This window comes from Drosophila innubila (genome assembly GCF_004354385.1).
Source record: "Drosophila innubila isolate TH190305 chromosome 3L unlocalized genomic scaffold, UK_Dinn_1.0 0_D_3L, whole genome shotgun sequence".
Taxonomy (NCBI): Eukaryota; Metazoa; Arthropoda; class Insecta; order Diptera; family Drosophilidae; genus Drosophila; species Drosophila innubila.
The window spans coordinates 10331337-10397525 of record NW_022995376.1 but is presented as its reverse complement, the minus strand read 5'-3'; the positions used below and the strand labels follow the sequence as shown (position 1 = coordinate 10397525).

Genomic DNA, 66189 nt, shown 5'->3' with positions numbered 1-66189 from the left:
ATTTAAGTTGAATAATTATTTATCTAGATAATGCTACTCACTCAGCCCCTCTCTCCGATTGCGGTTCCCTCTCCTCCATTCATTTGCTCATTCGTTTATTCGTTTATTCGCTTCAGCTTTGTGCTGTGATTCATATCAGCGCAATTGCAGGCGTGTCAACGACAACCAGCAACTGTTGCTGCTGCTGCAAGCAACTGCTGCTGCTATTGCCACTAAGCTGGCCTGCTGGCCATATGCATAAGGCTGAGCCCCAAACTGAAGCTCAGGCTTGACATAAAACAAATAGACTGTCAGTTTATGTAGCATTTGGAATGACTAAATGTTCCCGTGATTGCCTTTTTGCCTCCGACTTGTGCATTCGATAGGAAATTAAAAAAAGCGACAGCAACAGCAACAGTTGCCCGGAGTGAAAACTGACAGCCAGTTGGAATTACTTATTAGTGTTAATAATATCGTTTTATCGTTACAATCTATTTAATGGGCAATATATTGCCAGAGCTTCACATAACACATAGATATTATATTTTAAATTCTTAACTGAGTAATATTTACCCTCATTTTATTATCACTAAAATTTGAAATGGTTATTATTATTATTACAAATTTGAAATCTCGTAAGTTTAAGTGTTTATTTTATGTTTAAGTGGATTTTATGTAATTTTTTCTGGACAGCTTTACTAACTTTACTTTCGATCTTTTTCTCCATCTTTTCATTTCTGGAGCGTAGATCAATCTTTTATGATATCATTGTTGTCAAGACTTCAATACATCGATATCTTGCTATTTATTCTTTTGCAATTCTTTACTATATTTATTTCTTTGTTCATCATGGTGATAGTTGTATTCTTTTCGGTCTTTTGTGATACATCACTAATTTTTCGATTTAAAAATTATTCCTGCTGCCTGTAACATCCTTGGTGGTTTTTATACTATGCTCTACGATTTTTCCACTCTATTTTTTAACTGTTTATTACACCTCGAATTCTCCTATATTTTCATCCTCTGATCTGACATTCTTTTGTGACAGTCAACATACGATAATGAGCCTTAATAGATTGCTTCGGCTGATGTAATGCCAATGTTCAATGTCTTATATCTTGATTTGATTAACATAACTCTACGCTGACTTATCATATGAATGCCACCCTCCTTCTCCATCCCTCCCTCCTTCCTCATTGTGCTGCACCTGCTGTCAGCTGTCAGCTGCTGCCTGAACGACAAACGCCCACCTCGACAAATGGGGCGTGTCTCGCTCTGGCTGAGCATATTTAGCATATTTCATGCGATCAATTCAATTACAAGACCAGATACATTGTATCTCCAGATCGTAGAGCGATTCCAACTGGATACCAAATTAACTGCCGCCAGAGGGGGGAGTTAACAGCGGAAGGGGTGGCGAGGGGGGAAATTAAAAATGCGTGAAAGCGCGCTATGTTATCGCCGGCCCAGAGTCGGACGTGGAGAGCACATAAATAAATCAAAGCCTGGGGAGCTTGTGGACCAGTTTCACTTTAAGAGCGGCTCAATTGATAAAAATGCAAAGCGGAAAAAAACTCAGCAATGCCTGGCAACAACAACAGCAATAAATACAACAACGACAACTTTGTTAGGCAACGGCAAATTTTAGCCAAGATTTATGTGGCCATAAATGCGATTACAGAGCCCCAACGAAACGTCAAAAAATAGAGAGAAAAAATAATAAAAAAGGTGGCAAAAAAGAGAAACATAACAAAGCTGTGAGTCCAGTTTGCACTTTACATGGTTTTGTAATTTATTTCTGACGCTTCGATTGCATTCTAATGACAAGTGCAGCGACGCCAACGCCAACGCCAACGCCAATGCTGACGTCGACGTCGACGCAGACGTTGATGCTGTTGCCAATTCTTTGGCATAATTCACAGAAATTTGCCGTTGCCGTTGCTGCTGCTTTTGGTTGTTGTTGCTGGTTGTTGCTGCTTGCCACTGGCGGCGTTCACACTTCAAATTGCCAATTTGCATATTTTCGGCATACGTAATGCAAGCAGCAAGTGGCAAGAACAGTTATGGGGCCTAAAATATACTCTGTAAATTAAGTGATGCAATTCACTGCTAGCCGAACAAAGTTAAGAAAATTTATAATTTTTTATGATTGTTGAAACTCTTGAGTTTGTGATTTTTATTACAGTGTTAAAAAATTGTCTTTACAATTCGCAATAAGTTAAAACTAAAAAAATTCTTAAGAACCGACACAAATTTACTTAAATCTCGTAGAAGAAAAAACAGTTTAAAGAATTCCATAAAGGTAGCAATTTACTTATATTTCGTTGAAGAAAAAACAGTTTTAAAAATTCCATTTAAAATGAAATTCATTATTTTAATTTATTTATTCACCTATTTAAATTCTTTCTACATTTAGTTTAGATAAAATAGATATAAGTATACCCCACCTTCACAGTCTATGTTACAGGGTATGTGCCACAAAACGTATGTTGCATAAATCAACAGTCAAGTCAGCCGACGCGTTTTCGGCGCGTTTATTATCGCTCGCCTGCATCTTTGCCTGGCAATTCATCTCATTCTCATGCACACTCAGATTTCGGATGTGGATTTCGATTTAGCCATAAACAAATACATATATAAAAGACTGTTATGCGATATGTTTATATGTATATATTTGTTTGACTGAGCGGCTGCATTTGCCATAATTAATTCCATTTGCACATGCAAACGTTGCGCATACGCCGCGTGGACAGGCCACAAAAAATAGACAGAAAAAAACAGCAAAGCTGTTAAAATGTAAGTGTGCAGCTGACTTATCGTTTGGGGCGCATTAGACACGCCCACTTGCTAGTGGTATAGTGTGTAGAGTGTAGTGTGTTGTGGGCTTATATGGGTGTTGTTGTTGTTTTTATTGACTTTGGCTGTCTAGCCTGGGAAGCTGTTGATGGCTTCGGTTGCTGTCGATATTATTGCTGCTGTTGCTGCTGTTGTTGTTGTTGTTGTTGCTGCTGTCGATGCTGATGTTGATGTGTTTTGACTTGTGCGCTGATTTACGGCCCAGCGCCTGCCGCGTAGCAATTTGTTTGACTGCCACAATGCAGCATGGCAGCGTTGCAAACTGGGGATGTTGCCATGGCCAACAGCAGCAACAGCAGCAGCAACAGCAACAACAACAGGCGCAAATTAACGCGCCAGTCGCCACATAACTTGCCGTACGCATAAAACATGTTAAGTAATCAATTGCTAAAGTGAAGAGCCAAGTTACAGAACGTGGCTTATATGTAGTACAGGCCAAGTGTTCATTGCCAATGCCAAAGGCAATGTGGCGGCCACAGTTGCCACATTTTTAAGGGCTAGCAAACACGTGCAACAACTGCTGTTGCTGCCGCTGCTGCTGCTGCGGCGATTGTTGCTGCTGCTGCCCGTTTGTTGTCGCTGGCAACTTCAAAGTATCCTGCGGCATAATGCGCTTAATAAACCATGAATCACTGTCCAAGAGGCTGTCAGGCAGTCAGACAGTCGGCCTGTTGCAGTGTCTTGGCCGTGTCTGGGGCAGCAACATTGATTTTGTCACGACGCAAACACTTTAAAGGCACAATTGCTAAAGTGCGCGAGCTGCGTCCACGTCCACGTCCAGTAAATGATGTGCGCATGTGATAAAGGGCCCGCAAACGAGCTCCACTCCAGCTTTAACCCCAGTTGCCAGTTGCCAGTACCAAGTTGCCTTGGTCCAGGCCGGCTGTTGTTGTTGTTGTTGCTGCTGTTGTTGTTTTGGTCGCCTTGTCGTCGCTTGAGTGGCATAAAAAACGGCTTGCACTTGGACTTGAGAGCTTTGAGTTTTGAGCTTGATCGCGAGAGCAAGAGCAAGAGCGAAAGAGTCAGCAACTATGGACCTTCTGGCTCCATGGGGGCTATCAACATTCTCAGGTGCGCCTGCGCAAAGACCTTTGTTTAGCCAATGGCCAACTCTTTTGTCAGCCTTCTACTTCTTCTTCTACAGCTGGCCAAAAATTGTTGCCAGTTGCCGGTTGCTTTTTTTTTTATTTGAAATTTTCTTCAGACCCTGTACTTAAAAGGTACAAAAGAGTTTATTAGGTTTGTCAAAAAAATGTGCGTTACAGGCAGAAGGAGGTGTATCCGACACCTTAAAGTATATATTTTCCTCATCAGCATGGACAAAAAATTTCAATTTGGCACATGAAGCGTGAGTTTAAAACCTGCTTTAAAGCTTTCTTATTTTTATAGTTTATTTCCAAAACAACAAGTTTTATTTTTCATTTTTATACACTTGTTTTAATTTTCTTGTATTTTAGAATATGTACAGGGTCTTTTACAGTCGACCTCTCTCGAGTGTAGCCTTACCTACTAGTTTTTTTATATTTTCTGACTGGCACAACCCTAAGCCCACCATCCAAGCTAGTTAAGTTGTTAGCTGCCCTCGGGGAGCACAAGCCGCACAGCTTCAAACTTAACTGCCAATTGTAGTTGTACTCGTATGTAAGTTCCCTTTGGCCAGGCAAAACCATTCAGCCATCCTAGCAAGCAACCATCGCAAGCATCATTAATCAGCTCGGGTTCATCAGCGGCAACATGGTTCATTAGCTTTGGTTAGTTGTTGTTGTTGCTGCTGCTAAGGCTGCTGCTGCCAATTTTGCTGCCGTGCCCGTTTGGCGGCCTGCTGTCGACGATTCTAATCATAAGGCACCAGCAGCGGCAGCGGCAGCCGTAGCAACTGTTGCGGTTGCAGCATTGGTCTCGTCTGCTGCAAGTTAATTGGCTAGAAGTTTTACATAGATGCAACTGCAGACTTGCAACTCCCCAACTGCAACATTGGCGGCAAAAATCTGAAACCGCAAACAAAACTCTACGTATGTTGTTGCAGTTGTTGTTGCTGTTGTTGTCGCCGCTTTGGCTTATTTGGTAGCAAAGGCAGCGACAGCAACCTATTATCAACATGCTCATGCTGATGTTGCAGCCTCAAATCCCGCTGCTTATTGTTGTTGCTGCCGTTGTTGCCGCTGCCGTTGCCGACTGTGCCTTATGCATATTTACATGTTGCCCAAGCCCAGAATGTTGCAACTTTGGCAGTGATCTTGTCGTCGCGACTGCCACGTCTGATTAGGCTGACAGTTTCCCGCAGCTTTTGCCAGCTACTGTTAGTTACCACATCGTGGGAAACAGCAGCAACTTGGTAACCTGGCCAATAAGGCACAATCGATGCAGTTTCGACATGGTTAAGGGTGTGCTAAGATTAGACAACAATTTGAAATACAAGCCTCAATAATTTGAAAAAGAATAGATTGGAAGATTCCAACTATAGAGCAATATTTTCTTGATTTATTTTATACAGACAATTTTTGAATTTTCTATCGTGTTCTATATTTTTATTAATTTGTTTAATTTTGTAGGTTTCTGAAAATGTTTGATTTAAAAAATTCTCCACTATTAAAAGAATCAATTTTTTTATGTTGTTATAGAAGAGGAAATAGTAAAATAAAAATAATAAAACATAAGATCGTAAAATATAAATGTATGAATTGAATAATAGGTATTTTTTTTGACTGAAAATAATTAAATAAATAATTTTAAAGCTACCCAGTCAGGGCCAAGAACAGCATTTGTGGCATGCCACATGATCAGAAATCCTCTTGGCGAAACGTTGACAAATCATGTTGGCAAGCCGCTTGACGCTGCCAACAAGTCTATCAAAACCTGACAACATTTGCATCTTGTTGGTCGAGTTCATATTTATGTTAAACCAGACAGACTACCATGGACAAGCGACGGCAGTTGCTCCTGTTTTTGGGATACACGACGGAGGGGCAGCTACTGTGCGTCTTGCGGCAAAACAGGATGCATAAAATTTATGAAACAACGACGCCTTTTGCTCACATAATTAAATCAGACAAAGCGCAGCTCATGTAAATCCAGACAGAGACTCCAGACTGGAGCTGAGATTGGAGCTGGATGGGAACTGACCGGATGCGACACAAGAAATGCAGCTTGACTATTTTTAATTACCATTGCGAGCTAAAGGCAACAGCTGCTGACTGACTGGCACTGTAATTGTTATAGTTTGTCAAGACTCTCGATGCTGTGGAACTGCAACTTGGAGGCATGCGAATCAATTACATATCCCCGGTCCGGGCAATCGACGTCGCTGGCGATTAACTGCAGTGACTTTACCTGTTCTCTCAGAGACGCGACTCAACGCGAATCGAAGCGACGCTTTCATTAAAGTGCAAATTATGACTTGCCAGTTCCGCCAGGTGTTGGCCTGGCCTATTTGTCTTTAGCCGCGTCTCAGATGCGACCGCTACGGTGATTGCCGCCCTTTTATATATAAAGTTATCAACGACGATCGTCGTCATCCTCTGCGATTAATACCCCCAGCAGTTACAGCATTAATTAGCGCTCTTTGAAATTTATAAATAAATTTATGGCATACTCGCAACAAAAGCAACTGGCGCTAAGAGCTCTGATTCAACTTCTCTTTCTTTACATTTTTGTATTTATGTATTTAATAACAGACATATTCAGTTTAAAAGCTATTCACAAAGTGCAACTAAGGAACATTTGTACTATCGTTGGTATAAGTAATTGATTAACTCGTTAATTAACTTGTAAAGCTTGGCTTAGACACACTTGTAACAGTCGATGACCTCCGTAAAGTAAATATGACAATCATGCACCTCATGCACCTTCTCCTGGATATTGGATTCGATCTCATTGTAGGCCATATGCCAGCGACAGCAACTGGCGCGTTTGGCCTTTATAAGACGACACAGGTACTTCATCACCTCGTAGACTTCGTCCATTTTATTGTCCTCAACAAGAAAGCAAATGTGCGAATACATTAAGTCCACATCGGCCGGTCTGGGCACCTGCTCCGACTTGACCCAATTGGCCAGCATATCCTTGTAATTGGCATCCATGAAAACATTCGGCTCGGGGGACTTGGAAGGAAGCTTTGTCACCGGACCTTTCACCACATCTTTCACCACATCTTTCACCAAGGAAACATTTGAAATTGATTCGTTGCGCGTCAGATATTTCAGAATTGCGGGATGTATATGCTGTGGCAGCTCCTGAACATAATCGGCAACAATTTTATCCGAACGACAGGCTCGCTTCAGCTGTTTATCGAGAGCTGCCTTGGATGTGGACGGCTGCAGGTCACTCTCATTCAAAGGACTCACAGGAGACGACGCCCCTCGCATCAAAGGTGGAGGCGGAGGTGGCGTTAAGGAACGTGAACTTGAACGAGAGAGCGGAAGTGGCTTCATCTTCATTTTCTTATGGGGAATTTCTTCATAGTCCTTGGGTTTCTTCTGCTCATCTCTTCCGGTTAACTGCAAATACTCCTCTGGAAAGTTGAGTATCTCGCGTCGAATCTCTTCTGGCAGCTGCGCCAAGACATCCTTATCGAAGTGTGCAATAGCCGATGGAGTGCACTTCTTTGAAATTGTCGACTCTCCAAATGGAATGAAATCTGTTGATGTTGATTTTCTAGCGTTCGCTGCGTTCTTTAACATGCTAAACACAGTTGGCTTCGCTTTGACCTCCTCCGGCTCCTTAATAACTTCCACAACCAAGTCATCGTCCAAGATGATGATTGAGTCTCCCTTTGGAATGAGCTCAAATCCTGTTGGCTTTTTGTTAGCTGCGTTCTTTAACATGTTGAGTACATTGATACTCGTCGACTTCGCTTTAGTTTCCACTTCTGGATCCTTATTGGGTACAGCTGCATTTGCTGGTTTCTCTGTGTTGATCGGAATAGTCAATTTGTATACCAATGTCAAGTGAAATTTTGAATTTCGACTTACCTTTTTGCTTCTCTGACATTTTCTCAAACATATTCTTGATCACATTCTCTTTCTTCGACTCGACAATATCATCCAATTTGCTTAAATGTATGCCAATGCCACGTAGCTCGTGCGGCGGAAAACCAGACTCCTTCATTAACTTCAGCACATGGGATGTTATGATTTGAAGATCGTCGGTGCTCTGCTTCAACAATGCAGACTTTGTCTGATTGTCGCAGACGCCGTGGCCCATATACTTGGACGTTTCCACAGGCGCCTCCGCGGCGCGTACCATAAGCTTTAAGGTGATTGATTTGGTCTTGCGCTTGATCTCAATCAGACGACTGTGCACCTCACCACTTAGTTGTTGTAGAAACTTCTCCAGTTCCTCGTTTTTGGTAAAGCGTATGCCATAATTGACCTCTGCAGAGACGGATTTCCGTTGCTAAAAGAATAGTACGTAGATTACGATACGTAATAAAGAAAATTAAAAGACCGGCTCACCTGTTCATAGACCAAAGGTCTTGGATCATTGCCCCGACAATTTTGGTACAGTGTCTGTGCCATTTTCTTGCCTAGCAGCATCTCCAGGCGCACCAGTGAAGCCTGCTGGACATCACCGCACGTCATCATGCCTGCCTGATTGAGTTTATAGGTCATGCTGCTGCCCACACCCGGCAGAACGTCCAAAGCCAGGGAAGCCATATACTTTGCTGCATCATCAGTATCCAGCAAATGCTGTCCATTTGGTTTGGCCAACTTGGTAGCCATGCGGGCCAGCAATCTATCAAGGTAAGTACTTTTGTAAATAGCTCAAGTTATACTTGTAATAAACTAACTTGTTCTCAGCCACGCCGGCGGAGCAAGGACACGCAGTTATGGTACGCACCTCCTGGCGCAGATGTGTTACAAACGTCATGACATCGACTTGCAGCTCCTGCAGCAGATCTGTCAGATCTACAAACATTTCATCGCAACTAACAGCCTCTATATTGAGTGTGTACTGTGCCACAGTGTCGTAAAGAGCGAAAGCCACCTGCAATAAAAAACAGTCATTATTAGAGTTTGGTTTATTATTTAACAAATGCAAAGCTCACCTGGCGATAGCCCTCAAAGTCATATGGTATGGTCTTCAGGTCAGGGCACAGCTTCAGCGCATGGCCAACAAACATGCCATTCTTCACACCCTTGGCTCGGGCTTCGTAGCTGCAGGAGGCAATTTCCGAGAGCGACATCTTCTTGTCAAAGCCAGAGCGCACCTTATCGGCCAGAACGTTGTCATGCAGTTGCTTCTCAAAACGCTGAGCAAAGAGCTCCTGTTCTACTTGACGATTAGCCTGAGGATGAATTGGCACATCGGTGGCTGCACCTCCGCCCTTGGAGTGCGTCACGGCAACGGGCAGGAAGCGTAGCTCTGGATGCTTGCGCAGACCCACGGATACAAAAAAGCAATCCATATCTATGTGCATGACGTACCGCTTGGTAGTCATCGCTGTGATTGGTTTCACTTGGCTGGCCAAGAGTGAACGTAGTTCTACACGCTTGGCAAATGGTTTGTTACCATGTGCATGGCGCAACTCACAAACATATTGCTTGAAACCGGCACCAAGAGTTGCAATATGATGAAGACGTGAGTTTTTATAGAACTCGCTGAGGAATGCGGGATCGACGGCAGTCTTTGCACTGTTGCTGCTATTGGCCACAGACACATTGGCCGCAGACACATTGGTTACACTGGATGAGTTTTTATCAGGGGAAGTGGCCACAGCCTGCTGCAGCTCCTTGAGTATGCCACCCAACTTATTCTCCAGCGCATCACATTCTTCTGTCACTGTGGAATCATTGTTTTTGCCTTTTCCAAAATTTAAACGAGGTTGTGTCGTTTTTTGATTGGTGTACAACAGAAACGGCTTATAGTCCAGCACACGCATCTCTTTTACACAGTCTACAACCCATTGGGCGCTGATTATCTTGCTGGTATCCATTTTGCGAACCTTTACATCCGGCAAATTGGACGCAATGATGAAATTCGTGTGCGATCGTTCATAGTGGTGATAGGTGCCGCCATGGACCATCATAATACGCTTCAGTTCGTCGGCTGACGGATTGGTCCGACCATTGACGAATATTGAAATGCCATCAAAGAGATTTGACTTGCGAAATGGATCACTGGCGACCGCAAATTGTTCTTCGAGCTTTGATTTCTTTGCTTCAAAGTAACCGCCCTGTAAATGTCAATTTAGTTGCTACGCAATCACTTTAATCAACACCTTTACTTACCCATTCACTAAATCCATTATCTTCTTCGCGTGTCATCGCAGACCCCGCAACTTTTGTATCAATTTGTTGGAATGACAATAATTTAAATTCTTTAAAAACAGCTTGAACTTGTCCGATAAGTTCGCAAATGCGATTAACGATAGTCATTTTATCGAATCGAGAATTTAAATGTGACAGCTCTACACAATTTCAGCTATTTTTCCAAGCAGAATTAGCTATTTTTTTAAACAGTTAACAGCACTGCTTCTGCGTGTAGTGCTGAAAAACATCATTTAAAATTGTTTTCTTGGTTGCGGTTTTATCAATTCGGTATAAAAATGTGGAAATATGGTCAAAATCAAATGAACCAAGGTCCGCAAGGTGGACAAGGCGGACCGAACATGATGCCCATGGGTGGCTTTATGCAGGGTGGAGCTGGCATGCATATGTCACCGCAGCAGCAACAACATCACCAGATGAACATGATGGGTCCCGGTGGACCGGGAGGACCCGGCGGCATGCAAATGAATCCGAATGCAGGTGCTGGGGGTGGACCGCCTGGTCTAATGCAAGGCATGGGTATGTCTCCACAGCACCAGATGCAGCAGCAGCAAATGATGCAAGGAGGCGTCGGCGTACCAATGGGAAATATGCCGCAGCAACAAGCGAATGTAATGCAACAACAAATGATGGGTCCACAGCAAGGAGTGGGCATGGCTGGCAGTGGCGGACCACAACAGCAGCAGCCCAATTTACCTCAACAGCAACAGCAGCAACAACACAATCCAGCCGCAGGTGCTGCTGGCGGAGGCGGAGGCAACAATATGCTGGCAATTTCTCAACCGAATCCGCACAAGGAAATCAACATTGTGCAGCTCTCACGTTTGGGCCAGGAAACAGTGCAGGATATTGCGTCTCGTTTTCAAGAGGTCTTCTCAGCACTAAAGAATATACAGCCTACATCACATCGGGATAATAATACAGAAAAGAAGGTGCAGGAATATTTTCGGACCATAAGATTGCTTTTTAAACGTGTGCGAATCATCTATGAAAAGTGCAATGATGCTGGCATGGACTACATGAATGCCGAAAGCCTGATACCCTACAGGGATGAGCCTGATCCGCGCATAGAGCCCTCACAGTGTGATGAATATCGTAAGGTCCTACAGGAAAATCAGGAACTAATCGAAACAGTTAAGCTGAAAAACCGGCAGTTACGCGAGATTATCGATAGAACACGTATTATTATATGGGAAATTAATACGATGCTGGCAATGCGTCGCTCATAGAATTACTTATATGTATACTTAATTAATTCCAAACTTTTGTTTATTTATGTAAATGTAATAAAAGAAAACACTTCATTGCTTAGTCCGTGCGTTTTCCAACACTGCTCATTTGTGATGCAGTAGAGAGCAAGCAGTTTGTGTTTTGTAGGCGACGACGGCGACTCATTTTCTCATTTGTGCATAAAAAACATAATAATAAAAAGACATTTGCGTTTTCTGTGAATCGTAAATAAGTAAAACAGCAACATCATGGCGAAAATGGCATTTCAGCATCAGGCCGGCACGGCAATGGAATGTTTAAGCGTAAGTTGTAAATTTCTCACACACACTTACAGGTAGCAACAGCGTTCTTCCTGTTTGTAGGTGTATTCTTATATGTATTTGTGCGCGTGTGTGTGAATGAATCGTGTATGTGAAATTGGGTCGTCTGACATAGAAATTGGCCCAAACTTTCTCGCTCTCAATCAGTTACTACTACTTTGTGGTGTTTCTCACGTTTAATATGTACTCTTTAGATTCCCATAACGCTGCATAAGGAGAAAGATTACGATCAGGAGGGCAGAGAGATACTAAAGTGTGGCTTTAAAATAGGTGGCGGCATCGATCAGGATTACAAAAAGAGTCCACAAGGCTACACCGATTATGTGAGTAGTGTTTAGTATATTAGCAGTGATCATAACTGTTAAAATAAATAATAATAAAGATAATAATAAAGAATAACTTTTTATGTTTTTTTAATGACTTATTTTATCAAGAAAATTTGATAATTATTTGCATTTAAAAAAATAATTATAACTGATTTTTACTTTTTTATTTAAAAAATTGACATTTCACTTTGAAAAAAAAACTATTTTTAATAGTTCTCAATTGCATTGAGTTTAAAAATTAAAAAAAAAATACAAATTTGAGAATTTTATATCTTAGTCTACACAATTAATTAACTGAATATACTTTTATAGGGCATCTATGTAACGGAGGTGCACGAGGGCAGTCCAGCTGCCCGGGCAGGTCTACGCATCCACGACAAGATACTGCAATGCAATGGCTACGACTTCACAATGGTCACTCACAAAAAGGCCGTGAGCTACATTAGGAAAAACCCAATACTCAATATGCTAGTGGCTCGCAAGGGAGTCACATCCACATAACTTAAATGGCTGGACCTCTATTTAAATCCGGTGTATTCAAGCGTTATATGAACTACTATCTACTACAATGCCTCCGTGTAGCTAAGGATCTCTCTTACCAGCGCTTTGGAAACTTAACATATTTATCTATAAGCATTTAAACTTATCACTTACCTTAACATTATGCATATCGCGCACTCATTTAGCCATATACATAACGAACAAAAATAGATATGTGAATGTAGCACGTAGAGAAAGCTTCTTGTTAGATTGATTGATTTATTTTGAATTGGTTTACGTTCTAGATTGACATATGCATTGTATACTCCACTTGTTGTACGAATTGCCAAGAACAATATTGCCAAAACCAAAAAGGACTTACCACAAGCTGCAAATCACATAGACTTAAGCCAATTTCACCAAGGGATCGAACATTTGCTCGATTTCCAAAGCATTACAAAGTGTATAAATCAAATTTCTCATGTACATTCTCAATAGAATATCATCATACTCTCGAAATAGGTCGGATTACTACATATTTATAAACAATTTTGTACTTTTATACACTTTCCACTTAGATACAGCCTCTATACAATCAGCAGCATTCCAAAAAAAAATAAGAACGCAAAGTTGTTGAAAACTAAATAGTACATAATTGTGATAAATGCCGTTACTTGTGCAGATGTGTTTTTTTTATAAATATTTATAAATACACATTATTTAAGTATTTTTAAAATGAGTTTTTAAATGTTGAATTGCATTGAATAAATGTTTGCCTCTAGAAAAGAGTAGAATTGTTTTCTTATCATCGATTTCGACCTTGACCTTGTGACTGCATTCTGATTAAATAATTGTAAGCAGATGCAGCTTGTTGTTGCTTTTTAATTACAATGTACTTTGGATTGACATACACACATACATTAATTTTGTAACGCTTTGCACCTAAAATTTGACAAACAAAATATACATAACTAGTTGTACGCAAGCATTTAGCTAATTAGAGGAATTAAATACACGTAATATGGTATTGTAGAACGAGGGAGGAACTTGCAGAAAGATACAGTTGATAACAGAAAGAAAGTGGCACACGTAGAGGGGGCATAGGGGAAGGGCACATTGCCACGCAGTGAGGCAAGAATACACCAGACTGAGTCAAGCTGCCAGAAACTATTTGTTGGCATATCCATTGGGATTTTGGCTCTGCCAGCGCCACGTATCCTCGCACATCTTGTCAATGCCACGCGTTGCCTTCCAGCCCAGAGCCCGCTCCGCCAGCTGTGCGTCCGCAAAGCATGTGGCCACATCTCCCGAACGACGATCGACCAGATCGTAGGCGACCTTCTTGCCGGATGCACGTTCAAAAGCGTGCACCAGTTCCAGCACAGAGCAGCCAACGCCCGTGCCCAGATTGAAGGCGAAGAAACCCGTCTCGGCAATGTTGCGCAACTTGTCCAATGCCTTGAGGTGACCCTCAGCCAAATCAACGATATGTATATAGTCACGCACGCCAGTGCCGTCCTTAGTGGGAAAATCACTGCCGTAGACACTGAGACGTGGCCGACGACCCACTGCCACCTGGGCAATGTAGGGCATCAGATTGTTGGGCTCACCATTGGGATCCTCACCAATGCGTCCGCTTATGTGTGCGCCCACGGGATTAAAGTAACGCAGCGAGACAACCGCCCAACGCTGTCAATAAATATATAAGACTTTAGTTTCAGAATAACAGCATACATACAGACATACAGCTCACCTTATCCGACTTGCACAGATCCTTGAGAATCTCCTCTGTGAAATATTTGGTTTTGCCATAAGGCGATGTGCAGTTGCCCGTTGGATGCTCCTCGGTGACGGGCAGAAACTTCGGTTCACCGTAAACGGTAGCGCTGGAGCTGTACACAAATTTGAAGACATTATTGTCGGCCATGGCCTCCAGCAGGACATTGGTGCCAGTCATGTTGTTGTGATAGTACTGCAGTGGTATGCGACAGGATTCGCCAACAGCCTTGAGGGCGGCAAAGTGAGCGACCATGTCGATTTTGTGCTGCAATTACAATTCGTAAGAGTAGCTAAAGATTAGTAAGCAGACAATTAACAAGAAAAAAAGCTTATCTACGACACGACGAAGATTTCATACGCGTAAAGAGCCCTGTAATCAATTTTTGACTGATCGTTCCTATGAAAGCTATCTAATATAGTAGTCTGATTTTATTCATAAGAAATTCATAATCTGTGAGATTAATTGAGATATGTCAAAAAACAAAATAAATTTCGAGCTATTGTTTTATAGACAACTAGATTATATTACCAGCTCCTCAAACTGGTCATATAGGTAAATACTTTATGGAGTCTGCCCAGCCTTCTTTAATGTGTTGCACAAATCGTGACAAAATGCTAGTACCCTCTCCAAGGGAAGGGTATACTCACAGCAGCAATAAGAGATTATTGTTGTGCTGCATCGAGTGCAACGTCAATGTTGACGTCGTCGCTTGCCAGCACACCAAGTTATGTGACTGAGGTCACGCTCATGCGTTGTATTCGAATAGCGCGAGACGAGGCACGAATAATACGGTCGGAAGTGCGCGGCAGTTGAGTAAACAATCGAGTTGCTGATAGCGCAGCCAGTTCAGATAAGAAAGATGGAAGACGACATTTGCTACGGAATGTGCCACATGTATCCAATTCGACTAATATGCCACGACACATTTGCTGACGTGCCACTAGACGGACGGACTCACCTCCTGGAAAACGGAGCGAACTTGCTCGCGATCCGTGATGTCCACACGATAGAAGTTGACCTTTTTGCCGGTGATTTCCTGGACGCGACTGAGTGCCTCCGGCAACTTTGAGGCGCCACCGCTGTACGCATTGCATAGATTGTCCACACAGATGACATTATAGCCAGCATTAAGCATTTCCAGCACTGTGTGGGAGCCAATGTATCCCGCGCCGCCAGTGACCAAGACAGTGGGTGGTGCCATATTCAATATTCGAATTTAGAACCGTACGCTTCAAGCTTGCACTATGTACTGTTTATTGACGGGGTCTGGTCTTCTTTGGTTCTGCTTATGGATCTGGAAAGTGAAAATTGGGCCAACTCAAGCGAAATTCTAATTGACGTCACCAAAAATTCGCTCCACACACTTACATATGCATACAAATACACATAGATACATAAATGCGGGAAGAGTTCTTGTTAACGGTGCTCTGCCAACGTGTGTATACTCACCTCTCAGTACACACAAGTAATTAACTTGGCTGATTGCCTGTCTGTCTCTCTGTCTGTCTGTTAGCAGCTGAATCACACAATTTATTGCCGATAACACGTTTCCACTGCGTCTACCCTTGAAATTGAATGTTTTTTGTTTTGTTTAAACATAAGCATGGACTGCTAATATGGCTAATGGTTGATGCTGACGCTTTTAGGTGGAGCTTGGAGCTGGTTAAAGATCGCTGACCTCTCTCTGCACGTCGAAACTGAGCGCTTCTTCAGTATGTGCTTTTTGTTATGTGTTATTAACGTAACTCGTTTCTTGCACTTGTCGTCGTCGTTCATTCATTCATTTGCGGCCTCCTACTTTCGGGGTTAGCTCGCCGATTGCCGATTTTGTTGTACGTCTGTTTTGCTGGGCAGTTTGCTCGCAACTGATTTCTGTTGATGTGCTGAGCGCTTTAAACTTGAGTGTTCCGCTCCGTATGTATGACTACTTATCAATATGGCCTTTATCAATGTCAACGCTAGCTGCAACTGCTAGCTCCGAGTCTACCGACTTGTTTCTGTATGCTTTTCCTCATTCTTATCAATCGTGCTCTTTTTATGCAACTAACAAAGCCAAGTTCAGGTAACAAAGTCTCGCTCAGAAGAATAATGATTCTCTCTCCCGCTCTCTTTGCATTATCAGCAAAAAGTAAACAATTAAGACTGTGTCAGTGCTGCCACCCGGCCTAAATATCTGATCTGGCATTTTAAATAAATTGCAAAAAGTCAGTGGTGGCAACTTTTGAACAGATAGCTATCGATAGTATAGTTTAAATCGTAAAATATGTCTATCGAAATCTCTAATAGATAGCTACGCAGGCAGCGACAGAGAAAAATATGTATTAAAATTGTTTTTACTAAATTATTTTATATTTGTAAAAGGTTAATCAAGCCACAACAATTAGAATGGCATCCGCAACGGTAAGAAATGTATGTATGCCACACTAACAACTAACACAGTAGCTTGGACTGCAGTTGCCACCAATACCAAAACAACGTCGCAAGATAACAATAATAAATTTGCATGCCAACTAGTGCCTAATTTTGAATTATTAATTAAATAAATGTTTTGCACAGGTGCCACTGCTTGACGATGATACGATACCTTTTGGTGAGGAAGATGAAATGCGCGATCCCAGCATTGCGGGCCAGAAATACACGTAAGCAATAAATGGATATAATATGTGTACATGTATGTATGTGTTATGCTCACCTGAGTCTACTTCTAGGCATCCGTATGTCACCTTCTTCCACCTGTTCTTCCGTGGCGCCTCCATCGTTATTTACATGTTCTGCGGATGGTTTAGTGACTCCTTTATTACTAGTTTTGTTTTCGTTGTGCTTTTCCTATCTGCCGATTTCTGGACTGTGAAGAATATTTCCGGCCGACTTTTAGTTGGATTACGTTGGTGGAACTACGTCGATGACGATGGCAAGTCACATTGGGTGTTCGAGTCGAAAAACGTGAGTCATTATTTATATCAATTGTTAAACGATACGATAAATGTAACGTAGTCTCCATCCTATCAGGGTCGCGTCAACAAGCATGAGCAGCGTATTTTCTGGCTGGGACTTATTCTGTGTCCGCTATTCTGGGGCCTCTTCTTTTTAATGGCGCTCTTTGGACTGAAGTTCAAGTGGCTGCTGTTAGTCATGATTGCCATAGCCCTTAATGCGGCCAATTTGTATGGTTACGTCAAGTGTAACTATGGTGCCAGCAAAGATTTAAACAGCGCCGCCACAGACTTTGTTAAGACACAGCTCTTCAAGAACGCAGTCGACATGATGACTAAACCCAATGCAGCTCCACCGACTAACGTGCGTCCGACCGGCGTTGTGTGAACTTGAATGTCAGCCCCCTTGCCAACATTGTCTGCGGCGCATTCCAAAGAACCTTTAGTCTTTATGCTAAGATAACTGTGGTCGTTTTTTCTGTAACATATGTAATACTTAATTTAGCATTAACTTTTCTAACTTTTACGCTGCTTTGTATTGAGTAAAAACATACATACGTTCTGAAACATTTGCTTAAAATCTCATTTAAATTCGTTATAAATATATTCCAGTTTAAATTAAAAACGATATTATTAAGTCCGATTCTTAGCTAATTGAACAGATTTTGATATATTATTTCATTTCTGCAGAAATTTGTCGAATGTCAGATTTTTTTTTTTGTATTTTATTTTGTAACTTCTCCGCACGAGGGGTGACTACAAGCATTCATACAATCATTCAATAGCTTTTATTGCTTTTGTAAACAAATGTTTGTTGTTTCAATTTGTCAATTTAAATCGCGCGCTGATTTATTATCTTAGCGGTGTGGCAGCCTTGTTTTCAATTTTTATGAAATAGTGGCAGCAAATAGTGTGGTTATGTGGTCACACTGGTGTCAGCCTGCGTCGTAAATCGATGAATTCATCGAAGTACGTTGCACATCACTACGACGTGAGCATTGCCGAAAAATTTTCATTCGTAGACGGAAATTATTGAAAATTGCGTGAATACATTTTGAAAATAAGTGCAATCTCATTGTGAAAATATTTGTAACTTTATTAAGTAACGCGTAATAAATCCAATACATTAATTAAAAGGTAGGTGGAGTGAGAATATAGTGTGGTTTTATAGCAAATTGTGTTTGCATATCAATATCGATTTTTATGCCGCTTCGTCGCCGGCACCTTGCGCACTCTTCAGCAAAACAGGGTGCTCCAAGCGAATAGCTGAAAAAATATCTAGATAAGCTGCGTTTTCATTAACTTTGTGTTGTATCTGTGTGGTTTGTTTTGTTAGCAAAATGCGTGGACGCGGCGGCTACATTCCACGTGGAGGCGGCACTATGCGCGGCGGCGGCGGCTACTACAACAACCGCAACTCCAGCAATTACGTGAATACGCGTACCCAGGGCAATTATCGTCCCAATAATGGACGCTACGAGAACAACTATCATCATAATAATAATCGCTACAGCGGAGGAGGCGGCGGCGGCGGTTCCAATAATGATCACTATGACAATCGCAATCGGGACAAGTTCAACAACCATCATAACTCGAGCTCCGGCGGACGCTATGACTCCGGCGCCGGTCACAAGCGCAGCTATGTGAGTGTAATACAATTAATTAATTATTTAATTGTTATAATACTCATTTATTTCCTATTTTTAATACATGCAAATTTATGAAATCTTTCCCGTAGGATACGTCACGCGACCGCAACGATGACCGCAAACGGCCCCGTCAAGACGTAAGTTTATTTTTGCCCCAAAAGCAAATGCTAATGCGCCCAATAATAAGTTATCAGGTCTCTTAATGCATTATATACGATTTATACAGCCAATGGTTAATGTCTGTGTAATTTTAATGAGTTTCCAAATATTTATAGCACTTGTTGTGAAGGTTTAACGTTTAACGCCGGAAACTAGAGCGTAAATGGAAATGCACGAGTAAAATGATAGTGCACTCAAAGTTGTCAGAAAAGCACACTTTGAGAAAGCAAAAGACTCAATTTAAATATATTGCATATATATAAAATAATATTATATATAGCAGCAGCTACGCATATAGCAAAGATTTTGCCACAGCGACCGATATATATACGTATATATATATATAGAGAGAGAGAAATTGAAGTGCAGCCTGCAGGCTGCGAACAATCTTGAATCAGATTATGATTGAAAGAATATTGTGTGTCCATATCTTAAATAACTTAATGCCTGTAACAACAGACAGTTTCTTCTTTTCGACAACAGATATATATATATCTAGAAATATATATAGATGCATATATAGAGAGAATATGTATATTTGTATAATCAATCAATCAATCCATCTAAATAGCTAAAAGTCTAAGGTTTGTTCATCATGCTATTACTACTACTACTACTACTACTACACACACTTGCTCCAGGATAATGATTATTACATTTGAGATAACCCAGTTTATAACTATATATATCTATAAATATATATATATAGAAATTCTTTATCATCCACAAAAATATGAAAATTATAAATATATCTACCTATGTATATTCGAATATCAAATCAAAAACAAAACAAAAAACAATGCTCCTCTACACTCCTTCCTACTCATCAATCGTCATAGGATTACCGTCGCACGTCCTCGTCAAATGATCACAATGATCGCCCATCGTCGTCATCGCAGAATATGGGCTCATCATCGTCCAGTTATCATCAACGCAGCAGCACCGGCGGAGGCGGCGGAGGTGGTGTTGGTGGTGGTGGCGGCGGCAGCTCTAGCTCGTATAGGCCACGAGATGATTCGGGCAGTCAGCGACATCAGCGTGACTCGTCAATGGGCCCGCCAAAGCGACCACTAATGCGCAGCGTTGCCGGCAGCAATTATATATCACGCCCGCGGGGCTCAATGTCCATACGCGGCGGCATAATACGCAACAACATGCGCGGCATTGGCGCCTTGAGGATCGTGCGTCCACGGATCAACGAATCCAATGATCTGCGCACTATGCGCCGCCAGCTTCTCTATGCGGCACAAAAAGATCGCGCACGCTTGCTCAAGATACAACAGCTGAAAAGGTAAATAGACAAACAAACAAAATCAATATCAAAATCACAACAGAATACAATGAGAAATGTCGTAAGGAGAGAGAGTATAAGAAATCAAATAGATCATGTGATAGTCAATAGTGCCAATGAAGCACGATACGCTCCCAGTGAATGAATAGAGCAGTATATACTATACTATACTATACTATACTAGATGTGGATTATGTGTGTGTGTGTGATATGAACACCATATAGATATTGTATGCCACATCGAGAGAATCTAATCCCCGAGTGTTATCAACAATTATTGGCTAAATTCACAAATTGAAGGGGTTTTTCAAGAAACCATATATATATATATATAGACAGAAAGAGATTTTTCACAACTTCGTTATATACCTATAATCCTGTAGAAATGTCAATCAAGACATCGACACTCAACACTATGACAAAAGTAATTTGTTAGCCTACATCTTAATATATGTGTACTTATCACAATTTGCATTTACGCCTTCCCCCTTCACCACAAATCAAAACCAAAACAAAACAAAATACAAAAAATTGAACATCAATCAATTCGAATTCGAATTCCATCGTCTAGCTCGTTGAGACGTCAACGCCAGGGAGGAAACAGCAGCGCTAATTCTAGCGATGATAACGATGACTCTGATAACGCTGACAAGGATGACGATACTGTTAAAAAGAAGAAGAAAAGCAATGACGATGATGGCGACGATGACGAAGACGATGATGCCAACGACGATAAAGATGTCGCCGATGAGGAGGAGGAGAAGAAGAGCGAAACGACTAAAAAGTCGCCAAGCAAGAAGCGTAACAGCAAAACAGCTAACGATGATACCGAGGTCAAGGTCAATGATGATAAGGATAAGGACGAGGAAGATGAACAACAGCAGCACGAAGATGGTAATGACTCTAAGAATAAGAATGATGATGATGAGGCTAAAGGCAACACCGATGAATCGGGCGATGCCGATAAGCCCAAAGAGAAGAGCAAATCATCAAGTACAGCCGAAAAGTCGACAGGTAAGAAAAAGGACAAAGACGGCGGCGACAAATCAAAGAAATCGTCCAGCAAAAAGGAGCGCTCTTCGCGCAAGGACAAAGATGAGAGCGATGAAGAACGCAAGGAACGTCGCACCACTTCACGTCATCGCGACGAGGATCACAGCAATCTGCGCAAGCGCACCTTTATCAAGCTGACTTGTGTCCATTGTCGCATCAAGTGCGTCACTTTCAAGGTATTTCGGTTGCATAATCAGTTCGTTTCTAGTACTTAACAATTTGCATTCATTTTAACAGGAGTACCATTACCATCTGAATTCACGGACACACAAGAACTCGATGCGCACCGTGGCATTGCGCCAGAGAGCCGACTTGCAACGCATGCGCGCCCGTCAACGCACCACACAGCGTGAGATTGAGGAGAACAGCAAGGAGGAGTACGAATCGCGCTATTGCCGCCTTTGTCGTTTGGCATATCGCCAGCCAAAGAACCTCCATCAGGCCTCGGAACACCATAAGACGATCAAGAAGTTCCTGATGCCATACTGTGGCTCCTGTCACTTGGCCTTCAAGAATGCTATGCTGTACGAGAACCATCGCTGCTCGTTGGAGCACATTAGAGTAAGATGCCACAAATCTTTTGGATATTGTTTATTATACCCTGTGACGAGAATATATTAAGTGTGGGCAAGGAATGTAAAAGGCAGTTGAAGGCGTGGCGCATCCCATAAAGTATATATTCTGGATCAGCAATAACAGTCGAGCCGATATCTGTTCGCCTGTCTGTATCAACAAACAGAACTCAAAGCTAGAAGCTCAAAATTTGTATATATAGAGGTCTGGCTGTACCCTAAAAATGCCATCACGATCTGATAAGATATTCAAGATATGCGAAAGATATTCAAGAAAAAAGAAGAGCTTGTGGCGTGTTTGTTTATGTGTGTTATACAGTATTTTTATTTTTATGTACGTGAAAGCGATATTAGGGTATCTAAGAGCACAGGGTGTATCGTAGTCGGGCCCTCTCGACTATATCTTCCTTAGCTCTTTTCTATCTTATTAATCGTATATTGCTCCCACAGAATAAGGCGCGCAATGATGAATCTGGATCGGAGGACAGCGTTGATGAGCGTGAAATAGATTTGAATAAATTCCTTACCGTTGATTCGGTAGGCGAGATCGATGATGACATTATGGATGCCGATGTTGATGCCATGTTGCTTGAGGCTGAAACAGCTCAAAAGAGCACGGATGAGGAGACTCGTAAACGCGGTCTCATTGGTCCAGAATTTATCAAATCGGTGGACGCATTCTATTGCGAATTGTGCAATCATTATTCGCCCAAGCAGGGCGATGATACCTTGGAGGACTACACAAAGAAGCATTGCTTGCAACATTCACATGTAAAGAACTATTTACGCCACAAGGAGGAGACCGAGAAGAAGTCCAAGTCGGAAGCCGGTGACGATGATGATATGGAAGCTGAGGAGGAGGATGTCAAAAAGGATTCTAAAGATACTGATGAGGCTGAAGCCGATGAAGACATTGAATTGGAAGGCAAGGAAGATGAAGAAGATTACGAGGGTGAGGATCCCGATGATTCACATGAAGAAAAACTTTGGGAGGATGTGGACAAAGATCTGGGTGATCTCTTGGCCGAAGTGGAGCCATTGGGCCACGAAGAAGACGAAGATGAGTCCGTATTGAATATTGATATTGAAAGGTCAGTTGCAATAAATTAGTACAATTTACCAGGGATCACAAATAAGAGTAGTGAGTTTGAATTTATTAAAGATTCTAACTATAAAAATTAATTTAAACTCTTGATTTGAGATCTAAATACAATAGTTATGAAATAATAATTAAACATTTGTATTTTTAAATCAAACCATGCCTTTTATTTTTAAATTTGTGTACTGAAAAAGATTTTTTATTTGTTGTAATAAAAACTTAAAATCTGATTTATATTTCGATTTTTTAATACAAATTTTTCATGGGTGGTGGATTTAATTATTATTTTATAAATATTTTGATTTATTTAAAACATGAGGTATTTATAATTTACTATGATTTTCATTAAAAAAACTACAATCGTTGCGATACTAATTATAATTTGGAACTATTGCAGCGAGAAGAACAAGCCCAATAAGGACGAAGCCAATGGCAGTGCCGATGAGAGTCCGAAGGAGACAAAGGCTACGCCTACCAAGACAACGGAGAAAAAGGTTGGCACACCAATTAAGGCAGCAGCAGCTGAAAAGCAGGAGACGCCAGCGGCCAAGAAAGCAACGCCCAAAGCAGCAACCGCTACCAAGGCCAGCCGTCCCGGTCCGGCATCAACGAAACGACAAGTTTTGGTCAATTTGAAACGCACTTCAGCTGCGACAATTAAGGCGGCTACCAAGCCAGCAGCGGATTCAAAATGAGCACGGGCCGTCCATAGTCCCAAGCACCCATAGATAACTGCAACAACCAAAAGCCAGTGATTTGGTTGCAGCAATTTTTAAATTACAAATAATACAATTGAAATTCAACTTTTACATGGCATCATGTACATCTGGAACTACACAACAATGTGTGTAGTTGAGCGCGCGAGTCATGTTTAATAAACTTAGACTTAAATCAACTAAACAAACCACACACCTGTGCGGCATATGGAGCACTTTTAATATACCTTTCCAGCCGAGTTACCTTTCTAAACTTGAAACTGGCGCCGTCCAAAACAATGGAATTTACAGGGCAGCCAGGGCGATAGAAACATAGAGATGGAGAGCGGGAGAAAGACAGAAAGAAATGGCAGCTGTTTAATTTGATTAAGTGGATTTGTGGTGTGCCGCCTCTTATCGGATGTATTTATTAACCTTGGACACAAACTATGCTAGTGCTGCCGTTGCTACCGTTGCAGCATTGGAGTTTATTTCCGCTCCAAGAAGACAATGTGGTAGCTATGGCAACTGCTGCCAACTGAAAGGAAAACATTTCATTCCATTTCATAATTTTTCGCCAAATTAACTTTCACTGCATGTCACGTAGGATTGTGGATTTTAAATGAATGAGGCGCAGATGTGGCGAGATGGCGATTGGATGTGTTGTCTTTGCATGTGCCACAGCATTATACAATATGCCACTTAATATGCGTTAATATATAGAGGCGCCTTTCTCACCATCGCTGCTTCAGTTGCTTCCTTTCCGATGTATCTGACACAATCACAATGTCAAGTTTTGATTTGGTTATATCTGCAGTGGCTGTTACTGTCTGTCTGGTTTTTGATATGACGTCCACTTGGTTGCAAGCCGCAACTTGACTGCCTGCCGATGCTTGAACGTTAATTCCTGACAATCGCTCATTGGGTGCTTTGGTTAAATTGCATTCAAGCTGCCACAAGATTTATGCGCGCATTGTTCTGTGCCACAAATCCGGTTTTTGTCTGCTTGCCGGCTTCAGTTTCAGCTTCGATGTTGGCCCACGTTACTATTAACATTTAATCTCTTGCTCCAAGTTGTTTATTTTTTAGTGGCGCTTTTTGTTGTATTTTTGGCGCTTCTATTAAGAAATTTCAACGGGTGCTCTGCGGCTTTTATTTTAACCATCTTCCTGTTGTGCGGCTTTTTTGTTTTTTGCACTTTACCACATTTTAAATGCCAAGGTGGTCTGTTGTGTTTGCGGCTTTTGCTGGCCAAATCAAGTTTCCTAGACTTGCAGCAAGTAAAAAATAGTTTTGTTAATGCCAGGCAACGCACTATAAATTGAATTGGATACCTGCTAGGTTACGCATTTACTGCATTACCGCTGGGCATTGACATTTCTCATACACGTATCTAAATAGTTGTTAAATTAAATCATTTGCCGACTCCATTGAAATGCCAACTGGCTGAATGGATGTGGCCAATTTGCGGGTTCATGTATGCTCAAAAGACATTATTATTTTTCTTGTGCGGGTGCGTGGCTAATTGCTGGTATTTAAAGACTACAGCTTTGTTTTACACATTTTCACATCGTTAAGTATATGTTTATTTGTTAAGTTTAGTTGTGAATTTTTCTTGTAAATAGCCTTGACACTCAAAAGATGGAATTTGCATACGTTCGACGTCGTCTATACAAAATGATATCTGTTGTCCAAAATGTTGGTAATAATTTGATTGTACAATCAACGGTTTTGTAAGGCAAGGTCTTAACTTTTTTCTCTCTTATTGTTTCTTAACTAAATTCCAAAATTGGCCGTTGGCGATGTCTGTTAATTTTGTAAATGCGCGGCTAACAGACTGTTAAATGTGTAAATAAGAGAAATCGATAACGATTGCAGCTCTAATCCTAGCTCATTCACAATAACTTTGACTTTACTAATGAAGCTCAATTATCGATTTAAATGACAGAACTTAATTGAATAAAAAGCATAAAATAAGATTTTAGCATGCCCATTCTTTTTGCTATGCTCAATGCTTAATTGTAATGTGTGAATATTTCACACGACTCTTTGACAGCCTTGTGACTGCCTGATCACCAAGCGTTTAAGCCATGTTAATGGATGAGAACCTAATTGTTGTGCGACCAACAACACCATGGCCGGCTTTGCCGACTGGCATTTTGGGAAACTCCAAATGCTAATTGATACCGCGAAGATAGCTGCAATTGCCTAGCAAGCTGCACTACATATTTAGACATGTATGTGGATACAAAGTTCCGCATAAAAAACTGTTACATCAGACGGCAATTTTTGGCACGCAATTAAAAATGAAACATGGATGTGGATGTGGATATGGATGTGTTGATTTTTGCATAGATAACGTAAGGGCGGAGCTTGTACGCCAAATAAGCAGTGCTACCACACTACATGCAGATGTAGCACGGGCGTAGTCACCAAAAATTGTTTGTACACTTAATTTTAAATATTTTCAGAATTATACTAACGTTTTTATTTTGTAAAAAATGCTTTCCAGAAATTTAAAACATAATAAATACAAGAAAAAAATTAAAAAATTTAGCTTACTATTTTAATCACAGTATTTGTCAGAGTAACCGTCACTTTAAAACAGGGAAGCTTTATACGCAGAATAATAATGACATGTGATCTATATTTTTTTCGCTCACATATTAGACAACTTTTTATAGAATTTCTCACAAAAATTAATTAATTTAAATTGTGTGTGATATTTAATGATTTTTTTTAAACCAATATATAAAAAATGTATAAATAAATATATATTTGTTTAGAAAAATATGTACTTCTTCCCCCCAATTAATATCCTCCCTACGCCCATCATTCGTAGCAGGTAGTATGCAGATCTAATTAAAGCACACCAGGTGCAGCTGCATCTGGGAAAGATGTACATATAGAGCGTCTATTTTGCTTGTCATATATAATTTTTGCATGCTTCATTCATTCTTCTCACGCCCAACATGTAAATGAAGTCACTTTGGGGGCGACACGGTAACGTCAACCTCAGGAAAGAGGAGGGCGGGGAGCTTATTGCTAATGCTAAGCCAAAGACGAGTTTACATGCTTCGCTTGTTGTCTCTGTCGGCAACTATGAGTGTGAAAATCTTTTATGTTTATTTTCTATGATTATTTTTCGACATTCAGTCTGTACTGTAGTAGAGCAATGCGTAAAAGTCATAACTCTCTTCGTATGTAAATTTTGCGATCTATTCAACTGTGCTTTTCTTTACCCTCTGACATTTAACTGGCTTTTGCCAGGGGTAATAAATTTTCACAAGGTCGCTTGGCATCATGCTGAGATCTCTTGATCTCGATCTCGATCTCAATGTGGATGTCGAGTCGAGCATCTATATCAATTGTCTGGCCACGGCTCATTATCGGACGCATTAGATGTGGAATCTGGCGTGAATAAAAAGCATTAAGTCAAAACATTAATACTTATTGTCAGTCTGTCTGTGTGTGTATGTGTGTGTTTGTTTTCTTGGATTACGTTGGCTTTTGACCAAGTTATGGCAGGTGCAGGTGAAAATCAACCTGCCAACCGTGCAGCACTTAAACGGATCATTAATTCGGCTCGCCAGGCTGTGATTATGCGTTGAAAATGGCGAGAAATCGAAACACTTGGCTAACAACGAATTCAAAATAACCAGGAAAAGAGCAAATCATATAACAAGTCAAAAGTCAGTCCCAAAAATGATCATGCCCCCGACCCACACATTACATGATAATGCCAATCGAAATTGTGTACAGTTGACTGGACGCTACGCTCATTAGCAAATTATGCACATACAACAAGACTCAAATCTCATATGTACATTGTACATGAAGCCATGCTTCACTGGAACAACCATAAAAAACTATAAACCCGGATCCAGACACAGTTTTAGATACAGATACAGCTAGAGAGATTTGAATTGAGATACTCGTACAACTGCTAAGCAAATAAACAAATTGGGAATCGTCTCTTTGGTCGCTTTGTGGGGGGCCCCCAGGCTGCAATTGAATGAATCACGAATTTGTTTATGTTTATGGCGGTTTTACGCCCGACTGGTTCTCAAAGCGCCAAACAAAAACACAAACAAACAAATGACTTATGTTTAAGCCATATTAATTGTATTTAAACCCAATGAGGTAACAACTTAACCATAAATTAGAATGCGCCTTTATTTTTTTATTTTTTTGGTTTGTTTCTCTATATCGCTCGTTTTAATTAATGCAAAATGATTTTTTGACATTTTTGATTTATGAATATAGATAGGCAAATAGGGAAATGTTTATAGAGTATGTAAAGGAGACAAAATATGAAAAGGTATTGCAGGCATAAAATAAACTGAAATGCAGAACAATTCTATTGACAGTGCGCTGAAAAGTATGCAATAAAATTTACTGCTCTTACAATTAATTTGCAAATTGCAACATCTGAATTTTTTTTATTACATTTTAATAGTTTATTTACTGTTGCTGTACTTATTGAGTGTATTTTTAGCGGGTTTATAGATAAAATTGCCAAGGGAGTAGATATGTTATATGGCTCTTAACTTCCATAAGCTGCTCTCAAAGCAGCAGCCATAAATTAACTGAAATTGTATTTTAATAGTTGTTTGTCGCACTTAAATTATATACTTCGAATAAGCTGTAATTATAAGCAGAGCAATATCATTATCGTCTCATAAACCAACAACAATTTACGATAGACATTTGACATATGCACAGAGATTATGCAATCCCATTGTCCAGTACATTTCATTAACAAGAGCAACAACAACAACAACCGCAACAACTACGACGACATACAACTTGAAATAGTTTCGCTTAGAGTTGGCCAATTAAGATCTCAGCAAATGTGTATGTTTGTCTGTATTTTTTTTTTTGTGGATCGCATCGGATGATAGGTAGTATGTATATCAAAAAGCATAAACTAAATGCTAAGGTTGACTACTGTCCAATAGAGCCTGGCCTGTCTGTCTGTCTGTTTGTCGCATATGTGTATAAAAAATGACTACACATAAAATTTAGAGCATTAAACTGTCGACTGCAAAATGCATCAGGCAACAACATTCTACCAATAAAAATTGAATGCAAATGCCAAACAGCGAAGTGCAATTGTCGACTGCGACTGTCGACTGTCGGACTGGCAGCCATAGAGCATCAGCCAGCAGCAACATCAACATCATTATGATCATGATTATCACTGATTTAAGTGAAGTCAAACTGCAAACTATTGCAATTGCAAAAAAGTGCTCAAAAATTAAATGCAACTAAAACAACAGCAACAACAACTGCGAGAAGAAAAATGCAGAAAGAGGATAAAAAAAAAAAAACAAAACAATAATACAATAACAATAATAATAAATAACAGTAAAAGAAAAGAAGATGTTGCCACTGTTGTTGTTGTTGATCGCAGCTTTGTTTTAGCTAGTTGCAGCTGTTGTTGTTGCTGTTGTTGTTGCTGCTGCTGTCGTCTTCGTCTCGCATGCAATGCAACAATTTCACAAGCAGCACGCAGACAACTAAATGACAATGTGAGCAAACTAACAGCAATAACAACAACAACAACAAGGTGAATTTATAATAAGTTGTTGTGGTTGTTGTTGCTGTTGTTGTGGTTGCTTACAATTGATCGATGTTGCTGCGAGGAGACGTCGCGTCGTCTAAATGTTGCGCAAATGCTGCAGTTGCCACAAAAATCTTCAGCTTAATTATCAACTTATTTATTTGGACTGTCTTAATCAATTTGTTAAGGATGAGGAAACGCCGTTGAGTCTATAATTTGTCAGGCCATTTAAGCGGATTTCCTCAGCGCCAGATTTCACAGCTACCGTGTTAACTTTGACACCACCAACAACCGTCAACCGCCAACAGCCAAGACGAAGACAGGCAATTAACATTGGGTAAGAGACTTTGGAATTAAATCGAGCTACAATTGGCCAAATTGGAGCTACGATTTGTACAGATTTGGAGTCGACTCCGTTGTTGAAGCTGCCCCACGCATGCGCTGAAATGTTAATCTGAAATCGTTCAGCAATTGCTGCATTGCCCGGTGGCAGTTGCAAATGTCAAACGAAAGACTTAAGCAGCGAACTTGCCAAGGCGGAGGCGGAGTGTTATTAAATATGCATTGTAAATGCAAATTTGGGCGCTTGTTAAATATAATGCACACCATTTGAGACCAACTAAACAGCAACTAAACACAAATGTGCCCTTTAGCCTCGGCCAGGCCCAGAGTCAGAGCTGGAGTCAGAGCTGGAGTCAGAGCCAGGTTAAGGCTTAGGCTCAAACTGAGATTCGAACTGAGGCTGCAATTTAGTGTCACGTTAGCATTTTGTGGGCCAGACAGGCGGGCAAGCGCTTCCAGGCGGCTGCCAAATGCACGGGTGGCCATTAAACGAGCGCCTAACTAGCGGTTTCGGACGTCAACGTTGAATTAACCAAAGTAGCCCCCTGAAACGTTAACTTAAAATAAAACCCATAGAGAAGCCCATAGAGAAGCTGCTGCTGCTGCTGCTGATGTTGCTGCTGTTGCTGTTGATGCTGTTGTTGTTGCTGTTGTTGTTGCTTGCCGCCAACCTTTCTCTTTGTTGCCCGCCGCAAAGGTCGGCAACGGTTCGTGGCTTTACGTTTCGGTCTTGGTCTCGGCTGTGTCTGGGCCGCAGCTTTTTATAAATACAAGTGTTGGCCGCACAATGCCAAAGATTCGTTTGTCGAACGTGCAACGCGCGCGATCAAGAAAAACTAGCTGCTGCCGCTTGCTGCCAAAGCACAGGCAGGAAAAACAATAAACGGTAAAACGTCGTAGCCAACACCAACACAATCATCATCATCAACTCGTTCAACATTATCATCATCAACATCATCTAAGACAATTGCAATCCATTTGAATAAAGCAAAGCGTAACAAATCTCAACTCCGGCGCTTGTAATTTGAGACGCGTGCGCGTCCAAAAGGATTAAAAGCCGCAATTGCATAAAAAAAAAAACACAAAAAAAAAAATAAAGCAAAATGCAAATCACAAATCTCAATTTACAATTGGATTGCGGATTGTGTCGAATCTTCAAGCGTATTATATAACTGTTAATATATTTACGACGTACATTTGTGTGATCCTCCAATGTTTCTGTGTCTTCTTCCGCAGCCAGCAATGCGCCGTGTTGTAATCCGATCTGCGACCATTTTTTGACAAGGAAAAATACAAAGAGGAAACTTCCAAAGTGACTGTGAAAGTAATACTTGTACAACAACAACGACAACAGCAACAACGAGCTGAGAAAGAAAGATATTCAATTACTAGTCCGTTGTCTTTGCATCCATTCAACAAACAACACAATGAGAATTCAAATATTGGCCTTAACACTTTTGCTGGGTAAGTAACGAGTAACCAAAGACGGAATTTCCAAGATCGTGAATGCATATTTGTCTGTTGTTTATTTTATATATTTTAATTGACTGATTGAAAACTTCATTAGCCAAGTTAAAACAATGAGAAATATTGAGACATCTTGTTTTTATTTAGCCAACAATACGTTGACCTTACTCAACTCGTACTTCAATTCAAATAGACATGTTAATATTCTAAGCATTATATTAAATAATATATTTAATCTTAATGGTTCTTTTTTATGTTTTATGGTGTGAATTGATTAAAAATTATTATTACTCATAAATGTCAGCTTAATGTTAACTGGTTAGATTCAGCTAACTTAGTTCACTTAGTTTAATAAGCTTAGATTTCAAATGCATCTTGTTAAGTTTATAAGATATGAGTCCAGACAAATTATAATTTTAATGATAAATAATACTAAAGTCTTAAAGTAATTTTGAAAGAATAAGTTTAACATTTTTTACAAGCTATTCCTAAATTAATATTTCATAAACTTGGATTTATTTTTGAAAACGTTTTGATTTTCTTATTTGAGATATAAAATGAATATGCTTTTTTATGAGACAACTAAATACGAATTTAATAGCTTTGTTAACGTTCAATATAATACAAATTAAGTGTGAGTATTAAAATATTGTTGTGTTTTTTATTACAAGTCAAATACGAGATTTGCAGCAATAAAAATGTGCTAAATATTATTTGTAAAAAATATAAAGTAAACTAAAATCAAGTAATTTTAAGTTTGTACTTTCCAGCTTTTTATTTTAGTTAAAAATTAGACAAGCCAAGTTCAAGAAAACAGTAAATGTTTTAACTAACTTGTTATTTTCTTTACAACTTTTCATTTTCATTGTCAGCAATATCTCGCAAATTTGCCTAAACACTCCTTTCTCTTTAGCAACAAACCTATAATACTGTCACTTTATTCCACACAGGGCATTTTGGAGTCCAGGCACTCGATGGCAAAGCCAAGAGCGAGAGCGAGAGGGACAGCAGCGTCGCCGCCTCCGCATCCTCAGCCTTGGAAGCGGAAGGAACGAAAGACAAGCGACAGGTGAGCAGCAAGGAGACTTCACTGTATCCCAATCATCGCAGTGAGGCGGCTGTGGAGCGTGCAGATGATCCCGAGGATGGACAGGAGACGATCTATGGCACGAAACCGAATCAATTCATCATACGCCCCATTGCACCGCATCAACATCAACAGCATGAATCGCATCAGGAGCCGCAACTGCGCAACTTTGCCGCAGCCAATTCTCGTCCACATGCCGCACAATTGCTGGAGCAGAGCCAAGAGGTAAGTGAGGGGGAGAAATGTGTGTGGGAAGTGGGGGGAGGTAAGGGTCAATTTTATTTGCCTTTCGTCAAACTGTTGTCGGCCCGCGGTCACAGAAGCGTTGCATGTTGTTGTCGTGACTCAACTGAATTACACGATTATTTGCAAAATACAGGATGTCTAACTATGACAACAACTCGAACAACAGCTCGAATAACTCAAACTAATCCCAATTGCATTTGAAAATTTGTCAAATTGCGCCTTTCGCTGGCCCCCAGCGAAGAAACCTTGACCAATATTTGCTTGATTTCTGTTCATTTTGGGAACAAATTGCGACTAAAGCAATTGCAATTACCTAAAAGACAATGTTTATAAATATTACAAAATAATAACAACAAAAAAAGAAAAAGATTGCTTTATAAAAATTAAAAGCGCTGGCGAATATAATAAATGCCATTTGCAGCAGTCAAAATGTAAGTCACGAGCAGCAACAACAACAGCAACAACAACAGCGACAACAAATGCATAATTGCAAAATTATTGTCGTTGTTGTTGTTGGCGCTGGTCTAACGCTTCAACAACAACAACTACAAATACATGCCACATCCAAAATAATTCGCAGCAAGCGGCAACTTCTTCTGCCTGCAACAATAGGCGGGTGTTGTCGTTGTTGTTGTTGCTGGTGTCGTTGTTTGTCTTCGTGGGAAGAAAGTTGACATAATCGTTATAATCAACCGACTTCTGGCTGCGATGTCTGTCTTACCGTTGAGAGTTGTTGCTGATGGCGCCTTGACTTGACGGGGTCTCATTTCTTATAATAATGTGAATATTGCGAAGGCAACACTGTGCTACATGTTTATGTTCAGTTTTGACTTGAGCTGAGTTTGGACTTAATTGAATGGGAAACTTATTACTACTATCTTATCTAACAGAAGATATATTATATAAAAAGAAAAGACAAGTACTTAACACTTTAAAGTTACCGCCGGCAGATTTTGTAATATTTATATTTAATTTAGAATTGGAATATAAGAAATTATAAATTAGGATGAACTTTTAAGAAGAAATTATTAAATTTATATTGCATAATTGGATCCCGCTTGTAGAGCATATAAATCGTATTACCCAGAGAGTAAACCTTTCAATGTCTAACGATATACAGCAATTAGATTATGGAAATACACTTTCAGATTTTCACAGTTTAGAATATTTAAAAAAGTTTGATAAAATTTAAGATGATATCTTCTTTAGAATTCTGAATAGAAGACAACTTTGAACAAGTTTAAGCTGCACACAGCCTATAACTATATTATAACTATATATATAACTATATTCTGTAAAAGTATACAAGTCAGTTTTGTCCTACATTTTGCTGCACAGTGTAATGTTGATAATTTTATTTGCTGCCGACATGCGCATCGATTGCAACAGTCTACCAAGTCAAGACCCGCATTTGACTGAAGCCTAAGGCTGAGGGCGAGGGAGTAGGTAGAGTAGGGTACGGGAACGAGATTGCCTGTGGTTGCTGCCTGTGGTTGTTGCTGCCGTAGACATCAACGTCAGTTGCTGCCGCTGCCACACATACACACAAGTGTTATATAAACTTGTAGATGCCACGCGATTCTCACAGCCAGCTTTTCCCGTTCCCCGCGGCCACCTGACATGTATTTGTTGTAATTTTTTTAAGATGTGGTTGTTCTTTAAAGTGGGCTCCACATTTAACAGCTGCCATTTGTTGCTGGCATTGGCCGTTGATCTTTTTATTCGCACGCCCACATAAATGGTCCATAATTTATTAACCACGCCCCCATAACAAACACTTTGTCTCGCCCCACGCCCAGATTCAGCACTATGTTTATCTGCAAGATATACAACGACATCAGCCCAAGACGTTGGCGTCTGCAACTCAAGGTAAGGGTGCAGTTGCCAGGGAGCAACAGACAGTTGCGGCCAAGAAGGCAACACCTGTGGCCGAGGAGGAGCAGGAGCAGGAGGCGGAGCAACGTTATGCCGTGTCCATACAACCGCAGCCACATAATCTTCGAGGTGGTCCCTATGCGCCCTATCAGCTGCCCTTGCCACTGGCTGCACCACAGCACCAACATCAGCAGCATCAACAACATCAACAGCAGCAGCAGCAATTGCATGCTCAACAGCAGCAACAAGCGCCACAGCAACCTTATCAAATCATTCCCGAGGAGCAATTCTTGAAGTTGCTGGAGGAGGAGCTACAAGTGCGCGCCTACCACGAGCAGCTGCGTCAGCAGCAACAGCAGCAGCAACATCAACAGCAGCAGCAGCAGCAGCAACATCAACAACAACCACATCAATCCCAGCCTCGTTTGCAGCCTCAATCGTTGGGCAAACCTGTGTCCATTCACAGCACAGCTGCCACCCACAAGGTGTTGCAACAAGCGGAGCCTGCATTGGGTCTAGGTGGTTATCGGGATCGCTATGTGGCCGAGCAGCAACTGGTGCAGCCCAGTTATTCCCGCGGTGGACCCAAGTATCTGCCACAGCCTCAGCCTCAGCAGGAGGAGGATGATGCCCCGCCCGTGCAGCATCAGCGTCATCAGCAACCGCAGCAATTGATTGCTGGCTTGCCACCACAAATTGCCTACTATCAGCCACAGATTAGCTACAAGACGCTGCCCAATCATCCGCTGGCCAAATCCTCGCTGGAGAGTGAAATCGAGAAGCTGCTGGCCGCCAATAAGCCAGGTCCTGGCCAAACTCTAGCTTACGTGGACAGCAGCAATGAGCCGACGCTGGTGAATCATCAGCAACATGTGACACGCCTGCCGCCTCCACAGCATCCAGCACCGCCCACATCCCATCCAGCGTTGCGTCAACCCAAGGCCTACTTGGCCAGCACTCCCAATTCTCTGCTGGATGCCAACAATCAACCGTTTGTGCCGTCGCTCTTCAAGTTCAGCAACTTTCAGCAGCCGACGCCAATTTATCCCGGCCAACAGCATGAGGGGAAGCGATTAGGACCCGTTGTTTATCCAACGGGTGCACCTGCTCAGCCACAGCCCTCGCAGTACTACTACCAGGAGACGGCGCCCACAGCAGCACCCAAGCCGAAGCATTATCGCACCAAACACTATAAGTTACCCACGCCAAGTCCAACCAAATCCTATGAGAAGGCTCTGCTCTATGCCGACTATTCTGAACGTACCCAGGCTCCAGCTCCGGCTCCAACTGCTGCCCACTTCTATCCAAGTCCACCTGATCCCCTCAAGCATGCATCTCATCGTACTGTTGCGCCCACAGCGTTGCCCATTGACTATCCCGCTCAGCCTGCACCGTCTCAGTCCAGCATCTATGTCTCCCAAGGCACTGGCATTGCCACGCCCTCAAGGGTTACGCCCACTGCTGCAGCGGTGCACAAACTGCGCACCTTGGACGAGGTGAAGCAACTGAATCTGCCGCCTCCCAATGGCAAACCCCTCACCCAGGCCGAGTTCCAGGCGCTCGTCGAAGCAGGTTATCCCGTCAAGGCGGTGCCCGTTCCTGTACCCGTGCCGTATGAGCAATACGTCAAGGATCATCCCGAATATCGCAATCATCCGCCTGTAGACTACGCCCACATCATGCGTCTTGCCTCCCGCCAGTTGGCAGCTCATCAGCATCAACATCAACACTCCCATCCGCATCAACGTTCACTCGCCTCTCCCTCGGAGCCGTCTGTGAAGATCATCTCCTCCCCCACGGCTGCGGAGGCGCAACAAACGGCCACCGGCATCGGAGGTGGCAGCATCACCTACTTGCAACGTCGGCCGCGCGATGAACAGGACACCGCCGTTGCAGGCAGCGAGACGAAGGCAACGGATCCGGAGCCCACAAAGGCTCAATGAGTTGCAATCCTTTAGTTAATCTCACTCGCCCTTTGCCTAGTTATAAGTATTGTAAAAATGTTTCTGTATGTTCAGCACTTGTCTAACGTTAAATTATAAACTAATAAACTATAAAAACCATTAATTAACTTGGTCGTCCCAGCGGTAACTGGATAAAAAAGGTAATGACAAGAATTTTGACTTGTAAGGATGCTAGGTCAAAGGACTGGCCAACTTCAAACTTTCATAACTTTGTCAAAACCCAACCGATTTTCAAGCGGATTGTCATTCTGATCATGTTTTGACCTCTAAATTCATTCTGCTTATAAATTTTGTTCATTTAGAAAATTTTATTATTTTCGACCTAGGATCGATTTTGATGCTAAGGGTCCCCCCTTTGATATTTTGAAAATTCAAAATTTTAAATCTCAAGTTTGCACTTTTAATAAACTCCTTATATCATAATTAGTATAAAACAGCACTTTAAACTTGATTCTGAGACCTTTAATTTTTTAGTAAAAAATCATGTGAAATTTGACAAAAATTTTGACTTGTAAAGTTGCTAGGTCAGAGGTCTGGCCAACTTCAAACTTTCATAACTTTGCCAAAACTCAATCGATTTTTAAGCGGAATGTCATTCTGATCATGTTTTGACCTCTTAATTCATTCTGCTTATAAATTTTGTTCATTTAGAAAATTTTTTTATTTTCGACCTAGGATCGATTTTGATGCTAAGGGTCCCCCCTTTGATATTTTGAAAATTCAAAATTTTAAATCTCAAGTTTGCACTTTTAATGAACTCCTTATATCATAATTAGTATAAAACAACACTTCAAACTTGATTCTGAGACCTTTCATTTTTCTGTAAAAAATCATGTGAAATCGATCAAAAATTTTGACTTGTAAAGTGCTAGATCAAAGGTTCGAATAACTTCAAACTTTCATAACTTTGTCAAAACTCAACCGATTTTCAAGCGGAATGCCATTTTGATCATGTTTTAGCTTTTTAATCCATTTTGCATTAAAATTTTATTTATATCTGTAAAAAAAATATTTCGCTATAGATTTTAGTTTCGATTTTAATGCGGACTGCCCACAACCCCATATGTCATAATTAATAATCAAAACAACATACATAAGAACTATCTCCAGAATTCATTTTCACAGTAAAACACATTTGGGCTAAATTAGTTTATTCAATTTAAACATAAACCTTTTGTTTCTGTACTTAAACCTGGTAATTGTTAGATTGACCCTCGCTTAGTTTAGGCCAATTGCGGTATTGCTGTTGCTGTTGCTGCTGTCCGCCGAGCTTAGAGTTTCGGGTGTGGCCGCCTCCCTTGCCTGCAGACGTGAGATATGTGGATCTCTACGATCTTTATCCTTGCGATCTCGATCTTTATCTTTGTCCTTGTTGTGTTTGTGCTTGTGTTTATGCTTGTGCTTCTTCTTGTCCTTCTTTTTCTTCTTTTTTACACTGCCGTCGGCTTTGAATTTGGCCTCGTCGTAGCTGCTCTCGTATCGCGTTGATTCACCCACATCGAGCACCATCATCGAATTATCGTCTTCTCCATAGATCTCTGTTTTCATTCGCTTCGTGGCCAGCTGAGAATCACCAGCAGCTTCATCAGCATTCATTACATTTATTCTGGTCTCACTGTCGTAGGCCTGCACATCGATGGGCTCATCCATCACTGTGATCTCCTCGCTTCTTTCCAATTTGATTATTTCATCGCCAACTTCAAAGGCTTCGGTGGCTGTTCTTTTAATGGTAACCATTGCTGGCTTATGCCTCTCTAGAGGCTCGGTCTCTGTTCTTTCTGGTGCCTTGGACTCGCTCTTTTTGAAAGTATTGCTCGAATTGCTGTTTTCCTTGATGAAATCCTTGTAGAAGCTCTGATTCTCGTTCGCCTGCATGCAATTAGGCCTCTTGCTGCCGTACAAAGCATAGTACAGATCCACAATATCGCAACGGAGTTTCGTGTCGCAGGCCAACGTGTTAATGCTTAGCCACAATCGCTCAACAAGATTCGATCTGTCCAGTCGACTTCTCGATTCCCTTGTAAAGGGAGGATTGTCAATGAGCAGCTGAGCGAGAGCATGTCGTGCTGCGATCATCAGCTGCTCCATCCTTGCGTCCACACAAAATCCACAAGACATTCCATGGCGGCAATGCGCAAATCCAGAAAGATGCCATACTCTGCGTAGCTGCGATAAATGTGCGGCAACGAGGGCAGATGTCCAAACTTTTGCAGCTTGCGTATGACCTTAAGGCAGGAGACGGACACCATGTATTTATAGGAGGGCAAGTGCTTCTCCATGTTTAGCAGACGCGTCACTTCATCCAGCACAAGTCTGTAAGGAAAGAATACATCAGAATAAGTTTGTCAGTTAAATGATTCCAATCCTACTTAGCATCCGTGGAGAGGCTGTCGGTTGTGATCTGTGTGCCATGCATTGCCACAGACACCACGGGCGTAAGTGTCTCTCCGAGTGCCTCCACCAGAGCCGCTCTATAATAGGCATCCGTATAATGATTGCGCGAGTTCTCGTTGTATTTGAAGAGATCGAACAGAAAACGCATTACTTCCGGTGGGCAAATGCCATGAGATGTGCGTAAGCCTATCAATAAATCAGTGAATTAATGGATAAGACAGATACTCTGCGATCTATGGTCTACTCACCCGCCATAGCCACTGGAATGGCCTTTTGCAAGAAGTACAATTGAAAGTTGGAAAAGTTGTTCAGCTTAATGATGTGCGGGGCACTGAAGGAGCCAAAGAACTTTCGAAAGATGTTAAGCATGGCAGGTGGACCGCTCCATGAAGCCACCATTTGATTGGCCACCTTGGTAAGGCTATGTGCCGCCTGGCAACGCACCTTGTAGAAGCACGATTCACTCTCAATTGTGTCGGTTAATGCCAATCTCGTAGCATTTGTTGGATACTTCTGCAGCGCTTGTATAGCCTGAAATTGGGCAGTTACATCTCGCTCATGCCGGAGCTGATATTGCCACTGGAAGTCCGGTTGCTCAATGATCAGATCCCGCAGCAATATCATTTCCGGATCCAGTCGTATCCACAAAACAGGCGAGTCACTGCAGGAAAATAAAGAGAGTGAGCTTGCGAGCGTGTAAAATCCTAGCTTTAACTTACTCCATGGCAGATAGATCCATGTCAACCTCCTCGCCAGTGCAAAGTGGAATCTTTTTCTTCTTGTTTCGCCTGCTCTTCGAATGGCAAGTGATGTCCGCTTTGACCAGCGTGTTTTCAATCTGCAGCGTATGCTTAAAGGTACCATCCAGCTCCTGTAATTGCACCAGCAATGGTCCATTATACTTCCTCACTCCCCGCTGATTGACAAAGTCCTGGCGAATCTCCAGTTCGATGGTATTTCGCTTGCGATTGAACACAGAGGTAAGTGAGAACTTGGCATGTCCTCCAGTGCGCACCCATTGATCCATGAACACCGACATATCTTTGCCCGTGACCGTAAAGATTGCCTTGATGAAGATGTTCGTAGAGATGAGAAGCTGTGACCAGAGACCAGCGCCAATTTTAGTGGCTGCTGCATTTGTAGCCAAGGCCAGTTGCTTGTTAAACACCTGAATGAGCAACTCCTGGCCAATGCGATGCTCCAGCATGCGGATGACGAGATGAGCTTTGCGACGCATTGCCTCCACGTACTTCGGTGACACCGTGTGCAGACTCTTAATGGGAAAATAGTGGACAATCTCCTGTTGTTTGCTGGCAGCTGCCGCTGGATTAGTGCTGGACACAGGAAGTGGTGCCGGCGGTTGGCTGCAGTCGAGTATGATGCCACCATACTGTTCCTCGTACTTGACCACACGTGCCAGCTCCGACTGCACCCACTCGCGATATTCATTGTTGCCAAAACACTTGCGGGAGTACAGACCACACAAATACTCGGCTATTCCCTTTGCTAGCCAAGTGTCCGACCAATGATGCGATGTGATAAAGCAGCCAAAGAACTGTTCGGCCACAGCACGGGACATAAAGGTTCTCGAAACGTAGGTTTGGTCAATAATGGCAATGGAGTGCAGTAGATTAACAGAAGCTATCGTCATGGTTGCATAGGCACTAATGTCCGTGTCCAGTTCGTCTACAAACACCTGTTTGTAGCAGGAGAAGGGATACCGGGTGGAGAGTGTCTCCTCAAAGAACTCAAAGGCCTCATGCAAATATCGAACCGTATTCTTCAACAGAGGCAACATGCCAGGCAGGCAGAAGTGCGTCACCTCGTGCATATGCGGGTCCACGTAGATTTCAAAGGGTCCTACGGCCAGAGCAATGTTCGGTGCACAGACAGGCGTAGACACAGTGTAGTGAAAGGTTTTCTTTCTCAAATCCGGAGTCATAATGACCTCGACCAGTTCACCGCAGGAAACAGCCGTCAGATTTTTGTCCACTGTAAATTCTAGTCGCCATGTGCAGGGATCTGCGAAGCTGTCGACACAGGGAAACCAAAGACGTGTCGAGTTCTCATAGCAATTCGTGTACATGTGCGCACAGTTAAGCTGTGCCGTGTCATCTTCCGAGGATGTCGGTGGTATAACAAAATGCATGCCACCTTTGGGATTTTCTGCAGAGAATTCGATGCGTACTCGCAGACCTCGACCTTCCTGTATGAGGGAATAACCCTCCGGTGGCACCTGTATAATCAATTCTCCATTGTTCACATCAGGATCGACAGTTTGAGCTGCGGTCAAATGATTCTCCGAGAAGACTTCCAAAGAGCGACTGCGAGACAAAAGGGAGTCTTTAAAGTCTTATCAACAGTTGTGTGTCGGATGTGCAACTCACCTTTTGGGCTCCTTGTGACAAATATCCTGAAAGGGATCGAAGTAAACAAACTCCGCATGACAAACATCATTGAGGACGACACTGTAAATTCGAAGCTGCTTGGCATTGAGGCGGATAAGACGTAAGCTCTCATTGTTGGGCACTATGGTCAGCTCCACCATGCCCTGTGAATAATTGATCATATAAACATCATATTGTGCACATTATTTGCATAAATTCTTACAATTATGCTGCGACGCTCAAAACTGATGCCGGTGAGACTCACAACCTGATGCGCCGTGCTGTCATCAGAGAAAAGAAAACATTAATTGGCCGCTTTATTGCAATGCAACTGAAATACTTATAATTTAAAGGGGCGTAATGGTGCCTCGGGCACATCAGATTGTGTTTCCATTGCGATTTCTCGTTAATTAAACACACTTTTCAACGATTTTATATATTTTTATCTCTGCATCACCGCATTGTTTATTTTTTCACTGGTACTCTTCTTCTACAGTCAGTGCTGCCAACTTGTCGCAATAGTCAGACAAAAATTGGGCCGGCAGCATTAATTCCCGAAAAATACAAGCTGCACCTTGGCAACTCTGTAACGTGTAATGCAGCCCTAACGAGACCACCTTTAACCCTTGTTTATGCATTGAGCAGTTGTTTTTGATCACGGGATAAATAAAAATAATAAAGATAAAAAATAATTCATTTTCATATGCAGCCAAACTATTTAATAACTTATAAAATACAATTATAAAAATAATTAAATTGCAATATTAACATGTTTGCATGTGTTGTGTGCTCTAACTAAAATTTGTTGCATTAGATGAAATATCCAAACACACAAGTGTTAAAGATGTGAATCATCTCCCAAGAAAAGTTAAATTTGGATATTTCTCCCATTTAAAACGTATTTTTCCTCAGTCGAGTCAGCAGTTTTCAAGCAACTGCGTCTGGCTGTGTTTCTTGTTACAAATTGTTTATAATTTCAAGTGCTGCGTAAATCGATTAAAATAAAAATATATTAAATAGTTTATTAATTTAAGGAAACACTAGCAGAGTCATAGTGATAGAATGTACGGCATTGATAATTATCCAAAAAATTATCATGCCAGTGGCATTGGCCTTGTCAATTTGGCAGCCCTGGGCTACAGTAAGAATGAAGTCAGCGATAATGCGCAGAGCAAACCGAAATCGGGCTTGTATCCCTCGTTGCCGTACCCTTCATCGGAATCCGTGGGTGGCATGCCATATGTGGTAAAGCAAACGGTGCAGGCACAGAATGCTGCGTATCAGGGTGCCAGTATGGGCATGCCACCGTCATCGGCGACGCCGTATCCGAGTTCCGGCTTATACCCGAACTTGCCATCTGCTCCGTTGCCGTATCCATCGACGCCGTTGGCGCCCATACCGAGTGCTTCACCGTATCCGAGTGCCACGCCGTATCCCAGTGCTACGCCCTATCCCAGTGCAACACCGTATCCCAGTGCCACGCCCTATCCGAGTGCCACGCCTTATCCCAGTGCAGGATATCCATCGTTGCCATATCCCACTGGCGGGGGAATGGGTATGCCGGGCATGCCCATGCCATATGCGCCACTGCCCAGCAGTCCGGCACCACAGGGCTATCCATCGATGCCAATGCCATCGGCACCAGCGGCCAGTGCACCCACCCAAGAGGAAGAGCCCTCCGTGGGCATTACGGAGTTGCAGTTCACGAGCGTCAAAGTGCCGGAGAATCAGAACATGTTCTGGATGGGACGCAAGGCGACGAGCACGCGCCAGAAGAGCATCCAGGGTGAGGACTTTTCCACACTACGGGAATCCTGTGTGGGCAATGGCACCTTGTTTGAGGATCCCGATTTTCCGGCCAACGATGCCTCGTTGATGTTCTCCCGGCGTCCAGATCGCTACATCGAATGGTTGCGTCCCGGCGACATTGTCGACGATCCGCAATTCTTTGTCGAGGGCTATTCCCGGTTCGATGTGCAGCAGGGAGAACTGGGCGACTGTTGGTTGTTGGCCGCAGCGGCAAATCTAACGCAGGACTCGAAGCTATTCTTCCGTGTGATACCGCCGGATCAGGACTTCCAGGAGAACTATGCGGGCATATTCCATTTCAAGTTCTGGCAATACGGCAAATGGGTTGAGGTCGTCATCGATGATCGGCTGCCCACATACAACGGCGAGCTGATCTACATGCACTCCACGGAGAAGAATGAGTTCTGGAGTGCGCTGCTGGAGAAGGCATACGCCAAGTTACATGGCTCCTATGAGGCTCTGAAGGGTAAGGATTGAAAGGAGCTGCATGGTAACCACTTCTTACATTCTTTATTTCCACTTTTCCCAGGTGGCACCACTTGCGAGGCCATGGAGGACTTTACGGGCGGCGTCACCGAGTGGTACGACATCAAGGAGGCGCCTCCAAATCTCTTCAGCATTATGACCAAGGCAGCGGAGCGTGGCTCCATGATGGGTTGCTCCCTGGAGCCGGATCCGCATGTGCTGGAGGCAGAGACGCGCGAGGGATTGATTCGTGGACATGCCTACTCCATTACCAAGGTCTGTCTGCTGGACATTTCGACGCCCAATCGACAGGGCAAGCTGCCCATGATACGCATGAGGAATCCCTGGGGTAACGATGCCGAGTGGAGTGGTCCCTGGAGCGACAGTTCACCCGAGTGGCGCTTCATACCGGAGCACCAGAAGGAGGAGATTGGCTTGAATTTCGATCGCGATGGCGAATTCTGGATGTCGTTCCAAGACTTCCTCAATCATTTTGATCGTGTGGAGATTTGCAATCTGTCGCCGGATTCGTTGACCGAGGAACAGGAGCACAGTTCGCGTCGCAAGTGGGAGATGTCCATGTTCGAGGGTGAATGGACATCGGGCGTTACAGCGGGAGGATGTCGTAATTTCCTGGAAACCTTTTGGCACAATCCACAGTATATTATCACGCTGGAGGATCCGGATGAGGAGGACGACGACGGCAAGTGCACGGTGATTGTGGCTCTCATGCAGAAGAATCGTCGCAGCAAGCGCAACGTGGGCATCGATTGCCTGACCATTGGATTTGCCATTTATCATCTGACGGATCGCGACATGGAGTCGAAACCGCAGGGTATCAATTTCTTCAAGTATCGCGCCTCAGTTGCCCGCTCTCCGCATTTCATAAACACACGTGAGGTCTGTGCTCGCTTCAAGCTGCCTCCTGGACACTATTTGATTGTGCCCTCGACGTTTGATCCCAACGAGGAGGGCGAGTTCATCATACGCGTCTTCTCCGAGACAATGAACAACATGGAGGAGAACGACGATGAGGTGGGCTTCGGCGAGACAGATGATCGCATTGCGCCTGCTCTGCCACCACCCACGCCCAAAGAGGAGGACGATCCTCAACGCATTGCCCTCAAGCGTCTCTTTGACAGCGTTGCAGGCGATGATGAGGAGGTGGATTGGCAGGAGCTGAAACGCATACTGGATCACTCGATGCGCGATGTTATGGTGGGCACCGAGGGCTTCTCCAAGGATGCCGTGCGCTCCATGGTCGCCATGCTCGACAAGGATCGCTCCGGACGTCTTGGATTCGATGAGTTTGAAGCTCTGCTTACGGACATTGCCAAGTGGCGTGCCGTCTTCAAGTTGTACGACACTCGTCGCTCCGGCAGCATCGATGGCTTCCATCTGCGCGGTGCTCTCAACTCGGCAGGTTATCATCTGAACAATCGCCTGCTCAATGCCCTGGCCCATCGTTATGGTTCTCGGGAGGGCAAGGTGCCCTTCGATGACTTCCTCATGTGCGCCATCAAGGTGAAGACCTTCATTGAGATGTTCCGCGAACGAGACACTGATAATTCCGATACGGCATTCTTTAACCTGGATGATTGGCTGGAACGCACCATTTACTCGTAAAGAGAACAGAATAGGAAAAGGAGGAGAAGGACAAAGTTCATATATGATCAAATTTATACTAATCTAATCCTAAGTGCCACGTTTACTTATGATGCGCATGCATTGATGATGATGATTATCAACTAACAGCTCCAACTACAGTATACACACATCCAAAACGGAAATACAATTTCATGTGTGTACATAAATTGAATTAACCTTGAAGCACTCGACGATATGAGCGAATAAAAACCAGAAAATCAACAGAACTTTTGCCGGCAAGCGAGCTGTGTACACAACCGTATATAGTATATATAGTGTGTATATACTACTGTCTGTCCAAAATGACTAATGGCTAAATTGCTTTGGGCCCCATTCATACCACACACTTACATATACAGACATTCTATGCTTTTTTGACAATAGCCAAAAAGCCGACAGTACAAAATGAAATGTGCATTATTAAATAAATAAAGAAATAAACAATTAGTTAACCAGAACTATATATAGCAAAAATGTATAGTGTTTCCAGATGTACACTATAAACTACATATATCGGCAATCTCTATTTATATATACTCTTTCTAATAGCAAACAAATTGTGGCTTTTATTTAATTGATTACTGAATCAGTAATGGGGAAAACGCAAACTAATCACATTTAGAGCTAGTTTTATGGTTTGAAGTAGAGGCATTAATGTTTAAAAATTATTTATAGTTAATAATACTCATTAGTCATGACAGAACCGGCTCTAAATGTGTATACAGGTGATGTTTTTCCCTGCTCTGAGCTCGAACTAAGAAACTTTTGCACCTACGTTATAATTGTTATAAACATTTCAACTAAATTGTATTATTATTATTGATGCTAATTAAATGGAAAATTTTTGGGAGTAAAACACGTAGTATCTATTTGACGACGACTATATCGGTGCCTCCAGTGGGTGGACCAGCTGCGATTAAAGTTTCCTTGAATTCATCATAGTTAAGTTCGGTATCGCTGCAAAGTTGTTGCAACACCTCAAGAAAATCTTCATATTCCAGTCGCCACTTTCTGAATCACAAGATGCGTCATGTGAATCTATTAGAATCAAAATGATGCTGATTGTTTACTTACTTGTATCTCATATAGATAAGACCAGTTTGTACCCGCGTTATGGGAATTGGCATCAGTTTGGCCTGTTCCAGCCAAGCATCGAGTTGCGATAGCAAAATACTATTAAACACCTCATTATCCAGTTCCGTAGGGATTACCTGCATAACATATATACTATTGGTATTATTTAAATATAAACATGCATAAACAATGTTGACCTTGTGATTGCAATAAACGTGGAAGAGCGTGTCGAGTGTATGCCTCTTTGGTTTATCCTCATCATCAGCCATTGCCTAGAACTATATCTAAATACGCGTATAATAGCCAACTATATATACAATTTATCTGATAAATAATCAAAAGCAGTAGCACACTCTGTGTGTTTGTATTTCGAAAATGTTTTTGTTGACAAACAAAGCGTCGGGGCAACAGTTTCCAAGTGTATTTTGGTGTGTGGGAGTAAATGTGTGTGAGTGTGTGTGTGGGTGTATTTTATTAAGTACTCTTTGTTGCTTTTAGATCGTGTCTTCCTTGTCACCAGTTGCGGCATTCTCATTGAACTTTTCCAGCAGACGCTGCACGTATTTCAGCAACTTGGGACTGTTCTGGGTGCTTGTTATATCGCAAATGCGATAGGGCGGCTTTATAATCAGTTGTTGCAGCACCTGTATTTCGTCCTTCTGCCAGGAGAGTTCACTGTTGCCGAAATGCTTGGCGAGCAGCTTAAAGAGCTGCCTGCCACGGGGCGTGGCATGCTCATTGCAGCTGCGCAACAAGTTTTCACGCTGCGCCACCGAATGCTGCAGGCGCTGATCCAACTGGGGAAAAATAAAACGAATTATATAAAATAATAATTGAGAAAGTGTTGCAAACCTACAAGCGAGAGATTGAGGCGTGCTGGCGACTCATTGACTTTGTCCAGCGTTGTTGCTGTTGTTGTTTTCACCTCCTGTATAATGCTCAAGTCCTTGCAGTAGTTCAAATTCACAATGCACTGATTGTGGCAATCGTTTCCTTTACCATCTTTGCTGTGGCATCGCAATATTAGCATCTTGACACTGTGCTCGTAGGTCACAACCTCACCAGTAAGTTGATCACCAAAGCACGTCTCCACATGCAATTGGGTGCCAATGGGGAAAGGATTAAAAGACATTCTTCAACTTGTGCTTCAAATGATGACGTGAAAGAAAAGAATCCCATTTGACAATCAATGCTGTCAATTTATTTAGCACTTATTGTCATCCCGCTCTAACGTAAGCAATGCGGCCAGTTTGACAAATGTCCCCTTTGCTTAAGAAATTCCCCTTATATTTAAAAGGCAATTCTAATGGGTGAAGCAATTCAAAGAATATCCCTTTCACCAGCTTTATTTCCCTCTACCCAAGTCAAAAGAAAGTGGTTTAAGTTTTTATTATTTCATTTTATTTACAGTGTATGTGTATGTATGCTAAATATATAACTAAATATAAATGTTTGTTGTATATATATATATATTTCAAAAGTAAACCTTTCCTTTTTTTTGTTGTTTAATATAATTTATACGATGTTTTCGACCGCTTTCATTCTCTTGTTTTTTTTTGTTGCTGTCTAAATTGTTGTTGCATGAGCTTTACTTTTGTTGTTCAATATTTAGTTAATCGTATGTATGTATATGTGTATATATATGCAATTCATTAGCACTATTAGAATTCGCTTTCGATTATAACTAATGCCCCAATTAAAAAACTTTCCACTACTTCCTGTTGTTCGTTAATTGAGAAACGTGCATTATTAAATTCTTAGTACAAATATGTTGAAAAAGGCAAAGTTAAAACAATCAAATCTATGCGCATTCTTTATAGAGAATAAATACCGAAAACAATGAGAGACAAACACAAACAGAAAACAGATTTTTACATATCAAGAACACAAACGATTGTATATAAAAAAAAAACAGAAGTATATGAAAAATAGAGCTTATTTATTTATAAAAAATTTGTTTTATAGATATTATATATATGCTATAAATGTGGTCTGCCTGTCCGTCTGTCTGTCGGTCACTTGGTCTAACAACTGACTACAGTTTTTAGTTTCCATTTTAGCACTTTTAATGTTTGCCTTTATAAGCATCTGCTATTATTTATACTAATTTTCTGTTATTTTGCATTTGCTCCTTAAAGAACTATGAATTAATTTGCGTTTAATTAGTTTTTTATGCGCTTGGCTTAAAGTCTTAAATATGCATTGAAATGGGGTACGATTTAGCTAAGTTTTGTTTGAATACAAGACGAATAACTCGTTTTTGGATGCGCGACAAAACTACATTTTAAACTGTTTGCTTTAATATACTTGAGAAAAGGAGCTGAGGGCTCTGCAGATGAAAATGAGGTGAGAATTGCCTGAAAAAAGGTTTGCAATTTTGTGTTCTGTTTGCTGTTTAGTTTGTTATACGATTTACGGGTTTCGTTTAATATCAAAAGGAATGATATATATATATATATATATGTATATATATATTTATAAAAATAAAACAATGCCTTTGCATATTAACCGACACACCGCGAATCTTACATGGGCCCGTCGATGGCGCTCACTTTAAGCCGGAAATAATAAACGGATCGCGCTAACATGGCAGTCGCAATGCCAAATAGTGCAATATATAGAATATACATGCCGCCGTGATCCTGTGAATGATACAAATATGTTAGTCAATACATAATTGTTGTTCAATTTCGAGGTTTACGTACGTATGCGTATGAGATGGTGCCCACGGTCAGGCCAATGCTGCCAAGAAGGAAGAGCAATGCGACAATGCCAAACAGAATGGCGCGACTGTTAGCGAATCGTGCTCCCACCGAGGACACTCTCCTGCAGTGTGGACAGCGAGCCAGGGCGTTGTGGTAGGTGTTAAACTTAACAATAGACAAGATAAATACATTTATAATTATATTTCAATTAATATTCTATTGACATTTACCAAAAATGTGTCCGAGCAGTGGCCACAAGTGACGCGGCACATGCCCGGCATGGTGGGCACAGGCGGTGTCACTGGGCTGGGAGCCAGATTGATGATGCGCTTGCAATTGGGTCGTGGACAAGCGATGCGCTGCGAGGAGCTCTTGCAGATTAAGAGACAATTGCAAGGACAGCGCACGTACTTCTTACCGGGTGGTGCATTCCGTATGGGCTACAATAATGAAATCATATCATTATTCTCTATAAGTATAGTCAATGTTTTTAAGGGTACTACTCACAGTTGCCTCGTTACAGTGGGTGCATTTGACCACATGTTGCTCACGTTTGGTGGTTATGTCAATCATGTTCTGACAGACGCGACATGTCACCATTGGCACGCCGCCGGTGCCGCTGCTCTGATACGGCGGAGGCAGCTCATCGGGTCCAATAAATGGCACCGATTGTGCGGTGCCACCTGTAAATATTCAAGAAACCAAAAAGGAATATTAATCAGTTGTGTTCGAAAACTCACTAGAGATTTTGCAAAAAGCTAATCAAAACTCTCCTAAAATATTTTGACAACCAACTATTGCTTTTAAATGTAAATAATTCTATGGTCTTTGTACCTTTGGTGTAAAATAAATACATCTTGCTGCAGTTGCAACTGTTGTTGCACTACAGAAGAAGCTGCGATAGAACCCGAACCTCATGAAAGTCGTCGTTGGAGTGAAATGATACTATGTGGGCGGAACAACATACAGATAAAACCAAGTGGGTCAAAAACTAAATAAACTCAAACTTAAACTAAAACCGGCATTTGTGCCACATTTAGATGTCTCATTGCGGTTGCAAACAAGTTAGAGCTTTGTATAAACCAAATCTAGAGAGAGAACAAGACTTAAACGACAGCTATAAATATCTCACAACCTTGGACAATCTTATGGTATGAAAGGGTGTGCAGTGATCAGGTTCTTGACAACAACAAAAGCCCTTTCATGGTGAAGAGAGGAGAAACGGAGTAAGGGGAAGCCACACTGTTGTCAGCCTGACGATAATGGAAAGCATTCTGATGAGTCATATAATGCTGGCAACCATCGCATCGCTGTTGCTGATTAAACAGCTGAACAACGACAACGACAACGCCAACGACTACGCTACCGCAGCTGACTGTGCAACTCTGTGGTGATATGAAAGAATAAACAAAACAATAAGGGTATCAAAGAATTCATACAGCTGTTGAAGGCTGCACACTCTTTAAAAACAACTTTTAGTTATCTTTATCTTTAGAGATTTGTTTTTAAGCTCGGAGATTTTTGTTTTCAGATTTAACAAAATTTTTAATTATTGATTTATGTTTTTCTATAATTTAATTTTGTTTAATTCAATAAATTTTTTATTGATCAAATATCTTAAGAAATATTTTGACAATTAAATTTAAATTGATCTTATGTTTTATTGGAGTTCCTGAAAAAACACCCATTTTTAATACCCTATAATAGGTACATAGGTAGATACTAATTAAAAAATTCCAAGTTTATTTTTAATTAAGAATTCTACATTTCTAATTGCATTTCCCCGGAGGTTTGTTTGAAACCGAATTGACATATTTCTGAGCAATAAACTTGACACTGATAAAGATAACGAAAAATAATACGTAAATAAACAATTGCATTGAAAATGTTATGTGCATAATAATAATAAATTTATATCAGTAGATGACAAGCTCTACAACATAGTTGAAACTGCCTATTTAATAGTAAAGAGATTGGCATTACGAATTTGACTATGATTCGGCATCAAATTACGAACTTTCTGCGAATGTCGCGCATACGGAGAGTTGTGACGCTCACTCCACCCACTCCCACTACCGCTCTCACTCCCACTCTCACAATACTATGACTCAGTTAGGGAAGTGTGAAAATCTAAGCATGAAATGCAAGACTTGTCTATTGGCGACTTTAAATCACAGTGGCTGCAAACTAGAGCGCACACTTGTTGGGTTTCCAATGTGCGAGACGACAACAATAAAACAATAACCGAAGACAATTGGACCCGCATAGATCCCAAAGTCCGGTGACACGCATATGCAAGAGGGTGTGGGGGAGTCGGATTGTTAGTTCGTTGAGTTGAACGGACTTGAGTAAAGACACGAGGTTAGGCTTATCATACGTACCATCTTCGTTGTTGGCCACAGTGCTGCTGCCAGGATTTTCGGCGCCATCATCTGGAAAGGATGCATAGGAGGTCGGTGCGTCCGCGTTGATCAAACTTTGCCTCTCGGGATCGGCCATGTTGTTGTTGTTGTTGATTTTTCTCTTATGCACTAAGCAACTCCCGTTAGTAATGCACCCAAATTGCAATTAGCCTTGTTGTTGTTGTTGTTGCTGCTAGTTATTTTTCTGCACCGCAACGCAAATGCTTCAACTGCAATTAAGCGAAAAACAAAAAGCACACGATTTACTGGTATGCTTATTCTGCATGTTTATAGGAGCACAAAATTTTGTTAGCGATTTCTTCTTTGTTTGATGCAATGGCTTGTTTTTTCCCTACATTGTTTTTTTCTCTTTTTTACACTCGTCTTGCTGTTGAATCCTCCCTTTTCGGCATGCGCCGCAATAATCAATTTTATGGCCGTTTCGGCTACAACGCCTTTATTAGGTCAGTACACAAATTCCATTTTTATCATTAGTAAAGTTTTTGTACACAACTCTGCTAATTGTTTTATGTTTGTATGTCTTTATTGTGCTATATTTTACCTTATTTTGTTGAAATTGCACTGCTGCTGCCGTCGACGCACATTTGAGTCAATTGGTCACACTGTCGATTTCGCTCTGGTCACACTGATTACACTGCATATTTCTACCCTGCAACTGACTGTGTGACCCTGGCACAGAGTTGTCGCTGTTAGACAGCTGATTTTCGTGTTTACATTTTTGCGGTCAAGAATTAAAATGTCTCGGAATACTGCAAAAGAACCTGCTATAAACTATTGTGCCAACACTTCGAAGGACAATGACTACGAAAATAGTAGCTCCAGTGATACTGAAACACAACTTATAAATCTCAGCCTAAGAGGAAAATCCCGCTTACGGAAGCTTACAAAAAGCTTCTCTTATAATGCATTGCCAGTGCGGATTGTTGGAGAGGAGGATGCGGAACCCATTACGGCAAATCCAAGTTCAATACGTGATATGACTTTAAGCGCATCGCAAATCATTGACGACAGCTCAGATATAGACGTGGACACAGACTTTTATATATCAAATGATAGCAGTAGTGATGGCGAATCAAAAAAACATGTCAAATTCCCTGGACGGCCGTTGGTAAAATCGGATTTCACCATTAATAAAACAATACGTAGACGTAAAACTCGAAGAAAGTTAATACATTACAAAACAATGTAGACTTATCGTAAAATGTATTTATAGTTTAAGAAGAAAGAAAAATATTGTATTTAAATTCAACTGCAACGAAAATACCGACTGCACTCACGCAGGGCTGGTTGTTTCACGTACTTTACAACACTGCGCCAGGGCTACAGGTTGGTTTGTGTATTTTGGAGTAGTGGTAAATTTTTACGGGCATAACTATTTTTATGCGGTTTTTATGTAAATAAGCCAAAGTAAATGTAGTCAAATATTTTCTAAAGTGTAAGTAAATGCATGCCAGCGATAATCACAATAGTTGCAATATCAATTACCTATTGGATAATGACAAAAGAGGCGTGTGAAAATGTGCGATGATTTCATTTTTGTGCTGCTGCTGCTGCGCGTTGTTGTATTGGAAACTTCGTCGTATCTTAGCATGACGTCGTTGTTGTTGTTGTTGGTTGCCGTTGTTGTTGGCTTAGGTACGGGAAACGCAGAGTCAATGTGGCGGCGACGTCAGTGACGCGCAGAAATGTTTATTTAGTTGGCACAGCGTGCGGTGATGTAGGGCGGCAAGCAACAACAACAACAATATAAGACAACACCAACAATAGTGGCGAGAACACCTGTTCCTAATTGATTTTTCACATTTTCATCATCGCTTTCAGATCACTGACTTAACTGCAACAACTGTGTTTTGGCATTTGTAATAGGAAAATCGGGAGTGAAGTGCCACTAAAAAAAAACACAAGCAACAGGCCAATGAAACGAATTTGAATTTTAAGTATAGAAAGATAAGAAGATTGTTCAAAAATTAAATTGAATAAGCAACGAACGAACGAACATTTTAAACCCAGTTTGACCACCGACAAATAAACAACAAATTAAGCATAATTATGGAGGCCCCACCAATGTTCAACAGTGTCGAGGATGAGTGCAGATATTGGAAAGAGCGCTCAAAACAATACCACAAAGAGTAAGTCAGACAAGAAATACAGAGAAAAGTGAATCCCTTATAATCTTGATAACCTTGCAGATGGACAGATGTGAAACAGGATTACGATGAATTTGTTGAACAGTCTAGGGAAATGGAAGCCGAAATGGATGCAACTCTGGAGCAAAAACAGAGTATTATCAAAGATCTCAGAGCCAAGCTTAATATGCTAGAAAAAGAAAATGATTCACTTAAGGTGGGTACAATTTAAAATTGTATACTGATTGTTATCCGTATTAATTAATGTGTTCTCTCAATAGCTCAAGTTGGATGCACAAGGCATCGAAATGTCAAATCTGGATAAACAGCTGGAGACGGTAAAAAAAGAGCGCGACTCCATGAAGGATTATCTGCGACAGTTGGAGCAGAAAAATGATGATCTGGAGCGTGCTCACCGCATTCTCAATGAGAGCATAGTAGACTTTGAGAAGATGTTAGACAAAGCCTATGAAAAGAATGCGCTCCTTGAGATGGAGGTGGACGAAAAAGAAATGCTGCAGGAGAAGCTGCAACGGCTAATGGACGAGACCCGCGGTACGTGTAACATTTTTATATATTTATTGTTAATATCATTCAATTTGTTATCTATTGCTCCATTTGCAGATCTTAAACAAGAGCTCAATGTCAAGTCACGCTATACGCCAGCGAATGGTACAACAGGAGCAGCTGGCAATACCTCGATGAATTCCTCAGCATCGCTGCCCAATGGCATTGTGGCCAACGGTGATATATTGCTGCAACATGACAACGCCGCCACGAAAGCCACAAGCATTAGCGTCAGTGCGCTAAATGGCAGTTTAGCTAATAGAAACGAATATAATCAACATCATTCGCTTAAAAGTAAGCTACTACGCGTACTTAAACTATCGAAATCATGTCGCCACTTTAAGAAACAGATTCCCACAAATGCTCTTTAGAGTTTCTTGTTCTTTAATTAGAAAAGAACACAACACACTCCGTTCTCACACAAAATTGCAAATTATTTTGAGTTTTATACATGTATTTTAAGTTCATTTATTAATTGTTTCACATTAATTGTATTTTTGTAATCACCAAAATTATTAAATGTAAGCGAAATTCTCACATTTGCAACATTTCTCGTAGGCAATAATTGTGTGTGCGTGTGTTTGTTTAATGTTGCTTCGTAACTAACAATCATTTGTCGTCATGTTCACTAACTGCTTAATTTAGACCTAGCCTACTCATCAACTAACTAACCTGACTGTGTTGTGTGCTTCCTTTGCAGATCCCGAGAACCTTATCAATGGCAATGCCATGAATGCCAGCTCCCGCACCACGGCGCTTAACATTGTGGCCGATATGTTAAGAAAACTGAACGTAAGTCCCCAAAGCCATAAACTGTCCAAGTCCAAGCAAGGCCCAAACTATCTGTTACTCTTTCGACACTTTATATGTTTCTTAATGTTTTTTTGTTGTGTCAGTTTAAGTATAAAATGTTTTTGTTCATATGTTTTTAGTGGGACAAGGCCTTGTTATGTCCTGAATGTCAAAAGTTTCGTTGCATTTGTGAGCGTCCAGCGCTGTCGCCGGGCAGCGAATCTAGTCTCTTTCGTCGCGCCTTTGGCGGCAGCAGCACTAGCACCGCTAGCTGCACCGCTAGCACCACTCAAACAACGCCTATCAGCGATGGCAGCTGGACAACAGAATGCAATCCTGAAATGCAGCAGCGTCGCGGCAGTTTGAGTAGCCTGCAATTTGGCACAAACATTTTTAAGCGCTTTGCGGAACGCTTGCGCAGCATACAGGACTCTGAGTCTCAACCAGAGCCGTCGACGCTGTGACACCTACACACACATACACACCCACATACACACTCACATGTACACACAAATATGTTTAAAGATATTTGTAATTGCTTTTGGCTTTTGTTTGACTTGACGCTTGCATTTATTAATTGCTTTCGTTAATAAATAATTTATAATTTTTGTAACTTGAGTCTATGTTTGTTTTTGTTATGTTAACATTTATGTCAATTGTTTTTATTTTTGTAATTGCTGTTGCCTAATAAGCTTCTCTTGCTGTTTTGCAGGCGATGGAGACGAAGCTGAAGACATATCGGGAGCACGCGCCTCCGATGCAACCACGTCAATGACCAGCAGCGGCAGCCGCAGCTGCAGCAGCGGGAGGAGAAGGAGGAGGACTGGCACAGCAGCAGTCTTCTCTTCTTGGTGGACACGGCTGTCGGCTAACGCTGGAGGCGGAGTAGCAGCTGCTTGCCACAAGTGGCACATACACAACTATAGTTGCTGTGGCAGCAACATCGACAGTTACAGTTTGTTCAGTTTTATGTTATAGTTACAAGTTCTGCTCTTCTGCCCTTTTATTTATTTTCAGTTAAATGTCTTGTATAAATTAACGATATTACGATTTAACGATATTACTTATAAATAACACACAAATCATTTATATAGTATGTTGACGTCTGAAGCCGCCCCGCCCAGCATGTAACGCCTTATTAAGTACTTGTATGTTAACTTTAATCATAAGTCGAATTAATCCACAGTTTGATTTTTGTGTTAATGGCATTCAATTGGTTTTCTCCATCAATTGTTTGATTAGCACATTTATGAAAATCTACTGTATATTTAGATCAGTCATGTCCCAGTTGTTCCGTTGCCTTTGGCTCACGTACACAGCACATGGACACTGAAGCTTTGTAAGCTCAAAGCCCAAAGCACAAAGCGTACCGCGCAGAGCTTTTAAAACGAAAGTGCACTAATACATGTACATTGACTACCAATACACATTCATACATATATTGGACATGACTGAATTTAGTGCGTAAGTTGAAAGGTCGCGCAGCTTGTGTAGTAGTATGATAAGTTCAGCTGAGTCGAAAGTATTACAGCCCTAACAGATAACAAGCAACAAATACTCGTAGCATTAGAGTGGAAGATCTGGAGAAAGCGTGTGACAATTACACTTATCACTTACAATTACATCTACAATTTAAGCTAAAGACAAGAAACGGCGGCAGTCATTGCTAACGCCCCCCATTTAGTTAAATTTACACCGTACAACAAAGTAATGGTCAACCTAAAATATAATTTTTGATTTATATTTATATTTTTAATACGCGAATACAAATGATTGTAAAATACAAAAATCTGTTATTATTATAATTATAATTATTAATTGTAAATGTATAAACCAACAGAAAATAGATGATGAAGTAGAGAGAGAATACACGCTATATCTTAAAATATATATTTAAAAGGAAAAGAAATTGCAGTTTTATAATTGGGACAAGGGTTTTATATAAATAATTATAATAATATTGACTTCATTTTCAACTCTGTACCGCGTCCCTTTAAAAAAGCAACTGATGCCCGCAACCTGAAGACAGTCATATTTAATGCAAGAGCGCACAACTCATGTTAAGTTCCACTGATAACAGCTCGCACTCTCACACACACGCCCAAGCTTATACTTAGCATCCACTGAAGCGCTCCTAATTGCTCTCAGCTTGCTAAGTTGTTTTTGCACATACACAGATATATACACACACACATATGCTTATGCTAATCCTCTGTAAAATGCACATCCACACATTCAAGTGCCCTGTGGACACAAAGTGATCTCAGCATCCACACACACACGCACTCCTGAAAGTCAACAAATCCACTGTGGTTTCTATTTATTTCTTGACTGCTCATTTTGTCTGCGCTTACTCAAATGCTCTGGTTATAAATAAATAATGAGATGATTAGTTTTAAATAGAAAATGCAAACATGGCAATATTTCAAAGTCAAGTTTAACCTCAATCGCAGTTACAATCTCAACGTCATGCGTCAACGTCGCCATCAACTTCAAAGTCAAGCGTCAAAAAGTTTCTGTGTCGCTCTCATGTGCAATAAATAATTAATTAGCAAAATATTTGTGTTAATTTAGCTAAGGCGGGCGCGCGCTGCGTCAGCGGCTAAACCAAGGACAAAACTGTTACAAACACAAGCACATACCCGCCAGACACACACATACACACACAAACATACAGATATGCTTGCATTTGTAACTCCTTAAAAGCTTTGCAGTTGCAGCTTTCATTGTAAATTTCCCTGGCGGTCTTTTTTAGTACATTTTCGGTGCGGTTTGCGCTGAGCTTTATTTACCCCAGGAATTTATGTTGTCTTAATGGAGGGACAAAGATTTGCGGTGACACTGAAGGTAACAACTGAAGCTGTTGCTGACCTTGCGACACGCTGGGACTTAAGTTGGCTAAAGGGAGCGTGGCAAGAGAGGAGACGTTGGAGTTGGGAGAGCTATGCATGTGTAAGGGTGTGTGTGTGTGTGGCGACCGTGAGTGGTAAGCTAATGAAAGTGCTTTGGTTTTCCTTTTCCTATTCTTGCTGTTTGTTTGTGTTTTAAAGTAAGCTAAGGGTTAGCGGCGTCGAGTGTTTGGCATTGAGTGGGTATATTTTTCATAAGCAGCGACAGCACTAGCATAATACAACAACAATATCACCAACAACAACAACAACTACAACGGGAAAAGCGCAGCAGCAACAAATGGCACAAGCTTTTATCATACGCACAGCACTTACAAGAGCACCTCTTTCTACTCCCCCCTCTCTTCAACCGCTCCTATTCTCCTCTCTTTCCTTCCCGCAAGCATAACCCGTGGGCAGGCAAGTGATGCTTTTGTTGTTGTTGTTTCGGGCTGAGTGCATTGTTTGTTTTTGTCGCATGAAGATGTGAAGCTGGTTGCCCCATGCTGGGTGCATGCAACATGCAGCAGCCATAAGCGGATTGGGAATGGCACAATGCAATTGCCGTTTGAAATGAAAATGCGCCAACACAAAACCAGCCTCATACATAGAAGAATGTGTGGGTGTCCTTTATTGTGTGAGTGTGTTTTTGTGTGTGTGGGTGTGTGAGCCGAGTATTTTTAAAGCAATTTGAAGAATTTGCTGCTGCCGCTGTGCCTTAATGAACTCCCACGGGCAAACGAAAAATCCGCATGAGCTAATTAACTGAGCAAAGCGACAACCACAAATAAAGCAACAACAACACCTGCTTAAGCTTATACAGTTAGTCAAAGAATAAATTGCAGATATTTGATTTTATAAATATTTTTTAAAATTAAATGTATTGCAAAAAAAAAATTTATTTTGAATTTAACTGAATTTGAGTTTTAAAAAAATGTGAATTTTTATTTTGTCAAAACACTTTCTCGACTAACTGCCTTTGTGTGTGTGTGGAACTTAATTGGGCGACAATCTGCTTCAGGTGTAATAACAGCAACAGCTACAACAAAACAATAAGCGCAGCAAGCCACAACAAGAGAACTTACTAAAAGCCAGTAACAACAATTTGGCCAAACATTTGGAAGCTCAAGTATAATTGTTTTCGCATAAGAATGTAGCCAAACAGCTCTTAAAAGTGTAGCAAAAACGAAGAAGAAGCTTAAACAAGAACTTTTCATGCTGGCAGCTCAAACAGGGTGTTCCATAGATTACAACACTAGATTAGGAGGAAGTTTTGATTGACTTTATAAAAGATATGTGCTGCCTTTTTATTGTTGTTAACGGAAGAAAAATCGCCCTCACTCCAAATGATTGACATATGTTGAGAATAAGGAGAAAAAGACTAAGTTAAATGGACTCCAAGAAATATTATTATTATATTTTTATTGAAAAAAGGTAGGAAATGTTCAGATGACTCTGTTAAATATGTCTAAAATTTAAATATAAAGAAGGCAGATTAAAGACAGCATTACGCGAAGTGAAGCATTGTGAACTTTAAGAATAACTCAAATAAAAGAAAAAAAATTAAGAAGACAGTTTATAAATGTTGATTTAAAAGAATATGCTTTAGTATCGTTAGCAATACATTTATAGTTTAACGTATTTGTTTCTTTATAAGAATTTAAAGAATACCCTGTATAAACATTTATAGTATCTATATTTGGCATTTACACACTTTAAATATTTAAAATACGCGACGGAGTAATATAAGGCGGCAAAGTAAATGCAAACGGAAGCAGGAATTCAGGAATTCAGGAGCAGGCAATGATGATGACGATGTGGATGATGATGGTGCGGCTGCTCCAAATAGGGGGTGGCGATCCTGGTGTGTCCTGTGCCGTTATGTTCTGGCCAAAACATCAAACAAAATCGATATGTGGGCGGTGGTGTTGTTGGTGTTATTCCTCTTGACTTTCCACTCTCTCTCTCTCTCTCTCTCTTGCGCTCTCTCTCTCTCTCTCCCTCTGCATCCCTCTTGACTCGTGCTGAGTGTGTGTATGTGATTTTCGGCATAAACAAGCAATGTAGACATATACACATAAACATGACCAGAAAAGAAGGTGAGAGGGTGGCAGTTGGGGAGGGGGAGTGGCCTCAGGTACGGGACTGTTGCTTTGTTTGAACGCCGCAGGACGCTCATTTTTCGTAATGAGTTTGCCTATGAGCAGGTGAAAGCCGAATAGCACATACAGCAGAACAGCAGCATAACAGAAGAATGTGGGGGATAGAGGAAGGCAGCACTGTGGAGTAAAAGCAAAATCAACGCAAAGCAAACAACAGCAGCTGCTTTGGGATATTTTCGCTATAGCGCAGCCTGCAATAATAAAAGGCATAATTTGCTTTAATACAGAGAAAGAGAGCGAGCGACGTTTTGCACACACACACACACACACACACACACTCCACCTACACACTGACACTCACATCACATACGTGAGCACACACAAAGAACAGCCGGAGGTCATGTCGACGCTTGTTAACAGCAGGCAATCCGCAACAACGACTATGGCAATGGCGTCGCTTCCTCTGTCGCCATCTTTGCTGACTTCCGGCTGGCATTACATCCGGGGCTGGCAGCTATAAATAATCGACAGCGATTTCCAACTGTAAATTCGAAATGAATGAATTTGATTAGTGCAACACTGAAGTGGCAAGTGAAGAGCCACCAAGTGCTACCATGCGATCTGTTCAATCAACTGCAACGTGCTGTTAATTGTTCAATGGTAGGGAGGTGAGAGGAGTGGATACAAGTGCCACATCATTAGCAGACATTAGAGAGATTTAATTAAATTGAATTGGCCAATGGCATCAGAACAATTGTTATATCCTCCTTTGAGTCGCTTCCATTTCGTTTTACGTTTTTGCATTTGATTTGCAACGTGCTTCAATTAATTGCCACAATGAGTGCAACTAGCTATCTGTGTTTGTCTCTCTCTCTCTGTCTCAATCTCTCGCTCTCTCTCTCTATGTGTGTGTGTTTGGTTAGCACTTTTACTAATTGAAGCCACGTTCAACTGGATGTTGGCTTCTTGACTCTTTGTGCAATACACTCGTAGCATATAGAAATTGCTGCCGATGGCCTTATAAATTGCCCACTGAAACGAGCTGATGCCATGGGCAAACTTTTTATGGCTCCGTCGACGCACACAAATGTTAAAAAACATCGCACCTTTGTGTCCTACTTACTCTCTACCTGTATGTGTGTGTGTGTGTGCCAATGACAGGCCATTGTCTGGGCCACTTTCTGATTTATGACCCACAAAAGAACACAGACACAAAAACTTATTCAGACATTGCCACATTTTTGAGTGCTGTCGTTCATTTTGCTGTAAATGTTGCAAGCTCAACTGGCAAATTGCCTCTTTGCACTCTGCACTCTCAACTCGAGTAGACAAATTTACAATAAGCACAAAAGTATACTATGAAAATTTAACAGCGTTTTTAGCCTTTTTATTGCAGTATGTCGACCGGCATTTTTGGGCTTTAATTAACAGTAGATTTATGTGCTGTGGAAGCTGTAATTGATTTTCTAGTTGCTTAAATAGCTTAAAGCGATGACTAGAAATAGCATTAGTTGATAGATTTTGCTGGTAAGTTTAGTTAATGGCTTAAATAGGCAACTATATAACTTTTTAGCTATTCTATTTATATTAGTTTAAAATTCAATATAAGTTAGTAGTGATACTATCTTTTAATTAGGCCTGCTTTTAATATCATAACTAAATATAAACGGATCAAAATATAAACTTTTAAAAACTCTGGCAACAAGTAAGCATGTAAGCATGCATTCAAGGTATTATATAAAACTTATATTTTATATATTTTTCAGTTCTTTAATTTTATATTTTCTTTCGAAAAAACACTCTTAACATGCTAACTCATTTATTTACTTTTTTTTTTTATAAAATGAAAATACTTGTTCAAACAGTTGCAACAAGTAAACATGCCTATTTATAACGATATGTGCAGAATAAAGGGTATATGGCAACAATGAAATTTATGTAGCATACTTTTTCGGGCGGTTGAGCCTTGTAAGCGTAGCCCAATTAGGCGTAAACAAATTTGTGCCTGCTGCTGTTGTTGCTGCTGCGAAATGTGAGCCACTGAGCGACCACTAGTTGCTGAGTATTCGCACCTTGCCACAAATACCACGGCGCCCGCCCCTGCCCCGCCCACAACTGCCTGCCTAGTGACATTGACAAAGCTGTTACATGCGCGCGTCGTTTTTTTTTTTCTATGTAAATATTTTGAACTATTGATACGCATACGAAAAAAGGAGATGATGAAGTTGTTGCTTGATGATTATCATCATGCTGCCTGGTTAACTATTTGACCCTGATGCCAACAAACTGTTGCGTTTTTGGCCCATGGTAGGCGGAGCAACAGTTAAGTACCCAAAAGGGGAAATTTCCTTTATATTATAATTTATTATTGTAGGGGAATTTCCCAATGGACAATTTCCCCTGCGACGCAACAGTTTTGTGCCCCAGCAGTGCGTGTGGCAACTTCGTGTTGCCGTTTACCGTTTACCGAACTCCATTTTGAGTTTAAGCGTTAGCTAAAACCAGAACTCAGAGACAGACTCCATGTTTCTCCGTTCTCCGTGCTCCAATCGAGCAACAGTTACCGAGCCGAGTCAGAGTCAGTCTTCTTGGGGACTTGATAGCGTGTGCACGTGTCTGGCGCAAGGTTAATCGGTACAGCCTACAAATCACTAAATATATACATATATATATCAGTCAAAACATATAGCGTGCTTGTTCGCGACGCGTTCCCTCAAATAGTCGTTTAACTACTAGAAATCAACAGTGTTTCCAGTACTTTATTTTTTTTTTGGGTTTGTGGACAAATCGTAAGTAAATAGATTACGGCGGGTAACAATAAAATGCTGCTTTTTGTTATTCACACCAAGGAACAGACGGAGTTGGGGACCAGCTGAGAATGGAGAGGGGGAGAGGGAGAATGGGGAGTGTGGAGTGGCACTTAACTTGCTTGTAAATCTGCCTGTTAAGAGGATTACAATGTTGCAAGTAATTATTATCGGTAGCACTTTGGTGTGAGTTTTGTTGTAAGCGCTGACAGGAATTTACTTTGTTTCGATCTAGCCACGTTTTGACAACATTTTGTGGCAACAGCTTAAAGTATTTTTGCCATTTAGTTTGTAGTGTCACACACACACACACACACACAGAACATATGTTGTCATGTGTGTGCTCGTGATACACTTAATCCGACATTTACAATTTTTGCTTAAGGATTTATTTATGGATTCAATATGTGTACAACGTTTACATTGCTCAGCAACAGGACGCGTCTCCTCCGTCTATGTGTCTGTGTGTGTGTGTGTATGTGTGTGCTACCTTTGCGCATATTATAAAATGCTTCAATGCTTTCACGTATCCCCTCAAACCACTATCAACCACGTATAGCCAACATACGAGTATTCGCAAATTTGCATGCGCACAAGAAGCATTCTGAAAACACGCATTTCAAATTTTGTAATTCATTTTGCAATGCATAGTGGATTCACAGATCCTTTGTACTCAACCAGACAGACAGACGGACGGACAAACGGATAGGACAACTCCATTCTGAGATGTGAACCTTATACTGACTGGCTTTAGAGCTTTCGCTCTGAACAACTCGAATGCATTTTAGCCATGCAGCTGCCGTAAGTGTCCTTCCGGAGAAGATGACTAAGGGCAAATTCAATCAGCTTGCGCCCTTTTATACCCTGTAATTATTGGGATATCTTGTAACTAGATAAATGTTGTCTTTTAATCGACCAATTTTAAATGAAAGTGTCGTAAATTAACTGGACTTGGACACTATAACGTATATATAATCTATAACCTTTTCGTCTGATAAGGTTTTTTACAGTTGCATATAGGGTAACTTCTAGTCAAGCACTTAAAGCTGCAGCTTACTTGCTTGTTAAAATTGAATTCTCTGATTGATTTCAAATTCTTTTCTTTCTTTTCCATTATATTGTTCAACAAAATATTTGTCTACATATTTTTCTTTATTTTTATTTTATGCTCATAATATATTTAGTATTTCTCTGCGTTTACTTAGGTAAAATATGTTGTCAAATAAGCATCTTATATTTTTTAATACAAATATATTCAAATTTCAAATCATTTCCGCATTAAATAAAATGTAACAATAATATAATACTACAGTTAGGTATATAAGTGAAAGATATTTTGACGACAAATCTGTAGAATATAGTGTCAAATTCCAAAATATTTCTTAACTAAAATTTAAGTGGACTATGAAGAATTTTTTCTACGTCCAATCTAATCTTCTGCTTTAATATTAAGATTAATTTCAAGATATAAATAATAGTTAGTCTCATAAGAGCCAAGGGCTGTCAAAATCTGTGCTACGTGTGCTATTTTGGAAGAGCCTAACGAATTTGTAAACCTAAGCTAAGCTCCTGAAATGTACTCAAATTGCTGCAAATGAAGTGTCAGGTTTGCTGCCTGGAGCTATGCTTATGATTTATGGATTATTATTAATTTTAAGGCAATTGAAGGCAACTCAAATACAACAATGCAAATTTTACCACAACAATATTTCGGGTAAACCCAAATATAAAGGCATTGCATATCTGTGTGTGAAACTAGTTAAGTTTAAGTAATGACTTTGTCGCCTTAGGCTTGAAAATAACTGAAAATCCATAAATTCCCATAGCTGAAATTGTTGTACTTGTTGCATGCCACATTTAATACGCTGACTTGTGGTTGATTTTCAAAAATTTATTGTTGCCACAATTTGATTTGTTGGTAATTTCGTTACATTTTTTTTTTATTTTTATTGATTTCGCTTGCTTGCGAATCTGTTGAAAACCGCGCACTGTGAAAAGTTTTCCCACTCTGTTCACGTTCCAATGCCTGCAGCTTTTCCTCTTCCACTCTTCCCACTCCACTGCTCCACTGCTCCAACGCACTAGGCCAGTTGTCCAGCTTGTCTATTTATAGATAAGTTCAACTCCCACATCCTGCGGAGCTCGCAGTCGTGGCAAATATGACGACAGTGTTTCCACTATTGTTGTTTTCCTTGTTTTTAATGTTGTTGTGGTTAATGAAGTTGTTGCTGTTGTTGCTTTAGTTCGCGCTGTGTAGGTGCGGCTACTGCGTAGCGTCAGAGTGAAGAGCAAACATTAACAAGTGTGTGCGAAATGACTAACAAGTGAATATTCATCCATAAATGCAGTGCATGTCTATGAGACACGCTGTAAAAATGAATAAAAAATAATATATAGATAGCGGATAAAGAAACGAGTCAAAAATACTAGTTGAATACCCTGTAAGAACAAATTATAAGCAGCTCTAGCTAAATAATTAAGGAGGTCGGGCTTTTTTGGTTACTTTTTAAGCGCATTTGGCTTATATACAACTACTAGATATTCTTTAAAAGCTAATGATATAAACAGAGACTTTATTTAATTTTTTATGCAGATTTCTTTCCGTTTTTTTTGTCACAATATTTTCTTTTCTTTGCGAAAACATTATTTCTGCTGTTTATTTACTTTTACAGGGTATATAAAAGCAACACACCATGTCAGGAATAACATGACAAAAATCGATAAGAAAATCTACATTCTGTATAAGGTTGTTGTTACCAAAATATCAAATATGCAAATATTTGTTCGGCTGCTACCTGAAAATAACGCTAAACTCTCTTAACCAACTCTGTCTCAGTGTATGTGATGGGTGTGTGTTGTGTGTGTGTGTGTGTGTGTATGTGGGATGACTATGAATGCTCAAGTGAAACGTTAGAAAATGTGTTAGCTGTGAAAAATGCTGAGGGAAAACGAATCCCAAAAGCAACCAAACAATTTGCCAGGCAATATGCGAAAATTGTGAGATGGCGTTGTTAGCTGTGACAAGGGGTAAAGGGGGAAGGCAGAGGAACTCAGCAGGGCGAGGGAATAGGCTGTCACCTTGACGCTGCCACTCAAATGAATATATATATTTACATATATGTGATAGCGTTAATAACAACACAAACAAGACTTGCAAAAATAAAGATCAAAAGCTTCCAACTCAGCTACAGTAAACATGTGCAAATATTTTACTTGATTTTATTAGAATTTCATTTGATTTTACTTGTGTTCATTTCCTTCCATTCTTTTCATTTTCGGTTTGCAATTTGCAGCAAAAATAAAATAATAAAAAAAAATGATTTCGTATTGACCTTAAATGTCCCTTAATGCCAAAAAATATAGACATGACGGAGGCAGATAATGGGGGGTTCTATTGACGAAGACTTTTCAGCACAGTTGGTCAGCTTTTTTTCGAATTGGTTTTCCATTTTTTTTCTACCCCACTTTCCTTTTATTTTAGGGTTTTTTGGGTCTCTTTACCTGCAGCTGTTTATCATAATTTTGTTGATTTGCTGTCTGCCAACAGTAACAAAAATAATAATAACAATAAGAAGACCAACAATCGCGCCGGGAAAATCAAAAAAGGACGAACCGGAAAGCAGGCAGCGCAACTCCCAAAAAAGTTTGATCCAGCAAAAACTTTGCCAAGTAAATTTAAATGTCCCAAAAAACTTGCAACAGCAACAACAGGATACAGGATAAAATGTTATTAAGTATTTTTGGCAAGCGCCAAAGACTTTAATAC

The 66189-nt window shown here is 41.0% G+C and overlaps 13 protein-coding genes across 23 annotated transcripts; 7 read left to right on the top strand and 6 right to left on the bottom strand.

Annotated features, from left to right (window-relative positions):
* Positions 1–6396: 6396 nt before the first annotated feature.
* LOC117788666 (DNA repair protein REV1) lies at positions 6397–10184 on the bottom strand. The gene is made up of 6 exons (XM_034627500.1): positions 10065–10184; positions 8882–10009; positions 8624–8820; positions 8289–8568; positions 7806–8229; positions 6397–7741 (listed from the first exon to the last, which is right to left on the bottom strand). The coding sequence occupies exons 1-6, from the start codon at positions 10098–10100 to the stop codon at positions 6615–6617; spliced, it is 3192 nt and encodes a 1063-aa protein (XP_034483391.1). The 5' UTR covers positions 10101–10184; the 3' UTR covers positions 6397–6614.
* Positions 10185–10331: 147 nt separating this feature from the next.
* On the top strand, positions 10332–11528 carry LOC117789239 (mediator of RNA polymerase II transcription subunit 30). Its single transcript, XM_034628348.1, has one exon. It carries the CDS (start codon positions 10382–10384, stop codon positions 11330–11332), a length of 951 nt encoding a protein of 316 aa, XP_034484239.1. The 5' UTR covers positions 10332–10381; the 3' UTR covers positions 11333–11528.
* On the top strand, positions 11496–13192 carry LOC117789242 (tax1-binding protein 3 homolog). The gene is made up of 3 exons (XM_034628354.1): positions 11496–11635; positions 11848–11976; positions 12292–13192. Exons 1-3 carry the CDS (start codon positions 11582–11584, stop codon positions 12478–12480), a joined length of 372 nt encoding a protein of 123 aa, XP_034484245.1. The 5' UTR covers positions 11496–11581; the 3' UTR covers positions 12481–13192.
* On the bottom strand, positions 12728–16410 carry LOC117789238 (UDP-glucose 4-epimerase). 2 transcript variants are annotated; one of them, XM_034628346.1, is made up of 5 exons: positions 15689–16410; positions 15198–15533; positions 14213–14503; positions 13628–14148; positions 12728–13596 (listed from the first exon to the last, which is right to left on the bottom strand). In XM_034628346.1, exons 2-5 carry the CDS (start codon positions 15438–15440, stop codon positions 13449–13451), a joined length of 1203 nt encoding a protein of 400 aa, XP_034484237.1. In that variant the 5' UTR covers positions 15441–15533; positions 15689–16410; the 3' UTR covers positions 12728–13448. The 2 variants fall into 2 exon arrangements, with proteins under 2 accessions (XP_034484237.1, XP_034484238.1); XM_034628347.1 differs by having other exon boundaries at positions 13451–14148.
* An 83-nt stretch (positions 16411–16493) lies between these two features.
* LOC117789241 (uncharacterized Golgi apparatus membrane protein-like protein CG5021) lies at positions 16494–17757 on the top strand. Of its 4 annotated transcripts, none has more exons than XM_034628351.1 (4): positions 16494–16648; positions 16796–16878; positions 16948–17182; positions 17249–17757. In XM_034628351.1, exons 1-4 carry the CDS (start codon positions 16625–16627, stop codon positions 17558–17560), a joined length of 654 nt encoding a protein of 217 aa, XP_034484242.1. In that variant the 5' UTR covers positions 16494–16624; the 3' UTR covers positions 17561–17757. The 4 variants fall into 4 exon arrangements, with proteins under 4 accessions (XP_034484242.1, XP_034484240.1, XP_034484241.1 ...); XM_034628349.1 differs by having other exon boundaries at positions 17234–17757; XM_034628350.1 differs by having other exon boundaries at positions 16507–16639; positions 17234–17757.
* Positions 17758–18204: 447 nt separating this feature from the next.
* Positions 18205–23902, top strand: LOC117786560 (glutamic acid-rich protein). Its single transcript, XM_034624883.1, has 8 exons — positions 18205–18309; positions 18509–18815; positions 18911–18958; positions 19820–20271; positions 20843–21500; positions 21562–21885; positions 22347–22987; positions 23393–23902. Exons 2-8 carry the CDS (start codon positions 18513–18515, stop codon positions 23688–23690), a joined length of 2724 nt encoding a protein of 907 aa, XP_034480774.1. The 5' UTR covers positions 18205–18309; positions 18509–18512; the 3' UTR covers positions 23691–23902.
* A 7059-nt stretch (positions 23903–30961) lies between these two features.
* LOC117788148 (mastermind-like protein 2) lies at positions 30962–36341 on the top strand. Of its 2 annotated transcripts, none has more exons than XM_034626819.1 (3): positions 30962–31062; positions 32016–32377; positions 34204–36341. In XM_034626819.1, the coding sequence occupies exons 1-3, from the start codon at positions 31026–31028 to the stop codon at positions 36214–36216; spliced, it is 2412 nt and encodes an 803-aa protein (XP_034482710.1). In that variant the 5' UTR covers positions 30962–31025; the 3' UTR covers positions 36217–36341. The 2 variants fall into 2 exon arrangements, with proteins under 2 accessions (XP_034482710.1, XP_034482708.1); XM_034626817.1 differs by having other exon boundaries at positions 34198–36341.
* Positions 36342–37366: 1025 nt separating this feature from the next.
* On the bottom strand, positions 37367–41496 carry LOC117787512 (transcription initiation factor TFIID subunit 2). The gene is given in 8 exon segments (XM_034626059.1): positions 37367–38339; positions 38342–38550; positions 38607–38817; positions 38880–39292; positions 39351–40955; positions 41019–41182; positions 41242–41296; positions 41363–41496. Coding segments are annotated over 8 exon segments (3591 nt in total). The 5' UTR covers positions 41413–41496; the 3' UTR covers positions 37367–37455.
* Positions 41497–41613: 117 nt separating this feature from the next.
* Positions 41614–45469, top strand: LOC117786261 (calpain-B). 2 transcript variants are annotated; one of them, XM_034624417.1, is made up of 3 exons: positions 41614–41706; positions 42049–43293; positions 43357–45469. In XM_034624417.1, exons 2-3 carry the CDS (start codon positions 42081–42083, stop codon positions 44916–44918), a joined length of 2775 nt encoding a protein of 924 aa, XP_034480308.1. In that variant the 5' UTR covers positions 41614–41706; positions 42049–42080; the 3' UTR covers positions 44919–45469. The 2 variants fall into 2 exon arrangements, with proteins under 2 accessions (XP_034480308.1, XP_034480309.1); XM_034624418.1 differs by lacking the exon at positions 41614–41706 and having other exon boundaries at positions 41913–43293.
* Positions 45470–45732: 263 nt separating this feature from the next.
* On the bottom strand, positions 45733–46282 carry LOC117786264. The gene is made up of 3 exons (XM_034624423.1): positions 46211–46282; positions 46014–46150; positions 45733–45950 (listed from the first exon to the last, which is right to left on the bottom strand). The coding sequence occupies exons 1-3, from the start codon at positions 46280–46282 to the stop codon at positions 45806–45808; spliced, it is 354 nt and encodes a 117-aa protein (XP_034480314.1). The 3' UTR covers positions 45733–45805.
* A 63-nt stretch (positions 46283–46345) lies between these two features.
* On the bottom strand, positions 46346–47208 carry LOC117786263 (LSM12 homolog A). Its single transcript, XM_034624422.1, has 2 exons — positions 46870–47208; positions 46346–46810 (listed from the first exon to the last, which is right to left on the bottom strand). The coding sequence occupies exons 1-2, from the start codon at positions 47143–47145 to the stop codon at positions 46508–46510; spliced, it is 579 nt and encodes a 192-aa protein (XP_034480313.1). The 5' UTR covers positions 47146–47208; the 3' UTR covers positions 46346–46507.
* A 316-nt stretch (positions 47209–47524) lies between these two features.
* LOC117786262 (type 1 phosphatidylinositol 4,5-bisphosphate 4-phosphatase) lies at positions 47525–51766 on the bottom strand. Of its 2 annotated transcripts, none has more exons than XM_034624419.1 (6): positions 51683–51766; positions 51100–51350; positions 49226–49401; positions 48949–49158; positions 48719–48883; positions 47525–48655 (listed from the first exon to the last, which is right to left on the bottom strand). In XM_034624419.1, the coding sequence occupies exons 2-6, from the start codon at positions 51215–51217 to the stop codon at positions 48539–48541; spliced, it is 786 nt and encodes a 261-aa protein (XP_034480310.1). In that variant the 5' UTR covers positions 51218–51350; positions 51683–51766; the 3' UTR covers positions 47525–48538. The 2 variants fall into 2 exon arrangements, with proteins under 2 accessions (XP_034480310.1, XP_034480312.1); XM_034624421.1 differs by lacking the exon at positions 51683–51766 and adding an exon at positions 51477–51676.
* Positions 51767–52338: 572 nt separating this feature from the next.
* On the top strand, positions 52339–56165 carry LOC117787409 (nuclear distribution protein nudE homolog). Of its 4 annotated transcripts, none has more exons than XM_034625926.1 (7): positions 52339–52467; positions 52963–53270; positions 53331–53484; positions 53549–53822; positions 53892–54128; positions 54535–54626; positions 54767–55137. In XM_034625926.1, the coding sequence occupies exons 2-7, from the start codon at positions 53191–53193 to the stop codon at positions 55088–55090; spliced, it is 1161 nt and encodes a 386-aa protein (XP_034481817.1). In that variant the 5' UTR covers positions 52339–52467; positions 52963–53190; the 3' UTR covers positions 55091–55137. The 4 variants fall into 4 exon arrangements, with proteins under 4 accessions (XP_034481817.1, XP_034481815.1, XP_034481818.1 ...); XM_034625924.1 differs by having other exon boundaries at positions 52376–52576; XM_034625927.1 differs by lacking the exon at positions 54767–55137 and adding an exon at positions 55339–56165 and having other exon boundaries at positions 52384–52576.
* Positions 56166–66189: the final 10024 nt, after the last annotated feature.

What these genes read in the sequence shown, in the direction of transcription:
- LOC117788666 (XM_034627500.1), bottom strand. Translation starts at nt 10,100, where the DNA reads ATGACACGCGAAGAAGATAATGGATTTAGTGAATGG. An exon ending in ATAATGGATTTAGTGAATGG is followed by an intron (nt 10,010 to 10,064) that starts GTAAGTAAAGGT and finishes TGACATTTACAG; the next exon opens with GGCGGTTACTTTGAAGCAAA. An exon ending in ACTTTGAGGGCTATCGCCAG is followed by an intron (nt 8,821 to 8,881) that starts GTGAGCTTTGCA and finishes TTTTTATTGCAG; the next exon opens with GTGGCTTTCGCTCTTTACGA.
- LOC117789239 (XM_034628348.1), top strand. Translation starts at nt 10,382, where the DNA reads ATGTGGAAATATGGTCAAAATCAAATGAACCAAGGTCCGCAAGGTGGA.
- LOC117789242 (XM_034628354.1), top strand. Translation starts at nt 11,582, where the DNA reads ATGGCGAAAATGGCATTTCAGCATCAGGCCGGCACGGCAATGGAATGT. An exon ending in CGGCAATGGAATGTTTAAGC is followed by an intron (nt 11,636 to 11,847) that starts GTAAGTTGTAAA and finishes TGTACTCTTTAG; the next exon opens with ATTCCCATAACGCTGCATAA. An exon ending in CACAAGGCTACACCGATTAT is followed by an intron (nt 11,977 to 12,291) that starts GTGAGTAGTGTT and finishes ATACTTTTATAG; the next exon opens with GGCATCTATGTAACGGAGGT.
- LOC117789238 (XM_034628346.1), bottom strand. Translation starts at nt 15,440, where the DNA reads ATGGCACCACCCACTGTCTTGGTCACTGGCGGCGCGGGATACATTGGC. An exon ending in TTCGCTCCGTTTTCCAGGAG is followed by an intron (nt 14,504 to 15,197) that starts GTGAGTCCGTCC and finishes TTGTAATTGCAG; the next exon opens with CACAAAATCGACATGGTCGC. An exon ending in AATGGATATGCCAACAAATA is followed by an intron (nt 13,597 to 13,627) that starts GTTTCTGGCAGC and finishes AGTCTGGTGTAT; the next exon opens with TCTTGCCTCACTGCGTGGCA.
- LOC117789241 (XM_034628349.1), top strand. Translation starts at nt 16,625, where the DNA reads ATGGCATCCGCAACGGTAAGAAAT. An exon ending in CATCCGCAACGGTAAGAAAT is followed by an intron (nt 16,649 to 16,795) that starts GTATGTATGCCA and finishes TGTTTTGCACAG; the next exon opens with GTGCCACTGCTTGACGATGA. An exon ending in GGGTGTTCGAGTCGAAAAAC is followed by an intron (nt 17,183 to 17,233) that starts GTGAGTCATTAT and finishes AATGTAACGTAG; the next exon opens with TCTCCATCCTATCAGGGTCG.
- LOC117786560 (XM_034624883.1), top strand. Translation starts at nt 18,513, where the DNA reads ATGCGTGGACGCGGCGGCTACATTCCACGTGGAGGCGGCACTATGCGC. An exon ending in TCAAGTGCGTCACTTTCAAG is followed by an intron (nt 21,501 to 21,561) that starts GTATTTCGGTTG and finishes TCATTTTAACAG; the next exon opens with GAGTACCATTACCATCTGAA. An exon ending in TTGAATATTGATATTGAAAG is followed by an intron (nt 22,988 to 23,392) that starts GTCAGTTGCAAT and finishes GAACTATTGCAG; the next exon opens with CGAGAAGAACAAGCCCAATA.
- LOC117788148 (XM_034626817.1), top strand. Translation starts at nt 31,026, where the DNA reads ATGAGAATTCAAATATTGGCCTTAACACTTTTGCTGG. An exon ending in GGCCTTAACACTTTTGCTGG is followed by an intron (nt 31,063 to 32,015) that starts GTAAGTAACGAG and finishes TATTCCACACAG; the next exon opens with GGCATTTTGGAGTCCAGGCA. An exon ending in TGCTGGAGCAGAGCCAAGAG is followed by an intron (nt 32,378 to 34,197) that starts GTAAGTGAGGGG and finishes CCCCACGCCCAG; the next exon opens with ATTCAGCACTATGTTTATCT.
- LOC117786261 (XM_034624417.1), top strand. Translation starts at nt 42,081, where the DNA reads ATGTACGGCATTGATAATTATCCAAAAAATTATCATGCCAGTGGCATT. An exon ending in CTCCTATGAGGCTCTGAAGG is followed by an intron (nt 43,294 to 43,356) that starts GTAAGGATTGAA and finishes CACTTTTCCCAG; the next exon opens with GTGGCACCACTTGCGAGGCC.
- LOC117786264 (XM_034624423.1), bottom strand. Translation starts at nt 46,282, where the DNA reads ATGGCTGATGATGAGGATAAACCAAAGAGGCATACACTCGACACGCTC. An exon ending in ACGTTTATTGCAATCACAAG is followed by an intron (nt 46,151 to 46,210) that starts GTCAACATTGTT and finishes TATGTTATGCAG; the next exon opens with GTAATCCCTACGGAACTGGA. An exon ending in CTTATCTATATGAGATACAA is followed by an intron (nt 45,951 to 46,013) that starts GTAAGTAAACAA and finishes CTTGTGATTCAG; the next exon opens with AAAGTGGCGACTGGAATATG.
- LOC117786263 (XM_034624422.1), bottom strand. Translation starts at nt 47,145, where the DNA reads ATGTCTTTTAATCCTTTCCCCATTGGCACCCAATTGCATGTGGAGACG. An exon ending in CACGCCTCAATCTCTCGCTT is followed by an intron (nt 46,811 to 46,869) that starts GTAGGTTTGCAA and finishes ATTTTTCCCCAG; the next exon opens with TTGGATCAGCGCCTGCAGCA.
- LOC117786262 (XM_034624419.1), bottom strand. Translation starts at nt 51,217, where the DNA reads ATGGCCGATCCCGAGAGGCAAAGTTTGATCAACGCGGACGCACCGACC. An exon ending in TGTGGCCAACAACGAAGATG is followed by an intron (nt 49,402 to 51,099) that starts GTACGTATGATA and finishes GAATATTTACAG; the next exon opens with GTGGCACCGCACAATCGGTG. An exon ending in CCCACTGTAACGAGGCAACT is followed by an intron (nt 49,159 to 49,225) that starts GTGAGTAGTACC and finishes TCATTATTGTAG; the next exon opens with CCCATACGGAATGCACCACC.
- LOC117787409 (XM_034625926.1), top strand. Translation starts at nt 53,191, where the DNA reads ATGGAGGCCCCACCAATGTTCAACAGTGTCGAGGATGAGTGCAGATAT. An exon ending in TCAAAACAATACCACAAAGA is followed by an intron (nt 53,271 to 53,330) that starts GTAAGTCAGACA and finishes ATAACCTTGCAG; the next exon opens with ATGGACAGATGTGAAACAGG. An exon ending in GCTAATGGACGAGACCCGCG is followed by an intron (nt 53,823 to 53,891) that starts GTACGTGTAACA and finishes CTCCATTTGCAG; the next exon opens with ATCTTAAACAAGAGCTCAAT.